Raw genomic sequence first — 71780 nt, 5'->3', positions numbered from 1 at the left:
ATACAACCCCCCCCCCCAGCATTTTTATTAACGGACAGGCCTATTAATATATTTAATTACTATGTTCACTATGGCTTAAATAGGCATAGATCCTACAGAAGACCACCATACAGGTTACAACACACCCTTCTTCTTCATGGTGGTACATTGTTTTGGGTAAAATTCCATCTGAACATTGCATTTGACAGCTTGTTTGCAAATGTATAGAAGCAAATTTAGAGTAACATTTAACTGGGTGGTCTGTGGAGAGCCTAGAGCCCACATCCATCAAAACAGCACTACTTATTGGATTTTCAGGGGGTACTTTGGAGCCAAATGTCTTGTATCCCTACAGTTATACCCCTCAATCAATTGAACCCACATTTCCTTTGCCTGTGTCAGTCACAATCTTGCACATGATAGATAAGATTTTTTTTTCACATAGCATTATGTCTACTGGAATGAATTATAAATGAACCATCCATAAAAACATTGAAACTTTGAATCTTACTGCAGATAAGAACAATTCTAGTCTGCCCATTTTTCCTGAAGAAAAGACTCAAGATAACTTTATTCTTATCCTATGTATGTTTAAATCCCTCCCCCTTTTATTAGCCTCTATGTCCGAGTGGAGGCTGTTCCATTTACCTACAACCCTCTCTGTAAAGTAAAACTTCCTTACATTGTGCAAATTTCTGACCCACCGGTTTAGACCATGACCTCTTGTTCTAACGGGTCTCACCTGAAATAAACATTCCTGCTGTAAGAATTCTTTTAGAAATTTTAATGTTGTGTGGCATTCCTCTCGGTCTTCTCTCCTCCAAGGTACAGATATTAAGATCCCTTAGTCTCTCCTGATCATTTTTATCCCGACATTTTTGTAGCCCTCTTCTGAACTTTCTCCACTTTGCTAATATCCTTCTGGAGACGGGTCTTCAGAATTGTACACAATACTCTAGATGAGGTCTGTAAAGTGGCAGAACCGCCTCCCTCTTCTGCTACTAATGCCGCATGCTATACAACCCAGCACCCTGCTTGCTTTTTCGATGCTTTATTGCATTCTCGGCATGGGTGTAGGAACCCCTAAAAATCTGGGGAGGACAGCATTTTCCCCCATCAGATCCCCACTTTCTCCCCATCTCTCACACTATCTACCCCCTCTCCCCCTTCTCACACTATCTACCCCCTCTCTTACTATCTACCCCTCTCCCTACTCACACTATCTACCCTCTCCCTACCACCCTTCTCACTAGCTACCCTCTCCCTATCGCCCCCTTCTCACTAACTACCCTCTCCCTACCGCCTCATCTCACTAGCTACCCTCTCCCTACCCCCCTTCTCACTAGCTACCCTCTCCCTACCCCCCTTTCTCACTGTCTACCCCAGGGGTGTCCAAGTTTTTTCTGCAGTGGGCCACTTCACCAGAATTGTATACGTGAGCGGGCCGCACTCATTTTTCACTGTGAGAAAATATGGCCTTTAATAAAATATGCAGATCAACATAAAGTAATTGACACAAAACCTTTACTTTTCTTCTCACTGATTTCTGGGCCTAGAAAGTTTTGTGACTACAAATTCAGGATTCTGGATAAGTAAAAATTAAATAGTTCTATTTATTCTAGGGATGCACTAAAATGAAAATTCTGGACCAAAACATTCACGGTTCACTTAGCCAAAACCGAAAATGACCCCCCACCTTTAAAAATAGTAATAAAAACTCACATTTTTTATAAAAGTAGGTAACACACCACAATTGGACAAATAAATTAGCAATATGACTTGGCATGATAGGAGTGTGATTGCTAACAGCAATCACACTCCTATCATACGCAGACAGCCAGTACATGCTGGTACAGGGTGGCTGTAAGTGATGTGCCGACCCCATACTGCTGGCAGCATCCATAGACAAGGGGGGCAGCTAGCTAGGTTTCAGAATGTACTGGCTGACTTGGCATGATAGGAGTGTGATTGCTAACAGCAATCACAGTCCCATCATGCCTAGGTTCCAGCACTTACACATCCAACCAGTAAATGCTGTAACCTAGGCATGATGGGACTGTGATTGCTGTTAGCAATCACACTCCTATCATGCCAAGTCAGCCAGTACATGCTGGTACAGGGTGGCTGTAAGTGATGTGCAGACCCCATACTGCTGGCAGCATCCATAGACAAGGGGGGCAGCTAGCTAGGTTTCAGCATGTACTGGCTGACTTGGCATGATAGGAGTGTGATTGCTAACAGCAATCACAGTCCCATCATGCCTAGGTTCCAGCATATACCAGCACTTACACATCCATGCTATCACACACTCATTCACAGATTCATTCCCTCAATCATGCATACTGATTCAAAGACCCTCCCCACCCCCTTACCTGCACTGCAGCTCCTCGATGCCGCTCACAGACTTCAGCAGGGGGCGCGGTCTCCCTCTGCGTTCTCTGGTACTGCACAGAGGAACCGGAATGTGATGTCACGTGAACTCTGCTGGGTTCCGCTTCCTCTGTGCAGTACAGAAGACCCTCCCACGGGTAAGTAGCAGGGCTCGAGGTGCGGACCGTGTAAGATCGGTTGCCCTGGCTGCCGATCTTACGAGAGCCGCACCTTGAGGTCTCGCGGGCCGCATTTGCGGCGTTTTTATTGGGGGGGGTTCCTACGGCCCTGGGGGGGGATTTCTTCATTATCTGTCCCCCCCGCATGAGTTACTGGGGGGGATCTGTCCCCCCCGGTTCCTACGCCCATGATTCTCGGCCTACCTTTAAGTCATCAGAAATAATTACTAACACATTCCTCTGACAGAACAGTGTCCCAATGCTATATTCTGCTTTGGGAATTTTTGCATTGTTTTACTGTATATTTCTCAACATTAAACTGCAGCTGCCACACTCTCGACCATTCTTCTAATTTACTTAAATCACATGCCATTTGTCTTGTTCAACTAAGCTAGCCTGTTGTATCATCTTGAAAAAGACATACCTTACCATTAAGACCTTTTATCATATTGGTAACAAAGTTGTCAAAAAGTATGTGTCCCTGAGCTACCCCACTAGTAACAAGACCTTCCTCTGCAGAGCTAAGGCCCTTTTCAGAAGAGCTTATCCATCGTAACAGGCAACATGAAATTCTTCCTCTCTATGCCACTCATTTTGCGGGGAAAAAAACATAACAATATATATATTTTCTTCTACCCTGGTTAAAATATGTAACATTCCCAATGATGCTTTTGTCTACCGTTAACTTTCCATTTTATGTTTTGGACTCTGCCCCGCTATATATTTTTCTTGCCCTATTTTTCAGTCTCTTATTTAGCATCCCTATTATTAAACATGTACACAGGCATGCAAAGAAATACATTACAGCATTAATAAAACTCACCTAATCAATTTAAATCACACCGTGGTATTAGAATGCACCGTCTGCATTTACATGGCAATTTAATATTTTTAAATTATTTTAAAACCAGGGTAAACAAGGGTTTAGGACAAGGCCAAACCTATGGGGTGCTGCTGCCACGTTGTTTCCATAATTAATAAATGCATACAGATTAGGGGTGCCACGTTCGCATGTTGTTCCAGACGATATTACAAAGAGTGCATGAACCTACGATGAGGTTATCGCTCCTCTTCCTTTTGGCTATGATCAAGTGAGTAACTGTAGGAGGGAAAGCTTGGTCCTCTGGCCTTAAGGTCGTGTAGGCTCACCAAGATTCTTGAGTACCTTTGTATCAGGGAACCAAGGTTTGCCACACATATTAAGTGGTGTGCAGGGGCACATTCACTATACGGAAGTCGAATAAGCGCACTTGGATCATCTGGACTTTTTATTTTGAGCCTTGCACTCTTTTTATTATTATTTCTCCCCACCAATATTGCTGGTGGTGTGGGAGAAGATCATTTTTATTAACAGAAGCCATGGGCTAGGACCTGAAATGGGAACTTCATCACCTCACGTTTGGGGCACATGCGGTTTGAATTTAAATTAAGGACACTGATTTTAGCTTTGTCATGCTTAAAAATGTCACAGCGGAGCCAGGTTCCCGGAGACTCTGCTTTTTGGTGGGGTGATATGCCTCTTGGCCACCTTCCTCCCCTTGAAAACTTCAATGGGTCTCCTTCTTGCACCATCTCACAACTGAGTGCTGTATTTCAACCTTTGTTTCTGTGTATCCTTCTTGGAGGAAACCCTGGAAGATCTGGCCCCCCATTGAACTCAGTCTGAGAGGGAAGGAATGGGCTGCATATCCCCATAAGAGGAGTATAGTCTAAGAAGAAGACCACTGTGGACCTGGTCTCTCTGTGGCCTTTAATACACTACAGTAGAGGACTGCATTGGGATGCGGGTCTTGCTAAAAAACTTGCGGGCGGTCAGACACTGTACCTGCGGGTCCCGGTAATCCAGCGTCTCTTCTCTTGCTCCCCCCAGGAACACAGCAGAGTCACGTGATGTGACGTCACTTCCCGTGACTCTGCTGTGTTCCTGGGCGGAACAAGAGAAGAGACGCTGTGAGGGAGCAACACGATAGCAGCCTCGCGGGAAATCTGCAGTTCAGGTAAGGAGGTGGCCGGGATTGACCACACATGTGGCGGGAGAGGACACACATGTGGCGGGAGTGGGTGGGATAGGACACATATGTGGCGGGAGCGAAACACACATTGCGGGAGCGGGTGGGATTGAACAAAAAATCAGCGGGAGCGGTATTAAAAAAGCAGTCCCACGCAGGGCTCTACACTGAAGCACTTGTCACTTTTCTTCTCTCATAGCTGAAGACGAGCACAGTATCTGGGGCTTCGAACCCCCCCCCCCCCAAAAAAAAACCTGTTACAATGAGGTAAAAAAACAAAATGACCAATAACATTAATGGCTGTAACGGCTGCAGGGCAGCTGCTTTTGGCGATAGACCAAGTGGCCTTATCTATGCTGGGGGGGGCACTTTTGCAAAAGTACTTATGAGTACTTTCAAAAATGCTACTCAAAATCATATATCATTACCAAAAGCAAGTTAGACTTTATTTCTGGGATTCTAGGCTGCTGGACAAGCTACCCTACTCACATAGACTGTATGTAAGCTCTATGGGACAGGGACCTGCTTTCCTAATGTATTCACGCCTATTGTACCCCAATCAAAATGTCTGCACTTTTGCATCTCCATATTATAGTGTAAATGGTACAGCGCTAAGTACATGTCACTGCTTAGCAAAGAACATTATACATACAAACATCCTAAACTGGCATCATTGGGATACCCCAAGTATGAAAGCCTGCAGCCTTTATAAATATATATTAGTGATGTATATGTATATGATGTATATAAATGTTTATTAGCGATGTATATGTGTTGTGTAAAACCGCGCGAGTGTCTACACAGACTCATATAGATATATAGAGAAGGGAGTGTAAGCACGTCGCTCTCTACAATAAACCGCGTTTATTTATTAGAAAGTATGGCCGTGCGAGACTTACATTGCTATTATAGACCTCACTGATTTATTGTATATATGATTATATATCAGGTACATAGTATTATTACTACAGAGCAGCTCCCCCACCGCTTCCATTTCGAAGGACGCTTCTCCTCCACCCACCGTTTACTCCCACGTGCTTGCTGCAACTCGGCTCTGGCACTGAAGCAGTTAATCTGACGGCGGAAGCATCCTGTGCGGAGCCGCGTCACTGCAGAGTCACATCCCGAGCGGTCGCGCGTATCCCTCCTCCTCCGCTGCCGTTGCAGCGCAAATAAAGCCCCGTTGCCGAGAAGGGGACTAAAACCCTGATACCGGATACCCGTAGTGTAGAACAGAGCCTTCCTCGCGTCAAGCTACGTCTGCTTCCGGACTCGTATTCATAGTCCGTCGCTGCCTGAACGGCCTGCGGCCTTAAGTGTTCAGTTCGGGGACATCCCCCCCGGCTCGGCTGGACTACTTTTTCTCCGGGCAATGAAGATGGCGGCCGAGTGTTGAGCGTAGCGGGTAATAGGCTGCAGGGAGAAAGAGCGACTAGAAGCCAGCGAACAAGAAAGGATATTGTTGACCAGTGGGCCGGCTCAGCCGTGGTATGGAGTGAAGGAGGCCGGGGAGGCCGGAACTGCAGCCCGGGGTGCCCTTATTCCACGCCCCCTGTTCCCGGGCACTGTATCGGGTAACCGGGTGAGATGCTTCCTCGCTGGGGGGTCTGCCTGCCCCGGCCACAGTAAAGGTGAGCGGCGGGGAGAGCTGGGTAGGACACTACGAACATGGAGGATGCTGGCTGGTGGCCTGGCGTGTGTCTTGTGTGTATTTACAGTGTGTCGTGAGGATATTTTGGGTCTTTTGTGTGTGTGTGTCTGTGCAGCACAGCGAGCGTGTGTCACAAAACACGGCCTGCTAGGCTCCGCTCTGCTGAAGGATGCTCAATATACGAAGCTGAAGCGTTGTTTTTGTGCAGATATGTTGCATTGATCATAATGGGTTGTGCGGCATTTCTCCTATTTGTGCCGGCGGAGGGGTCATTATCCCGCGGGGGGTGGGGGTGCTGTCCAGGTGACATGAACCCCCTATCATATTAATAGAGGCCCTCTTGGGGTTTATCGTGGGCAGCGGTGTTACCCCGTGGATTCTCTGTCTACAATAAAGAGATTAAGTTCGGAGATATAGTGGGAAGTGAGGACATCGTAGTAACTAAGATGTGGCACACTACAGTGTTTAAGAAATAACTCACAAAGTTGTATGTGTATGTATATATGCGTGTGTGTGTATACATTATATATATATATAATTTGCCATTGCCCAGCAATCCCTGTTATCAGATCTTTGTCTGCACCACATGCTGCCATGATTTTGTATACCATCTGCATATACAGTATTGCTGTTTTACATGAAGTCATTGTGTAATTCGTTATATAAATCTAGAAGGGTTCATCAGTTTTACAAAATCCCTCTCCAATGCCACTGTGCTGCGGATGCAAGATATTATACAAACGCAGAGGTTTGCTATCCTTTTTAGGAAAAAGTACTTTTAGTGAAAGTGACATGCTTCGCTTTTTTTTGTGTTTCACTATATCATGGGTGTTTGTCCAGTTATTGCTGAACTACAAATCCCGTGTTCCTCAGCCTGAACACATGGTAGTTGAGCGCCATGGTGTCTGTCGCCCAAGTTTTGGACAGTTAAACGGTTGGCCTTCATTGCTCTATCTTAAAGTTTTTTGCTTTGGGAGGTCAAAATACACCATAATCCTTGACTGAAAGCCATAGATATCTGATAGATAGCCATAGATATCTGATAGATAGCCATAGATATCCCTTAAGGTTTCCTGCTGGATCACTCAAAATCCTGTATTGGCCTTTATTCGTTACAAAAGGTCTTGACAAATCCCAGGGACCAGGTTTTTAGGCTAACTTTTGGGCCATTTTATACCGATCTCTATTGGTATACCTCTTTTGACTCTTAACATCTTCTCTTAATCTAAGGATAACTGTCTCATAATTTTTGACCCGTGTAACCCGTCACCAAAGCAGTTGTCATAACATAGGGCATTCGAACTTACCAGTAGCCATAGCCATAGCCATAGTACAATTTAGTTGTCAGGTCTATTGTTTAAAACACATTATACCTCAAAAAAAAATATACCACTGGACATAATTATTACATTATTATTTTATTATTATCCTTTATTTATATAGCGCCAACAGTTTACGCAGCGCTTAATACAATACATAAATTCAAGGGATATGACAAGACAAGAATTGACAGACTAAGACAAACCGATACATTTGGTGGAGAGAGCCCTGCTCGCAAGCTTACAATCTAGAGATCTGTTTATAAACTAAGGTTCTGAACTGTTTCAGCTTGCATTTGATTTTCTTTAATACTATCCTAGTGGCATCATCGGATTGATTAATACCTCTAGCTTCTCGTGTATGTGAGGTTGGATGATTTATGGTGTGATGTTGGAGGAAAGGGATTATTGATGTCCCTATCTCTTCTTTGCAGTCTCTGTCCCATGTGGTCTTGTTTTGAAGGTGAGGGAAATCATTCCATCTCATCTTGCTCTTAACAGTATTACTACTTTTGTAGAGCAATGCGTGACTTGTGTATCCATGTATCCATCTTGAGTTATTTACCTTTGAGAATATGTGTGTGCGCAAAATAGATTTTATATATATATACGTATATCTCATATTTATATACATGTTAAAAGTGCAACATGCCAACGTTCAAGTAACTTGAGCGAATGTTTGCACCAGACAGTAACAGAACCCATTTAAATAGGAAGCCTACCTCTCCTTTAAATGTTGACATCCCAACACATTGTTGCGTGTGTATCGCTCTGTTCCAGACATGAACCGCATGGGATCTGAGGGAAAGGAGCTAAAGAAATGTGAGGGTGTGCCTTTTTTCTTTTTTGGCACTTTTCTTGCTTTTCCAGGCATATTCTGCAGCTATAGGTGGGAAACCAGCCACCTAAGTATGTCTTATTTATTTTACTTTTCTTGTTCATTTTAAATATTTATAAAGTAGCTACATGGTTATGTGCTACATGGTATTTAAATAGTTAATGACAGCTATATTAATAGGAAAAAAACGAAAGCATGGATAAAGTATACATTTTTTTTTTATTTTTTTTTTAAGGAAACCAGGTGATTATTGAGTAAGTAAACGTACTACATTGTTAAGGCTCTACTCAACTCATAGGAAATATACATGCACTTTAATTGTGCGACTACTATTTTAAATATGTAAGCAGAAGGCCGGTTCCATCTCCGCATTAAGTGTAAAGCAGGTGTTGGGGGCAGGCTCCTGGAAACGTTTCAACGAAAGGATTTGTGAGACGATATGAATATCTTGTACTTAATGGAAATTAGGTTTAACCTTTTTTTGATGCCTTCCCCCCCCCCCTTGTCTTTTTAAGAGTAAGTTATTTAGGGTCACTGTTACACCAGCTGCTGTGGACTACCACTATCACCAAGCTCTCATAGGTATATGTTGAGAATGTAGGGACTTGTGTTTCACTCTAGTTTGAGTTCTAAATTTGGCCTGGTCAAACAACCTTCTCCGCTCGCTAGTTCAGGAAATAACCACCATCACGATAATCTAGCAAATGAACTGGGTTATCTGGAATGGACTTGTAATCGAAGGCAGTGAGCATGGCTGCTGCGGTTAGTGTTTTTCCCAATTCCTAAACAGGGTTATAAATTCAGTATGTTTAATAGTTTTGCGGGAGTTTTGTATAAAATATGCATTTTTTTTACATTTATTACAATGATACCCACCTCCCAAGTATCGGACCAAGGAGCAAATGTGTTGGAGCTGTCCCAATTATTGAGGGTGGTTTTATTGTGGTGTGGCAACCCTAATTACATCAAAATTGTAGAACCTCGCACTCGAGACAACTTCTAACAATAAAATCGAACAACTTTGCTAAATTGTGCAGCGCTAACTGTATCGCCGCCTATTCTTAAAAATGCTGTGAAAACATGCAAAAAAAAATCACCACCAAGCCTCACTTGGAGGTTTTTGCAGCTCAGAAAGGGGAGCACAGCCTAAAGAGCATAAAAGGCTGATAAATTATGACCAATAAATACACAAAACAAAGCGAACATTCAAAGCTATGAGGAATTCTGTCACACTATATGGCCATACATTGCTTCACCCGCCACTACGTTCATGTACCCCAAGTTTGGCGAGTCCTATCTAGCTTTTCATGGCTATATTGCTTTCCAAGCAGCTAAATCCGAGGGACTGCAATCCATTTTAACCCACCGAGACTCTTGAGCAATTTAAAGCCTTCTCTGGACACCTAAAAGGTGCCTCAATACATTTGGATCTAAGTTGTGATGATGCATCTTTTGGTGTCCATCTTTTGTAACCCCACCTCCCCATTTTAATTTAATGATTGTACACTGTTGATCAGAGGCATGCCAACCTCTAAACAGCGGATCCGTGTGAGTACCAGGTATTTAACGGAAAAATACCAGTTAAATACCTGTGATAGAAAGAGATAGATATAGATATAGATATAGATATATATATATATATATATATATATATATATATATATATATATATATATATATATATATAGGTTCATCTCCCCTAACGTAGACCAGTCTGTTGGACAATCAGATTTAATGGCTGTGTTTAGAATAATACAATAGAAATATTTTAAAAAAAATCTTTTCTCTTGAAAGCGATTGGTATGCTACGTCAGTCTTACAGTTTCTCTATTCTTACATTCTTTATTTGTGTCTTTTTCTTTCGACGCAAGAAACTTATGGATTTATAGAGGTCATTAAGCCCCTGTATGTGCCCTCCTACCACATCTTCCCGAGGCTGCAGTCACTGTTGCTACTGCTGTTGACAGTGGTATTTTTTTCCATTCATGTTTATACCCATTGAGCACTCTCCAAAACTCAATGGCCTTTGAGAGAAAGAACAGCTGATCAGTTTTCTCATTCTAGAGTTAGAAGTGACAAGCTTGCTCGCTACTGAGAGCTTTTTTTTCCTTTTTCTTTCTGTCTTCTGAGTGAAGGCAATAGCTCTGAAAATAATATTGTATTTCACAGCTCAGTACACTAAATAAACTTAGGTAATGGTGTTTGCAGATATGTATTACTAATAATAAAAAAAAAAAAAGCACATTAGTAATCCACTTTGTGTATGCCACTAGGAGCAGGCATCTTAACATCCCCCTTCACATGTTTTTGAAGATCGTTCCTCAGCCGTAGGTTATTTCTGTGCTTTTTCGGGATGAAAAATCACAAGGTATTGGTAGTTTTGATAAACGAGGTTAGTTCTGTAGGAAAGGTATCATGGTGACAGTTCCTCTCAAAAAGACAGGTTCTCTTGTGACTGGTGGTAGGGTGTAATGGAGCTTTCACCCAGTGTCGGTTTGGAGGGGACAACACTTTCACAAGCCCCATCTCCTGAGGATCACATACCCCAAAAACGGTGAGTCTGAATTAAAAGGCTGCTAAATGCTGTCGTGTCAAAGGACCGTTGTTTCGGGCGTCGCAGAAAACGTCCCCTGTCACAAAGGCATTATGCTTATAAACAGGCAGTAAATTTGCCGGACATTTCAACCAGCTTCTCACAAATATAACATGTATAGACTTAATTGAGGTATATGTAAGGGGGTATATATGCAGTGGTGTGTTTTGTGTGCGTGCTGCCCCAGCCATATCTGCCTTATGATTTTGTCATCAAGGCCTACAACCCTGTAGATGTAATATACACATTGTTATCCTGACAGTCCAAAACACTGTGTGTGTGTATAATAGTTTGGGGGGTTAGTGTGTATATGCTATAGTTTTAGGGTCAGTGTAAATATGTATAGGGCCAGTCAGTGTGTGAGCTTTATATACTCCATATGGACAAAATTATTGGCACACAGCTTTTAATTATTAAGTTCAGGTGTTTCAATCAGTGGCCCATTGCCTAGGCACACAGTCTGCATTTACAAACGTTTTTGGAAAAAAATGTTGTTCTGAAGAGCTCAGTGAATCCCTGCTAGATATTACAGTCAACTGTAAGTGGTATTATTGGAAAGTGGAAGTGTTTTAGGAACAGCAGCAACTCTGCCACAAAGCAGATGGCCATGTAAAGTCAGTGTGCTGAGGTGCATGGTGCTTAAGAGTTGCCAATGCTCTGCCAGATTCCACCGGCTTTAATAGCAGCACAAAAACTGTGCTGTGAATGAGTTTCCATGGCCAAGCAACTGCTTGCAAGCCGTCACTGGACTCTGGAGCAGAGAAAACCTGTGGAGTTGTGAATTAGGCTTCCCTCTTTGGCAGTCTAATGGGTGAGTATGGGTTTGGCGGATGCCAGGAGAACCTTGACTGCATAGTGCCAACTGGAAAGCTTGGTGGAGGAGGGATAATAGTATGGGGCTGCTTCTCAGGGGTTGGTGCCCCTTCAGTGATGGGAAAACGTAACACTTCCACATACCAAGAAATGTTGGACAATGCTATGCCTCCAACTTTGTGGGAACAGTATGGGGAAGACCCTATTCTATTCCGGCATGGATGTTCGCCAGTACACAAAGCAGAACTTGACTGTCCTGCACAGAGCCCTGACCTCGACCCCATCGAACACCTGGGATGAACTGGAACAGCGATTGGGAGCCAGACCTTCTCATCCAATATCAGTGCCTGACCTCATAAACGCTCTACAGGATGAATGGGCACTCTATACGCTATGTAATTAATGCAAGAGTCAATGTGTGTTTGGTGTATGTTGTTTGATAGTGAGTGTATTTATCAATTGGTAACTTGGTTATCAATTTATTAAATGGATTAATGTTTTCAATTTATACATTTTTTTTATTAAATTGATTATATTTTCCAAATATTTCATGTTGATCAATATTTCACTTAACTTTTTTCTATTTGTTACACATTTAGTGAAATCTTTATTTTCTATAGGGTGGGGACATATTTCTTAATACATGATTGGGGCGAAAAACAATCTCCTATGTTTTTTGGCTGGCTCTTAGATCCAAACCCAATACCCTTAGATGTACATGCTGTAAAAGTAGTACAAGGCTGGACAGGGTACAGTTTCTCAACTAAGTAGCTCTGTTACAGCACACTCTAATTTCAGTGTGTTTTGGACATACATCCCAAATTGGCAGTCTCATTTAGTTACCAGGAGCATTACGGCTCCTTTAATTAGTATCCTTAAGTCATGCACAGCTGGAATGATTGTTTACTCCCAAAAATGAATAGTAGTATTTTATTTTGGTTTTAGTTGACATTTTACAGGGAATGGCCAACTTGCATTACTTTTTCCCAATTATATTGTAAAACATGTTGGCAAACTGATACATGGTGTGTTTTTTTTTATTTTAGATTAAGTGAATATGGTGCAAAGATGACTTTGCTTCTTAAGTACTTGATATGCTATATAAAATGTTGTCTGTTTTCTTTTTTTAATGCCAACCATGCACTGGTTTGCTGACTCAAAATTCCAGCAAAATTGCAAATTCAGTGTATGGGCATAAGGGAGATCAAGGGCAAACCGTGTCGCTTGATCTAATGTTACTGTATATCACTGTCTGGGAACGCATGAAGTCGCTACAATGCACCAAAGCATAACTTAAATCACTTGCTTTTTATGGGTTCATCTTCGTGTTGGGTATCTCTGACAGTCTAGTGGTTAGGAGTGCGTTACAAATTACCTTGTGTGTCAGATTTATTTTCTGATGGGCTGATACAGGGAAATCTGATTTATATTCAGTTTCAGGCATGCAGACTCACGTGAAGTGAGAAAACGGGAAGTACTTCTGATGGGTGCCTATGTGTTCCCTGGTCATGTGACACAGGAGGAATCACTTTGTGTTCACGCACAGTAGTCCTTCCTGTTTGCTGTCGGCCTCCCCCTTTTGCTTTATATGGAAAAGCAACCAGTTTAAAGCCTTCAATGTTCTTTCCAGTCTTCAGCTTCAATTCAACAATGTCATTTTACAGCGTTGTACATACAAATCTGTAAACCGCAGTTGGACACTTGCAAGTATTCTATTTTTGCAATTAAAGAAACCCTGACAGCAAAGCCAAGAAAGAGAGTAACTTTTCAGACTGGTTACCCAGTTGTAACCATTAACTGTAACCCCTGCTCATATTTCCATGGAGGAAAACCACTAAAATAAAAACATTATCAATTTTGTGTTTTAATTAAATAAAATAGAAATAAGCCCAATAGGGGAGTCTTTTTGCCATTAAACAAAACTAGTTTTTTGTTTGTTTTTTTTATTTTTTCGGCTGAGTACATCTTCTTGTGCCAGTGTTTTTCTGCACTAATTTAAGCGTGTGTTGAGGATTTTACCCTTCTTGTAATATAGCTACCAATTATGCTGATGCTTCATGAAGTACAATAATAAATCAAATATCTCTATTGCTATTCTTAAAGGACATTTTAAGCAGATACTACTTTAACCGTCCATTTTTTGTAATCCAAATATCTTTAACAGTGTTGCCTCTTTTTTTTTTTTTTTTTCTTAATGAAAAGTTACTCCTGGAATAGACTGTATATTGAAATTGAGTAATGTAAAGAAGTGCTGTATGTGCATGAAAGTATCACTTTTTTTTTTTATTTTGTATAATGCTTTTACGGTGTCTTTTGTATAGTAAAAGGCTTAATTTTGCATCAAGGATGCAGAATCAAAAACTTACCTGATGCATGTGGCATTACAAACAGAAATCGCCTGCTTGTGCATTTTACATATGGGAGAATGTCTTGTTTTATCATGATAGAAGTGTATTTTTTAACATGTAGTTAAAAAGTTCTCATATGAAATTCTTATTTCCACAAATACATTTTTCCTGTAGTGTCTTTGTGTAGCATTTTGGCTTTCGATAAGCACTTTGAACACACTGCAACCAACATATGCATTGAATTTCATGTAAAAAAAAAAATTTCCTTAACCCCCCCTCCATTTTATTGTAAAATGTGTTTGTTGGCAAGATGTTGCATCAGATGTGTTGTAGCTTTTCATGGGTGTGGGTTGTATGTATGTATATGTGTGTGTGTGTGTGTATATATATATATATATATATATATATATATATTACACACACACACACACACACACACATTCTGGCCAATCTCCCCATATGCATTTGTCGTCCCCCCCCCCCCCCCCCTTGCTCTCCATACTCTCAGCCAGCCAGCTCCAGCGACTGGCCATGGGAGAGTTCAATTCAGTGAAGGGGGTATCCTAAAAAGCAAGTCCTTTATTGAAGTGTCAATAGTGACTATTTAGGGAAATGTAAGTAAGTAAATAACGATAAAAATCATGTAAGAGGGAAGTGCAAGTGGGAAGGATATTTTAAAGAGGGAGACTGATGTAAGGACATGTTTTACTTTACTGAGAATGTGGTAGATGAGTGAAACCTCGTCCCAAGTGGTACAGGGGATTTAAACATATATCACATATGCATAGAGACCGGTGCAGAATGTTTTTACAGCAGGATCCATGGATAGACTAGTTAAGAACTTTTTGACGTATCTGCCATTATGTTCTGTGTTTGTTATAAATCACTGGTAACGGTGGATGACAACCGTCATTGCGCTTTAATTAGTACTTTGTGGAGGAAGTTTTGCTGCGTTTCCATATGTATTCAGTGACAGCCACTTCCGAAATGATAAAATAGGCATTTTTAATTCTGACTTAAAATGTTAACTTTTTAATTTATCTTAAATGGTTACAGGTCTCCCTCCAAGGGACGGTCAGAGTTTGTGGACCGGGATGGATGATCAGAAGCCATCCAGCGAGGACAAAGAATCAGAAGCATCAGGTAGTAACTGATGAGAAAATGTGCAGTGGTCTGTCTGACTTTGTGCAGTTATGTTTGTGCCTCCAAGTCATAAATCTGACCCTCTGAAGAATTACAGCATGAGCTTTGACTATTATCTACTGTAAAATGGGATCCTACGTGCTAGTTGTGTTATCCTGTCTTCGGCAAATGATTAGGCTACACTTATAAAAATGTTCACATATCTAGGATTTCTGTTGGCCAAATTGCTAACAAATATACCAATCCCTACATGTATGTGACGTGCATTTCAGGTACAGCTTTTGAAACCCATGTCCCCTGTTTTTGTGTTTTTTTGTGTTTTTTTATATTATTGAATCAAACTGTTATCTGGATGCTGACTAAATTTTTACTGGGATCTTTCCCCCTTCTATTCTTTTGTGTAAGCTGATGAAAATGTGTCCAACGTGGCTTGTGAGGCAGAAGGTGATGAGTGTAGCAGTCCAGTGCAGACCGATCCAGCTGGAACAGATGATGGTCTTCCTGAGCCAGAGTGCATCAGGTACTGTGAATTGCACTAGGTCCGAAGAAACAATGCATGCGTTCGACAGAGTCTATTAAACGTGCGAGGCTGCTGCTAATGACACAGTATTTCCAGAACTAAATAAATGGTTTTCAGCAAGTGTCAATATATCGACAGTGACAGTGTAATAATTGTTAGCCCACTGGCGTGTGCAGAGAAGATACAGTAAGGCTAAATCAGCAATGTAATGTGTGCACGCTAGCTGAACATAAATTATATATACACACACACACTGCTGTGAAGAAGTGAAACATTTAGATTGTGTTCCAAAAAGACATGTTTATTTTTATCATTTAACAAAGTGAGGGAACGGAAGAATCAAATCAATATTTAGTTATATAGTTAGGTGTGTGATTAAATAATGATACCTAACAGGGTGCTAATCATCAATTTGATGTGTATGTCGCAAAAACAATCATTAACTGAAACCGAAACAGCTGTGTAGGAGGAATAAAACTGCGTAAGGAACAGCCAAACTCGCTAACTATGGGAGGTTGCTGAACTACAGTTTAATGTCAAGTTGTACACCAAGGCAACAAGACAATGAAGTTGTACTGTGTGGTGGAGCACTAATACGCGACCAGAGTATCTCAGCCAAAGTCTCTCCCTTTTGCACATAGTGTCTAGTGATCTATAACTCCTCATCCAAACATCAGTCAAAACTTGAAGGGGGAAAACAAGGCTCAGGTTTATTCAGCAGGACTCTTGTATTTATAAGTGAAGAACTAGGTGAAATACAATATCCTCCACTCCTGTGCAGCCCAGGTGCCCCGCTGTGAAATGTTCTGGTGTACAGAAAACAGGGTTCCCCCCCAGGGCCCCTTAATGGACCTCCTGTTCCCTGAATAGCATCCTGATTGGAGGCTTTATGGGGGAGGGACAACCTGTCGAAGTTTAAGCAGACCGCAGTGGATTCACGATCAGCCCAGGAGTTCCAGGGGAATCCTACTGTCCTCTGGCAAAGTAAAAGTTGGAATGCTCTGCAATTCCTGATCACCCTGTGATAAGGACAAGGTGGTTAAAATAAACCTGTGGGGACATTTAACTAACATACAGGGACAACGTTCCTAGGTGCTCAGCAGATATGCAGAGTTTCTTGGTTTGTCCAAGTCAGGCGCATGGTGCCCTCATAGCGGGTTATTCTGTAGGCGTCTGGGTTGGGCAGACCAGACTGGGTTTCCCGATCACCCTGTGTGGTATAGGGTACTGGGAAGCTGAGAAAGGAGTTTTCCCATTAATGTACCACAGCCCCCCCTCTGAAACTAAAACCTACCACCATATGTCCTCAGTCTCAGGAAGTTACTGTGACATTGGGAAGGTCTCGCTCAGGCAGAAATTTGAAGGCAGCTAGGGTTTCCAGAATGTCAGCCAAGGAAACAGTGCAGCAGGTGAAAGACACATCTTGCTTCCCTTCACAATCAAAACATGACCAGCAGTGCCATCAGCTCAGCATTGGCACAAAACCGTGCAATCTTGGTATACCCATCTACTGTCTGGAGAAGTCTGAACAGAAGTGGTCTTCATGTAAGACCTTCTGCCAAAAGCCATACTTTCCATGTGGAAGGCAAAGTGACTATTTACGAGAAACACCGGAACTGGAGTGCAGAAAAATGGCAGAAGGAGAACGGTACAAGAATGAGTGCTTGCAGGCAACATTAAAGCATGGCAGAGGTTCCTTACAAGTTTCGGAATCCTGGAATGGCCCTCACAGAGCCCTGTTCTCAACATCGAGTCTGTCTTGGATTACATGATATGAGAGAGAGGCAACTTATTCTGCCTAAATCCACAAAAGAACTGTGGTTAGTTCTCGAAGATGAACAACCTACCTGCTAAGTTCCTTTTAAGAAAGAAGAAAAATGTCTTCTGTTTACTCAGTTTGCGTTTTGTGATAAAAATGAACTATTCACATGTCTTTTTAAAAAGATTCTTGCGTATTTTTGTTTTTTTTACACTTGCCTAAAACCCGTACACAGTACTGTATATAAATAGATGACACTAATATTACTTTCAAAATTTGACTCATATTTCAATAATGTTTATCAATATTTCTTTTAACAGTGGTTCCCAGACAAAGCGCTGTGCCCTTTGCAACTGTGGAGAGTGGAGTCCGCAGGGACAGCGTGAACTTGTGCGCTTTGACCCTACTCCAGGTCACCCAGAGATGATCCCCGACTTTTGTCAGGCCCCAGCTATTGACACACAGCACCCTGACCCTTCCATAATTGGATTTGATGAGAGTGTGTCTCCAGAAGACCTCTTTGAGCCAACAGGTTAGAAGCAAGATCGTTGTAGGAATAACTTCTTATGTTTGATTATGAAGTATGTTAGGTCTTTCTTTGGCAGACAATGTGTGTGTTTGTGTATGTATGTATGTGTGTATGACGTTTTATTTTCCTCCCAAAGGACATTGCTGGGTTCATCACTGGTGTGCATCTTGGTCATCGGGTGTCACAAATGTGGAAGGAGTTGGACTAACCAATGTGGACATAGCTGTATTCTCAGGGATATCACAGGTATGTATGGTTCTGTAATTAACGAGGGAATATATTCTTTAGAGGGGGGGCGAGATTAAGGAACCTTCTAAAAAAAAAAAAAAAAATGGTGGTTATTAGAGGAAGAATGTATATTCTGAGCATCAAAGACCAAAAATCCTTAACGTTTAAGATGCAACTGAGTAGATGAGTTTAAATAGCTGTCTGTCAAAATATTTCTCTGTTCTTGTGTAATCTTAATGCAACCCTGCTGCATGTTTTTTTACAGAAATGTGAATACTGTAATCGGATGGGTGCTACTGTTCAGTGCCACTCGACAGGGTGTTCGCGCCGATATCATTTCCCCTGTGCTGCTTCGGGTGGATCCTTCCAGTCAATGAAGACCTTAAAACTGCTGTGTCCAGAGCATATTTCAGAAGCTGTTGTATTTGGTTAGTTTGAAATTATAATCTGCGCTAGTTCAAGTAAATGGGGCAAATATTAAAAATATAACATGATTAAGCTTGTCTGGTTTTATCTAAAACCTGGAAGTTTGTGTGGGATTATATATGAACGGAGAAGTAGAGTGCAAGCAGCTCCCAGCATTGAAAAAAATTACACACACACATGCTTTTATAATCAAGTGTGTTGCATGAGCTTTGACTAGTATTCTATGGCACAGTCAATCGCAGTGAAGGAAATCGTTTGCATATTGCTAACATTTCTCTTTCTATCACAGATGACTCTCGCTGTGTGCTCTGCGACGGGCCTGGTGACCTCACAGACCTTCTTTACTGCACTAGTTGTGGGCTACACTATCACGGCTCCTGCCTCGAGATCACAGTCACACCTTTAAAACGCTCGGGCTGGCAATGTCCTGAGTGTAAAGTGTGCCAAACTTGCAGGTAAATGGTTTGGTTTTTTCCTAGGTATCTTATGCTTGATGTACGATAGATTATCTCTGTGGTATGAACAAGGAACACATGTATTTTTTGCACACAGCAAACATGTCTATTCTTCTAATAGGATTAAGATGAACACATTGCACCTTCAAGACAATGTAACACATTCTGTAACTGGTGCTTCTCAAGGTTTTTTGCAAAATCCGTGTGAATAAATTCAAGTATGCCTCCATCCAATATGCAGCAAAATATCTGTTTATAAAGAAAATACATGTTTCTCAGTGCTGCACAATGGACTTGGATAACAGGCATCATTTCATGATTTGACACACTGGCCAGTCTCTCTTTAATTAGCTTTTGGTATTCCATAGACTTGACTTGGATGTTTAAATTACTGAATGGATTACAACACTATTATATTTCTAAAGGCATACATTCAGTAAATATTAGCATTAATAACTCATGGTGGTGCATTGTGTGTATGTGTGTATATATAGATATAGGTATATATCTCTCCATGTGGGAAATGCCAGCAGTACCATTTTGCTGTGGGACAGACTTTACTCTTCTATAAATAGCAGTTATGATCTGGACTCTTGGTTATCTATAACACTGGTTAATGTTTGTTTATAATCATTTCTCTAGAGTAAACAGCCTCCTTTGTTATAATTTTCATCCATTTAGGCACCCTGGTGAGGACTCAATGATGCTAGTGTGTGATGCTTGTGACAAGGGATATCACACCTTTTGTCTGAAGCCAGCTATTGAAAGCCTGCCCTCTGACTCGTGGAAGTGCAAGGTAACGGTACCAACATGGAGTGAGCTTTTTTTGCCTCTACCTCTTAGTGTAGTGATGATACGGTCACAGATGGGAATCGTGTACAAAAGCATACAATGAAAAACCTTATTGGGTTATTGGCTTATTAGCCACAATTAGTTGAAAAGACAAACCACCCATTTGCCACCCCAAACCTAGCCTAAAATGCACATTGTCATGGACATGTCAAATTAATTTGGTCATAAGTTATATTTCAGTACCCAATGTACCTCTTCACAGAATTGCCGTGTTTGCCGGATTTGCGGGTCTCGGACAACGCAGTTGGGGCCAAGCTGCCAGTGGTACGAGAACTACACTGTGTGTGAAAGATGCCAAGAACAGAAAAGTCAAGATGACACATGTTCCCAGTGTAATCAGCCTGGACCAACCAAGACAATGGATCAGTGCTCCAGTTGCAAGAAGTAAGCTTAAGAAGGAGATTTTTGGCCTTGTTTTGTCACGGTTGTGATAGATGTAGCAGATTCTAGTTTTGTTGTAATTTTTAAGCACTTGTATACATTTTATGCAAAACCTAATATCTCTTTATGACAATGGATTAGATTGCCTCTGTTGTGTATATATAATTGGCAGTTCAAAGAGATTTTAGAACACGTTGGAAGGACCACGAAGGGAAAATGGGTATATAATGGAAAAGGTTGCATATGAACTATGGTAAAGGTTCCCTTCAACTACACTACTGCTAATGCAAACTTTTTTCCCCAATACTTGTAGGCTCTATCACACAAGTTGTGCACAGGCTTCTAACTTTCCATCTGATGGGGAGTGTCTAAGATGCAGTAAATTACAACCACTCACACAGGATAAAGAAGAGCTCATCAAAGGAAGGAAGACCCCCGATACAGCAGTATCAGAATGTGAAGCCAAACCACTAGGTATGCACCAGGGCTTATTAAGAGGGGCTGCCGTACAGTTTTATAACACAGCTTAAAGCAGTTTTAAATGTAATTGCTTCTTTATAGGGATGCCTGATCTGGATCCTCAAGAGGACAAAGGGCTGCCTCAAACATCCAGTTTGGTGGAGACTCCTTCAGAAAGTTTATTGGAAGGTAATCAGCGTCTAGTCTAGTCTTTACAGACCCTGGAAAAACTGTTATACAAATCCCTGTATGCTGGCATTACAATTGCTAATGATGTCTCCTCTTTGCAGACGTTTTAACAGCTGAAGAAGATACCCCTTCTCCATCTTCAGAGAATGAAGCTGCTGAAGCTCTTCCTATGACTCCATTACTGTCAGTGGAAACTAGAAGTCCACCTCCGCTTGAAGCAGAACCTTCACCTCAAGAAAGGATATTGGATATCTGTCCTATGCTTGATGAGGCTCCTGTACTTGTGACTGTGGAAGATGAAGATATGGATGTAGATGCTGAAAATGTTCAGGAGTTTAAGAATGACAGTATACCTCTTGCTCCACTTAGCCCTACCCTTAAGGCTTCATCTTTTACCCAATCAATTTCTAACAAGGCGAACACAAGTCCAACCGAGGAAGGTGACAGACTAAAGGATACTGCATGTATGGATGAAAACCCTAGCCAGGATCCTCCAGTTGCAAAGGGAGATGTATCAAATAGTTGCTTTCAGCAAACGTCTCTTTCTGATTCCGAAATGCCCCTGGACGCAGAAGAGCCTCCTATTCAGTCAGTGACTGAAATGTTGACTACAGAAAATACATTAAGTCAAGAGACTGGGGATTTTTCTTCAGAAAATGTGCAGGTGCCTATTAGGTGCACGATAATCAAATCTGATATTGTCAATGAAATCTCCAATCTTAGCCAAGGGGATACAACTGGTAGCTTTCATGGCTCTGACACAATAGGGTCTCCAGATCCCGAGGGCGGGTCCCTCTCTATGGATATGTGCTTGCATAAAGAGGATGAATCCTTGCGCCTATGCACGGACTCTATGCCAGAGACTGATGACTCGCTCTTATATGATCCTTCTGGTGGAAAATCTGATGGTGATAAATCACGCCGCAAGAGCTCTCCGGGACGCTCAAGGGTGAAACATGTAAGTAAGATGTTTTGGTAATGATGACCTGGGCCCTCTAGGCCATGTTGCGTTGGTCCAGAAAGCAAGATTATATTTTTTTTCATTTATTTTTTGTGCAAATGCTTAAATGCAGAAGCAGTGTTCTTCTGCAGAATTTGTTTGTACTTGGAGCCACTGAACCCCAAATAACATGTTGCATACATCGGTATTGTTAATAAGAGGTCTTAATTTTTTTTTTCAACAAGAAACTTAATTTTGAAATATTATGCTATCCCCTCAACAATGTAGTTTCAATCTGTTCTTCAATAATCTTTTATTTTGTTCTTTAATAAAAGTTCAAATCAGGAATGTGCTGTCAAGCTTAGAATGATAATTCTATCAGAAAAAAAAATTATATATAGCATCGAGAACTATTTTTACATCATTATAAGATAAATGTCTTTCTGCATCAACAGTAATGGGCAATTAAAGCCAGCCCTGCTTCTATGCTTTTAGGAATATAATCCTTACGATCGCAATTTTTTTAATGAGCAAGATACACAAATGCATAGTATTTCTATCACTACAACGTGTCGCCTTTCCCCGCATCTGTTAAGGGTTTCTTTTAGACCTGCTGGATAATCTTCTTATATGGTAGCATTGCTACTGCTTTGAAAGGTTGAACTTGATAGACGGTCTTCTTTTTTCAGACTTAATAACTATAAGTTATGGTTGGTGATAGAGATGCATAGGCCATAGCCATGCTACTCATGCCTTTTCTTTGATATTGGTGGCGAGTGTTTAACCCATATCATATAAAACCTGCAAAGTAGATAAAAATGCTTTATTTTCCCCTCAGATTGTGTATTGGCCACTGAATGTTGTCTAAGGCCCTTTTTATGAACACAAATGTAATGATTCTTTGGGCACATTTGTCTGAGCTCATACCAGCTAAGTCAGGCTTGCCCTCAGCATGAAGGAAAGGTCCAAATTTGAGTTGACTCGGCTCCATTTCCTCCAGTTTTGATGAGCCCGGTGTTTGGCTTGAGCGGCATCTCTGTCCAGCTGTCTGTTGTCCCATTCAGAACAAAAATGATACAGTAGAGTGAACTAAAGGCAATATTTGATATCTGTTGTGCTTGTTGCACCTCCGTTTGGTCACAACTTTGCTTTAGTGGCATTGTGTATTATAAAACCGACACTTCTGGCTTTGCTGTCGCCTGAACTAACTCCAGGTTCTTCTAGCTCGTCAAATTTTACCATGGTTTTGCTTAATGGCTGGACTGCGGAGCTCAATATAAAAAATGTTTGTTTAGAGAAGATTCTTGACTGTTAATCCAGGGATCCCATATTTCTTTGTAAGCTTTTGCCAGTTACCCATGCTCACTTGTTAAAGGTGCTGTTCCATTTCAACATTTAATTGCTGTCTCTAGCGTGTTAAGCACATTTCTGTGATTTGACTTTTTTTTTTACATTTTGCCAGTATTATGAATTAAACAAGATTTTTCGTGAATAAATGTATTTTTGGAAAGGGCACTTCTGCAGAGTCAAGGCAACAGCTTCCTTCTCTGTGTTGGTTGCTCCCAGCCAAACATGGTATTTATGGAATTGTTTCTCTGTGTTATCCAAAAACGTGTTCATAGCAAGAATATTCCCGCTTTTACATAGCGTCAGACCAAGAACTTACTACCTCATTTCCCGTTGCACCTTCTTTAAGCACGTGGTAAACAGGCCGATAATACTGCTTCTGCTTTCAGTGTGATAAAGTACTAAGAGAGTCTGTTTCTGGGAGCATTAAACACCGTCTACCAGTAGACCTGGGGTCAAAATAGGCAGGTGGCTTGATTAAGCTTATTGGCTCATATCGCTAGTTAATACTATATGTGCCCATGTCATTTAGTCTTTTGGGTGCTTTGCTTTTAATGTTGTTTTCCAAAATACTGTTAGGGTCGGAGCAGCAGCTTCCCTGGTAGGAGACGGCCCCGTGGAGGCAGTAGCACCAGTAATGGCAGAGGCAGAGGAAGATCACGACTGAAATCAACAACATCTTCTATAGAGACTCTTCCAGTAAGAAAACTCTTGTTTTTGTGTGAAAGCAGTATAGCGGCATTGAATGAATGAAACTGGTTATTCCATGTTACATTCCATTTAGTCTAAAACTATAAATTTATTGCCATGTTTCATCTGTCCACTAAATGATTGTACTGTTGCTCTTATGTTTTCAGATGGCTGATGTTGAAAGTTCTCCTGGTAAAGAGGAGGAGGAAGAGGAAGATGATACCATGCAAAACACAGTGGTCCTCTTTTCCAACACGGACAAGTTTGTACTTATGCAGGTGAGATATATTGATGTGTACCTCTTTTAGTCTTGTTGATCTGATTTTTGTCTCTTTTGTGCCTCATGTAATTGTATTTTTATTTTATTTTTTGACCCATAGGATATGTGTGTTGTGTGTGGCAGCTTTGGTCGTGGCCCAGAGGGGCATCTGTTGGCGTGTTCCCAGTGTTCCCAGTGCTATCACCCTTACTGCGTGAACAGCAAGGTAGGTATACCTGTGTAATGTAGGTGCTTCTCTATAGTATAATCAGGCAAGTTTGGGTTATGTAGAGCTTGGATTTATATTAACAGCTTAATACAAAGTAAGAAGGTGTGTGCGTGTACAGGTGTCATGAGTTTCATGGCAGTTGTGATGTTAGCTAGCAGTCCTGGGCAGATTTACATAGTTTAACAGTTGCTGAGTTATTGAATTCAGCACATTTTAATGATTGTGATTTATTTATTTTTTTTAATTTTTTTTTTTGTTTTGTTTTGTTTTCCTCATTGTAGAGGAAGAGGTAGGGATGCAACTGTATAGTATATACCATCCAAAGGGGGTACCCACTTACACTTAACTCCCTGTCTATGCTATGCATTATGAAAGCTAAATCTTATGCACCTCAGCAAGAAGGCCAACATAATGCATAGGGAAGGTTTTGTAAGAATTCACCGCGCTAATGAAATTATGCATTGTGCAGTCATCTCAGCCCTTCCTCCAGAACAATTCATCTGGGCCCTTTTTATTACGTAGATAAGCTTAATCTGGAACTCCCCAGCAAATTCCCGGTTTATTAAATAAACCCGTAGCGTTCAATATCTGATCTTAAAAAATGTAGGTGCCAGTTGTGAAATGGCATGACCCAGAGCTTACTTGGCTTCTAATATTTTGTCAAGGCCTGATACTATTGTATATGAAAGTCAGAATTTTATTTTTTTTCCTCCTGGGAAATAAACTTTGGAGAATACATTATATTGCGTGAGAGAGGTGTTGTGGCTATTTCAATTGAGGTGCTCCCAGAAATCTTAATATATGAACTTGTGTCAAGTTCAAGGGTGGAAAACATCCAGTAAATAGAGAGAAAAAGTATCCACGGTTCACATGAGCTTTTGGTCAGATTTCTACCATGGCTTCTGGTACCACGCATAACCCTTTAGCAGAGCTTAGAGCTGTCTATCTGGACCCAGTTGGATTGAGTTGTGTATTTTGAGTTCATGCGGGTGTCTTGTCTATTTAGCAGTTGAAAGTGACGTGGGATTATAGTGTACCTGGAACATTATTTTAGGGCTGAAACAACTAATCGATAAAATCGATTATCGATAATGAAAATCGTTGTCAACGATTTTCATTATCGATTAATCGAATCGATTTTTATCGATTATAAAAGGTTTTTTTCAGAGCAAATGCTCTGAAATACTCCTCTCCTTATATAATCCGACCTCAAACAGAGATCGTATTATGACACTAGAATCCAGATCCCCCGCAACGCTGCATGGGACCTGGATTCCCCTCACTGTCGGCCGGTCTCTCACTTCCGTCTCTCTCCCCTCTCCCATACACCCCTCAGACTCCTCCCCCTCCCATACATCACTCCGCCTCTCTCCCGAGAAGGGCAGTAACGGAGGCTGTCTGTGCGCATCGTGCAGACCCCCACCGGCTGACAGGGGACAGCCTCCGTTACTCACCTTCACTTATGCTGAGGCTTCTATGAGGCAGTGAATGTGCCTGTCAGTAACGGAGCGGGTAGAGAGGCAGAGCGGTGTATGGGAGGGGGCAGGAGTCAGAGGCTCCTCTCCCTCCCGTACGGCACTCTGCCCCTCTACCCGGCTCCCTGGTGTCTTGTGAGCCTCCGTTGCTGACAGGAGGCAGAGTGGAGTATGGGAGGGGTGGAGGAGGCAGAGTGGAGTATGGGAGGGGTGGAGGAGGCAGAGTGGAGTATGGGAGGGGGGGAGGAGGCAGAGTGGAGTATGGGAGGGGGGGAGGAGGCAGAGTGGAGTATGGGAGGGGGAGGAGGCAGAGTGGAGTATGGGGGGTATTATGAATTTCAGGGCATATAGGGGGTATAAGGCATATCAGGGGGCATAAAACATATCTGGGGTAAAAGGTATATCAGGGGGCTCAGTTGCATATCACTGGCATATAAGAGGTATAAGGCATATATGGGGGCAGAGTGGCAAGCTGGGGGTCAGATGTGCATAACCGGGGGCAGTTTGGTAAATAAAAAATTTAAACAAGGCTTTTTTCTCAGTTTTTATTAAATATGAAAAATAGTTAACATATGAATTAATATTTACTAATAAGTTTGTATTAAAACCTAGTTTGAGAAACACTGCGTTTGGGTTCTTGTAGCTTTTATTATTATGTCAGTAAAATAAGGTGAATAGAGAGAGAGAGAGAGGCCATTGCAATAAAGAGATGAAAGTGTAAATTGTATGTTTTTTAGTACATTATTTTAAATTGAAAAAAATATATAATTTTTTTTATCCGATTAATCGAAAAAATAATCGGCCAACTAATCGATTATTAAAATAATCGTTAGTTGCAGCCCTACATTATTTATTTATCCTCCCTCCAGATTACTAAGGTGATGCTACTGAAAGGCTGGCGTTGTGTGGAGTGCATAGTCTGTGAAGTGTGTGGGAAAGCCACAGACCCCTCTCGTTTACTGCTCTGTGATGACTGTGACATCAGTTATCACACATACTGTCTGGACCCACCTCTGCAGACCGTGCCCAAAGGTGGCTGGAAATGCAAATGGTAAGTGCATAGTGTAGTGTACCTATGTAAACTGTAACCTGCACGTAAATATGGTTTGACAGGCATTAACTAGAAAAGTATATCTCTCAACAAGATGCATTGACTTCTCCATCCTATTCTAGGTGTGTCTGCTGCATGCAATGCGGAGCGCTCACGCCAGGGTTTCGCGCTGAGTGGCAAAATAACTATACACATTGTGCACCTTGTGCCAGTCAGTTGAACTGTCCAGTTTGCCACGTCAAATACCAGGAAGGAGATCTTCTCATCCAGTGTCAAAACTGCGAGCGGTAAATTGCGTTTTTTGTTTTTTTTCTTTTCAATTATCTATTTGTCGTTTTCAGAATTCTAAATGTAATATTTGTTCACGCTGTTGCCCATAGATGGTTACACGCAGTGTGTGAGAACTTGTTCACTGAAGAGGAAGTTGAGCAAGCTGCGGATGAAGGGTTTGACTGTGCCTCATGTCGACCTTTCATTGTAAAGCCAGTGGGTAAGTGGCAAAATTAGTCGCATTGTCTTTCTTAAAAACATTGAGTAGTTAATCTGATCAGATACATATCCAGCCTTGTATTAAGAAAGCATATTTGGTCATAGTGTAAACCTTTTATTACATTCCTGTGTCCTCAGTTCCGGTCATTCCTCCTGAGAGTCCAGTGAAAATTAAAGAACCAGGTAAAATGTGCTTGTGTAACGGCCTTAATTTTATTTCAAACTAAGTTGTCAACGTGGTGAGCATTTTTTAAAACTTTTTGCATTTTCTACACCTTTAGAGCCTCAGTACTTCCGTTTTGAAGGTGTTTGGTTAACAGAGACTGGTATGGCAGTTCTGCGTAGTCTCACGTTGTCACCTATTCAAAAAAAGAAGCCTCGACGTTCGCGGATGTGTACTGGGGGAGAGATCTTCTTGGATGGGCCTGAGCATGCAGCATCAGAGGAAAGGAAGGAAGGGGAGCTTGATTGTGAGGATCAAACAAAAGACGGTGAGTGTTGCTTAACAAAACCTTAGCAACACTATTTCTTCCATATTCAATCTTTGCATCTTCTGGGCACTTCTGAATTTCTTACATGATCTTGTTAGGCTGCATTGTTGAAGCTATGGAATGTGATATCAAGACGGAACCTCCTGGAAGCCCTGAGCGCGAGGCAGGAGGGGAGCTAGAGCCGGGGAAAGGGATTGATGACACAGAAGATGGGAAGAAAAAGAAAAGAAAACCTTACAGACCAGGTATGTTTTAGCCATATGCTGTTTAGTTTTTATTTAGCATTTATTATGGATAGTCTGGTATGTAAATGTTGTTTGACTGCTACCTGTTCATTTTTCTTCGTAGGTATTGGTGGCTTTATGATCAGACAAAGAAAAACCCACACTCGGTCAAAGAAAGGGCATGCAGCATTTTTGGAAGCCTGTCGGGAGAGCCAGAATCAAGACATGCACATGGATGATGGTATTAACTCCTAATTTCCAATAGTGCAATGTACTGCTCGGTTTTTCTTATTGAGCAGGCTGTGTGTTAAGGTTGCTGCTGTATTATAAGCATTTGTTCAGAAGTTAGTGTGAGCGAGAGAGAATATGGAGTAAAGTACTTTCTAATGTCTGTTTTGCAGTTGCTCCCCTTGAGACTCCCACAGAAGGTGGTGGAGAAGCTGCAGAGGCAGATGAGAAAAAGAAAAGGAGAGGCCGGAAAAAGAGCAAGTTGGAGGATATGTTTCCAGCATACCTGCAGGTGAGCCGTGGTGGCAGGCTCTGAGTAGACTGCATTATAACTCTGAGTCAAATTGCCTGGTCCGGGTATGCTGCCTTGATACAAACTACCCCCAAAAGCGGTTGGGCATTGAGTTCTGGAGCAGTAGGCCCACCACACGGTGCCCACTTTTAAGGAATAAGGCTCTAGACAACATAGGAGCTCATTTTTAGGAATGCTGTCCTTTTGTCAGACCTAAGGCAGCACATGATTTCAATACTTTACTATCAGATTCCATTCCATAGGTACAAACTACGGTTTTATTGTGCTCAGTTGCTTTTGTAATATCTGCAGTAACTTCTATCTACATCTATCTGTCAGACTTTAAGGGAATCCCTGCTGCTGACAACTATAAGACAAAGCTTTTCTTAGGCATTTTAAGGGCTGCAGACGAGTGCTGTCCTGTCGGTTCTCAAAATAATTCAATGTTTGGTCCACCAAGTGGCTGCATTTGTGGAGAGTTATTAGAATACCCACGTTTCCTCAATGCTTTCCTCAAAATCTCATCTTCCAGCCAGCTACACGATTAATGAATCTGTAATGCTTTGGAAACTTTGAACAGTTGTTTAAACCAAAATATGAAAAGCCCTGGTGTCCTAAAGCATGGAGTTTTTTAGAGTCTTCCCTAATAACGTTGCATCCAAAAAAGGCAGAGTCTATAGTCTATTCCATTCTTTTTTCCCCTGGTGCTGCTTAACTGTAACCTGTAGTCCTAGGTTGTAAGGACTTTTTTATTTTTTAGGGTAAAAATAAAGATTACATGTTTGCTTTTTACAGAATAGGAAAACAGCCCTTTAATTTGGATTTTACTTTTTGAGATTTTTGCAATTGCTTTTAAAATGAAACAAATCAAATCACACAAAAAATGTTCCCCAGTCATGTGACAATTTCAGCCTTGAAATATATTTTCTCTACATATATGTAAGAGGGATTCTCTTTTCACAGGAAGCATTTTTTGGGAAGGAGTTGATGGATATTAGTAAGCAGGCTCTCCTAGCTGCACGGCCGCTAGTTCAGAAGGCAAAGCCTGTGCCGTGTCTCCCCTGTCCATCACTTGGTGCAACTGCGCACCCTTCACAAGTACCCCAACAAGCCACAGGTAAGTAATACAGTAATAACAGTCAAATGTTTGGGTTGTGATTGTATTTTGTTGTAATTCCGAGATTCCTTATGATTAACCTTCAATTTTATCACTTGCCAGAGGAGACTGCCATCCCAGCTACTTCCTTACCACCCGAAGAAGCAGACGGCAATGAGACAAAAGCTGAAAATTCAGGTGTGCTAAACTTTGTCACTATTGGGTGGTGAGGGTTTTGTGGCAATTACTGTACCTTTACCTGAAAAGATTGTTTGTAAAAAAAAAAAAAAAAAAATCCTCACCATTTGCAGTTGAAATATCAGGCATAATTTTGAAGGAGTAATGACAAGGAGATTTTTATGTTTAGTAGAATCCACAGAGTTTTTATTTTGAACGTTGGGAGTGCTACATTTTGGATAGGCGATCAACTCCTGATACCATTTTCTGACAAGTGGACAAATAGTGATTTATCTGCCCCTCCCCGCAGAGGATACGTCAGCGACTGAGACCTCGAATGTTGCTGCTGTTACCCACCCCGGAGAGAGAATCCCAGTGCTGTACCCAGAGGGAGCCCTCGGCTCGGATCTGGATAAAATCTCCACGGAGGGTTGGTCTCTTCCCTTCTATCACTTTCTCCCACCCTTTTTCTATGGTGTGTGATATTGAGCTGTAGGTGCCTTTTTTCTCTCTGCGTTGGATGGCTCGATTTTACCATGGTTTTAGCCACTATCCCTTTTGGAATGTGGTTTAGTTCCTTGCAGTCTGGTCAATGATGGGAAGGAAAGTGTCCCTGTGGACTTCGTTTCCTAGATGTTGCCACCAGTTTGGTTTGGATACATAAATTGTAAATTGTGTTCTTTCCTCCTTTTCTGATGATGTGCATGTTTCCTAGTAAACTATTTATGTTCCTTCCACAAACTGAAAATTATGAGCTTTAAGCCAGCCAAAACTTGTAAGTAAACCATCGTATCTTCAAGCCCTTTTTTCTTTTCCTTGCAGCGGTTACCTTTTCTTGGTTTGTTTAATTTCAGCACCGTTGTTCAGGCAGAGCATTATGCTGTGCACCTCTTTCATCCCCTGTATCACTGTTTAAATGAATGCTTTGCATTCCCGTGACCACGCTGCAACTTGTCTTCCTTCTTATATACAGAGCTGCCTAAGATGGAAAGCACAGACATGCAACAGCTTCTGAAGGATGTGCTGGGTACCACAGATCGGGAGCAGACTGGGAGCAGTGCTACAGGAAGGGTTGAGGAGTCACCTGTTCCTGGATCCGTTACCCAGCCTCAACAGCAGAGACCTTTTGTTCAAGGTATATTGAATCTCTTGTGGTGTTTTCTGATAAAGGATGGCAAGACCGAACCTTGCAGTGTTTCGGCAGAACCTGTATTCCATGTTGGTAACTCGTTGCTTTATATTGAATTGTTTAGAGGCTTAATGCCTTATATTGTTGTGTTGATTCAAATGCTTGTCTTGCTTTCAGGTGCATCCGTTGCTCCCAGTGTTCATCTAGACTCCTTTTCCCAGTCTGGCTTCACAGAAAACAGGTTTGTTTGTGTTTTCCTGCCCCTGTGCTGCTGTTTGAAAGCAATATTTTCAAATGTAGAACTGTAGCAATATATTAGTCATATATATCATTGTATTAATTGGCAGATACATTATAATAAAGCAGTCAGGTTGACTTAAGATTGCCAAAAGACAAATAGTTTTTATATGCTGCTTACTGGTTTATATAAAGGCCACCCTGTAGTATACTAGATGTAATTGCTTTTGAGTTTCCTGAAAAATGGCAATCCTAGGTGAGTAGCATTGCGGAAGCTTTGTGGACGTCAACTTCCCCAAAACTTCTAACTGGACATCGCTAAGGTAGACACTGATGTCTGCCTATACATTTTTAACTGGTCCTGAATACTCGGGCTCATTTAAATAAATTAAAAAAAAAAAAGTACATAGATTATCTAACCCCATTGTTCTTTTTGAAACAGGACTGGCTTATTTAGTCCTGAGCACTGTGACACTGATGGTTCATGGACTACAGCATCTACTCCAACCACACCGACCACTGAGGGGGAAACAGATGGCCTTTCCTACAACCAGCGCAGCCTACAACGTTGGGAGAAAGATGAGGAATTAGGGGAGCTGTCTACAATATCACCCGTCCTCTATGCTAATAAAAACTTCCCAAACCTCAAACAGGAATACCCAGGTGTGAAAAATGTCCTTGTAGATGTACCTGTTGAAGCTTGTTCAATAGGGAACTTTTTAGCATTTTAAAATATTGTATAACCTTTTCAGCCTGCTACTGCTTAATAAAATTAAAAGTAAAGCTAAATTTATTATCATTATTGTGAGTTTTTTGTTCTCAAACTGAATTTTTTTCTCTGAGTGCGGTGTAGCGATGGTGCGCTATGTTTTGATTTCATTATAACTTTTTCTGTAGATTGGTCGAGTCGTTGTAAGCAGATCATGAAGCTGTGGAGGAAAGTTCCAGCTCCGGACAAAGCTCCGTATTTGGTAAGTGTTGTATAAGTAAAAACTGGGTTATGTTTTGGTGAATGGACCTAGTTGTAGTAATTTGGCAGATCCATGTTTAAATGGATAAATGGTTAACTCATGACTAAAACATGTTGACTAGCTTTGTCTTGTTGGTTCTTACTGGCCTGCATCTTTGACATGGTAACAAAAAAATAAAAAAATTCTACTGAAGAGCATTTTCTATCAATGTTCTATTTTGACATGTACTGGAAAACAATATTCTAACTGTACATGCATTTTCCAATTTTCCATTTCCTACTACAGCAAAAGGCCAAAGACAATCGTGCAGCACACCGTATCAGCAAAGTTCAGAAGGTATGTTTGGGGTTTTTTTTTTGTTACGTCTTGGTACACAGTGAAAGACTTATGTATAGAATATGTTAGTGTAGATCCAAGTGCCATGCTGATTTGTGTTCTGTAATGGATTCAATATAGAAGTGTTATAGAAGAACTAAAAGTAAAAAAACAAAAAAACTTTCAGCTACTGATGTACTAGTTGCCTTATGAGATAGATATATATTTTTATTACAGTATACTCAGTGTTTATTTATTTATTTTTTAACAGCAAGCAGAAAATCAGATAAACAAGCAGTCCAAAGTTGATGTTCGGAAAACAGATCGCCCTATGCTTCATCTTCAGATGCCAATCCAACCGGGGTCTCAGCCTGGTGGCGCTGCTGATTTTAGGACTGGCGTTGCATCAGGACGAGAGCTTTTCATGTCTACAGGATCTGGGATGTCTACCTCCTCCTCGGATGTGTTTCTTAAGCCCTCATCAGCTAGCACTCCAGGGGCCGAATCCCCAAGTGATGTGTTCTTCAAACTGCCTCCTCAATCTCCATCTCAGGAGCTTTTTCCCAATTCCCCTGCTTACTCATTAGATGGCAGATATCAGTCTTCTTTGACGCAGTCTCCAGCTCCTGGTGGGGGCTTTCAGACTCTTTCTGGATCAGAGAACCAGCATACAGCTCAAAGTATGGATTATCAGGCTTGCAACGCAGCCACTCCCCACCACCAGCCACTCACCCCAGAACCGTTTCTTAAACCACGCTATCCTACTGGCTCTAATGATAACATCTCATTGGTGGGAAGTCCTGGTCCAAAGCAGTGCCAGCCATCTGAGTGTTCCACCAAACCTGCTGAGCCTATGCTGTCTCCCTCACGCTATGGTGATCATAAGAGACCATCTGATGCCATTTTACTTCAGATCAAGAAGGAAGATGTTGGCATTGGTTCTCCTGGTTTTCCACATAGTGCTGGGTCATCAGAGGGGACAGGAGAGACTAAATGTGATGTATTCAAAGCACCTTTAACGCCCAGGCTCTCTCAAATAGAGCCCCATAGCCCTGCACCTCTTCACAGAGATTCTCACATGCAGGCACAGGTGGTATCACCTCAACATCATTCAGACATGTACAGGCCACCATCTGCTGCCCCGTACACTGACCCCTACTCGCAACCTCCTCTAACTCCTCGCCCCCAATCAGTGGAAGGAACCAGCACGATGACTGCGCGACCTCTGATGACTGACCCGTTCACACGTATTCCCACCAGCCCACAATCACAGGGCAGCTCTCAGTCCCCATTAACGCCTAGACCATTGTCCACAGAGGCATTTTGCCAGTCCCCAGTCACTCCACGATTTCAGTCTCCAGATCCATATTCTCGTCCACCTTCTCGACCCCACTCAAGGGATCCTTTTGCACCGCCTCATAAACCTCTTCGACCTCAGGTCTCAGAAACTGGTTTCAAACCTACCACCCAGCTTACTCACACCTCTCCTGCTAGTTCAGGTTTTCAACCATCACTCGAACTCCACCAGAAAGTGCAATTGAACCAACAGCAGTCTCCTATGTTTGCTCGTTCTCCTGGCGCCAATGTGTACACAAACTCCCAGAGCCAACAATGTTTCACTTTTCCTCATTCCCCAGGAGATAATGTGAAGAGTTCTCCCTCCCATTCTATGAACAGCCATTTCACTCCTGGCAAGCCACAAAGTTATACATCTCCTAGTAGCAACACTGCCCCTTCTTTCCACCCTTCGGGCAGCCCGCATTCATCAGGAAATAGCAGCACATCTGAAGTATATGCTCAGTCTCCGTTGCGTCCTCCTTCAGTTCTGCCCCAAGAAGCTTCCTATCAGCCTTCTGGTACCGGTCAGAGGCCAAGCTTGAATTCTCCGTCAGAAAAGCAAAGGGAAGAGATACCTGGGATGCTTAATGCTATTGGTGCTTCAGTTCGTGAAATGCCAGAGATGCAAGGCACCTCTGAGACTGCTCTAAGCAACTTGAGCCAGACAGAGCTAGAAAAACAGCGACAGGTATATGCTACCTTCTACTTGGCTTGTGACATCATTTTTGGGTGGGAGCCATGTATCTTTCAGCTTTCCATGATTGTAATACTGAATATTATCATCTTCTATACGTAAACGTGTCTGAAAGGGTGTTATGTGATTATATTGCTATAAGTCATCTTTATATATAATAATATATAATATCAATATATTCCAAGAATGTGGTTACCTTGGCTACAAAACTCTCTTCTAGCTTTTATTAATTTATTGATCAACATATATCAGTTAATGCAGAACATATATACATTAAGCAGATGATGGCAGTATCTTTGGTAAGAACAAGTACTTTTTGTAGTACATGACAGCTCTGCACTGTGCTAATATATATATATATATATATATATATGATCAAGAATTCCACAGAAGATAAAGACCATTCTGCCTTTGTTGGGAACATTTTGTATATTAGTATAAATATCTTTTGAATGCTTTGCATGTTTGGAAATTGAGTTGTGCTTTGATATTTATTACATCTTAGTTTAATTCAGTGGCCTTTTCTTATGCCTTTCAGCGGCAGAGACTGCGAGAACTACTCATAAGACAGCAGATACAGAGGAACACATTACGACAAGAAAAGGAAGCGGCGGCAGCTGCTCTGAGCTCATCGCACGCCGGGTGGAATGCGGAATCCATTGGGCAAAGCTATGATGCTGCTGGTCGTGTTGTAATGTACCCTCAGACACCGGTAAAATACCCCTGATTCGAGCATCAAATGCAAGCTGTGCTACTTACTATTTCCAATAACCCTTTTACCTACTTTGCACTTTTGCTTAGTGTTAAGCTCTTGAAACGCATAATAAAAGCAGAACGTGTTGTGCTTTTAGTGAAATTGGCATTTTTGTTTACACTAACTTACAAATGATTCTCAAGGTATTTTATCGGATATACAGTAAGTACACCTGTTTTAATCATTTATCTTTTCTTCTTTGTTGTAGGAGAAGTCCAGTCTTGGAGTAATTCCTCCTTCTCCTGGTGCTGTGGTGGGTAAACTCTCTGGGCAAACAGCAACTCCAACCACTTTTCCCACAGAAGATCGAATTGGCACACCAATGCCCACCCCATCCTCTGGTGCTCTTGACGTTTCTGGGAGGTATGTTTAATTTGGTTGATTTTTGCATCGTTTTGAAAAAAAGTCCTATGCAAAGATCAACATTAATTTGGGTCATTTAATTACTATCCTTAACATCATAATGGCTAAAATGTGTATTCAGGTCTTGAAATGTTTTTGCATCTGAAGTCATATCTTAGTTTTACAAATCCTTCTAAATGTTAAAAGGCTCCTCTCCCAAATGTGGATACTTATAGTGCTTGTGGTCGCTTTCATTTTACAGACACTCCACAGAAGGTCCCCAGGTATTTTATTCAAGAGGATCTTATTCTGAACATCAGCAGATCTGGCAGTCACCAGTTGCACCCCACAGGACACCTAATCGCTTCCAGGAAATGAACCGATCTACACTAACTACAGTTGGCAGTGGCGGGGTGTCTCGATTGCCCTTTCCAGCAGATCAGGTTACAGCATCCGTAACCGTTGGGGGTGCACCTTATATTGAATTGAGACATCATGGACAAAAGTTACCCTTGGGACCTGCTTTCTCACCACCTGGGCTTCAAAACAGACCACGCTTTTATTTGCCAGGTGACCAATGTAACGCACAGTTGCCACCAGGAGTCATGAGAGGGGATGGAAACCCATTGCAAGTACCAATAATGAGAAATCCATTGTTGCAGCACCAGAAAGTCTTGTCTAATACACCTACTCAAGGGGTAAATCTGATTAGTGTCCAGCAACCCAGCCAAACCAAAGTTGACACTGCTACTGGGTTGCCAGACCATCAAGAACCTGCCTCCCTTGCTCCAGCACGTGGTCCAGCCCAGCTTGAAGGGTCTAAGGAAACCGTTCCTGCATTAGAGGGTGAACGAGTCCCTTGTGATGACCCCCCAGAACTAGATGTTGATTTTGACACCCACAAAGACTTGGAGGATGATGATTTAGCCAATTTAAGCCTTGATGTGGCAAAAGCAGATGATGATTTGGACAACCTAGATAATCTTGAGACAAATGACCCCCACCTTGATGATCTCTTAAATGGGGATGAGTTTGACCTCTTGGCATATACTGATCCAGAGTTGGACACGGGGGACAAAAAGGACATCTTCAATGAGCATTTGCGACTGGTTGAATCTGCCAACGAGAAAGCAGAAGAGGAGGCGATGCTAAAGGTAGATCCCGATGTTAGTGATGCAAAGACAGACTGCATTCCTAAAAGTGTGCAGCAAGAGCTGCCATCTGATGCAAAAGTGGAGATAACCAAAGACAGGTTAGTAGGTAATCTTGCAGTTGAAGGGGGCACTCGCACTTTTAGTGGAGTTGAAAAAGGCCAAATGCCTGCCTCGGTGGAAACAAAGCAACTGCCGTATTCAGGTGACTTAAAACCAAAGTTAGAAGATGGAGGACTGAATGCTAGCACCTGTCAGTTTTCAGCTACCAGTTCAGTGTCCATTAAAACAGAAGCTATTCATATCACTGATAAAACTGCAGGTGTTAGTTTGTTAAAGACTGGAACAGTGCCCCAGTCTCTAGGTGCAACTGCTGCCCACACAACAAATCTGACGGAATCGCTCTTTCAAAGCAAAGAATCAAGCATAGCCTCTGCAGTTGGCAATCAGAGCAACCTAATGCTTGGAAAGTTTGAGCTGCATGATGGGGCTCTGGATCTGCAAGGACCTCGCCATTCTCCTGGTGACGACATAGACAAAATGGAGAGCTCCTTAGAAGCTAGTGAGCTACCTTTACTTATAGAGGACCTTCTGGAACACGAAAAAAATGAACAGCAGAAGAAACAGCTGATGTCAGGGCAGCATCCGGAGGGTGTGCATCAGCATCCAGTTATAAATACTTCAGCGGTGTCAAATCAACAGCAGGCAGTCCACATTCAACCACATCCAGATGGCCACCAAGTCGGCATGGTGGGGCATGGGCTAACATCTAGACATCAGGGATTGAATTCCACTGCACAGCTTCTAACCCCACAGCAACAGATGCAACAGAGGCTTGTGGGAGCACAAACTAGCACTGCTTTGGAGTCATCCCTAGGTATGCCTCAAAGTCACTTACTTGGAGCGCCACACATGATACAGAGTAGTGGAACGTCGCAGCAGGTTCTACCTCCCAACCCTCAGCAGCTGGTCATGCAGCAGCAGCCGCCTTTGGCCAATAGTTTTTTCCCTGATACAGGTAAATAGATTTTTTTATATATAACATTTTTCTATATGCGTATTGTATAGTTAAAGCATTTCTAAAATGTTCTGTATACCTGTTTTTAACTTTGAAGAACAAGTTTCATTTTAGTTTGCTAGATGTAGTATGCTTTTCATTTACAAAAAAATATTTTTAAGAAAATTAAAAATAAAAGGCAGATTTTAAGACATCCCTATACTGAGCTGATCCATTATGGCAATGTGGATAAAACCTGTTGCTCCATAAATATTTGTGTCGAGCTTGATGACTGAACAATTCTGTTTAGCACAGGCTGTATGATGTTCTAAGATGACGAAAGTAGAGCATGTATAAATTATTAATATGCAGCTGCCCAAAAACATGCAAAAAGGATCAGGCACAATCCTGTGAAAATTTTAATCTTGTACTAGTAATATTGGTGAGAGTTCCCCTTTTAAAATGAGTTTATCGTGTAGTATGCAGATTTTTAGCTTTCCTTCATTGCTCCAGCTGGTGCAGAAGGAATGGTGTTCTGCACGAGCTATAGGACTACAACAGCATTTAATAGAAATTGACTGAAATTCAATTTTCCTATCACTCTAAACTGTGCTATGCAAGAAATTATTTAAAATGTGTTTTGGCTACTTTTTTTAAACAGTGTATATAAGGCTGCAAAATGTTTGAAAGTGTTTGTTTGCTTGCTAGATCTTGATAAGTTTGCGGCTGATGATATAATGGATCCTATTGCCAAAGCAAAAATGGTTGCTTTGAAGGGAATAAAGAAGGTGATGGCTCAAGGCACAATTGGAGTCACTCCTGGAATTAACAGGTATGATCTAATAGGGTGAGAATCCAATAGGGATTATATTACTCTGTGAATTCTTATGTATTAACATCTCCAAACAGTGACTTAAAAAAAGAAAAAAAAATTATGGCCGTTATTCAGTTGGATTGTCTTGTATATATCCATATATGAAACCGTGATTAGAGAACTGCTTGTTATAAGCCTCTACTAATTGTGATTGTGTTGTTTTTTTCTAAAGGCAACAGGTATCCCTGCTTGCTCAAAGATTAGGAGTTCCAGGAGCAATAGAACCTAGCAGTCAAGCACCTGCTGGTGCCACACAGGTAAGTGTACATTTTTGTATTTGGCAATTAAGTCCATGGAGTAATAAAGCTGATTGTTGCCGAAAAGAGTTCCCGTCCTTAGTTTTCATTCCATATATAGGCATATTTTGCGCTACATCTTATGTTGCTGTTTTTTTAGGAAAGGACCAACATTGACCCATCTCAACCTCGGCCCAATCCACCTGCATTTGTTCAAGGAGCAATCAGTAAGTATTTTATATGGTTATATAGTTGTTCTCAGAAGTTTGCATACCCTGGCAGAAATTGTGAAATGTCGGCATTGATTTTAAAAATGAGTGATCGTGCAAAAGAAATCTTTTATTGAAGGCTAGTGATCATATGAAGCCATTTATTGTCGGTAACAAGGCCAAAAATTTGGATCAACAACTGACACGCAATTAGTGTCTGTGTATAAATTGTAATGGGTTTGTTAGCTCTCACATGGATGCACCAAACAGACTAGATACTGAGCCAAGGGGAGCAGAAAAGAACTGTCAAAAGACCTGTGTAACAACGTAATGGAACTTAATAAAGATGGAAAAGGATACAAAAAGATATCCAAAGCCTTTAAAATGCCAGTCAATACTATTCAATCACTTATTGAGAAGTGGAAAATGTGGGGATCTCTTGATACCAAGCCAAGGTCAGGTAGACCAAGGAAGATTTCAGCCACAACTGTCAGAAGAATTGTTCGGGATACAAAGGAAATCCCACAGGTGATAGGAGGAATACAGGCTGCTCTGGAAAGAGACTGTGTGGTTGTTTCAAGGAGCACAATACAACGATACTTGAACAAAATTGAGCTCCTTGGTCGAGTTGTCAGAAGACTTTAGTGCGCCAATGTCACAAACAGGCCAGGTTACAATATGCCAGACAACACCTTGACACACCTCACGGCTTCTGGCACGCAGTAATTTGGAGTGGCTAGACCAAAATAGAGCTTTATGGTCATAACCAAGCGCTTTGTTTGGAGAGGGGTCAACATGGCCTATATCAAAGAATACCATCCCCACTGTAAAGCATGGTGGTGGCTCACTGATGTTTTGGGAGTGTGTGAGCTCTAAGGGCACAGGAAATCTTGTGAAAATTGATGGCAAGATGAATGCAGCATGTTATCAGAAAATACTGGCAGACAATTTGCATTCTTCCGCACGAAGGCTGCGCATGAGATGCTCTTGGAGTTTCGCTTAGTGAATGACACTAAGCACAAGGCCAAGTTGACCCTCCAGTGGTTACAGCAGAAACAGGCGAAGGTCCTGGAGTTACCATAAGTCTCCTGACTTTAATATCATTGAGCTACTCTGGGGAGATCTCAAATGTGTGGTTCATGCAAGTGACCAAAGAATGCAGGACCTGGAGGCATTTTGCCAGGACAAACGGGCAGCCATACCACCTGAAAAATTTGGGGCCTCAGACAACTATTACAAAAGATTGCACGCTGTCATTGATGCTAAATGGGGCAATACACCGTATTAAGAATTAAGGGTATGCAGACTTTTTGAATGGGGGTCATTTCAATTTTTTTTCTTTTGTTTTATGATTGTGCCATTCTGTTATAACCTACAGTTGAATATGAATCCCATAAGAAATAAAAAAAAAATTTCCTGCTCATTCATGTTTTCTTAAAACATGGTACATTTATTACCAAATCTCCAAGGTATGCAAACTTTTGATCACAACTGTATGTATGAAGACAGCTACATTGTTACAGAGAATGTCGTCAAGCAAATCAATAAAAGGTATGGCTAACGGGTATTACTTTCTGCTTCCCTGTAGATGAAGCAGACCAACGTCAGTATGAGGAGTGGCTCTTCCACACGCAGCAGCTCTTGCAAATGCAGTTAAAGGTGCTTGAAGAACAGATAGGGGTTCACAGGAAATCCCGAAAAGCTCTGTGTGCTAAACAACGGACGGCAAAAAAAGCTGGACGTGAATTTCCTGAAGCAGATGCAGAGAAGCTAAAATTAGTCACAGAGCAACAAAGCAAGATCCAGAAACAACTGGACCAGGTGTGTGTGGTGATAGGACTAGTATCATGCTTATGGGATTTTACACCTGTATAAAGCTGTACTAACCTGCTCTTATTTATGTTGGCAAAGGGACCTAAATCCCATTTTAAATTAGAAACACAACCATGAAAAGTGTTAACATTTATTATTAAAAGTTTTATTAGACTCATGGCAGCAAGTTATGTTTCCTGATAATCTGATCTGCGGTAGAGGAAGCGTCCCCTCTTATTCTAGTTTGTAAATATCCTTGGGCTAGGTACAGAAGAAAATGTACAGCTACAGAATGGAATTTCCATCTGCAGTTTCACTTTAATTTTAAAGCAAGCTTGAATCTGGAAATGTTCCTATTATATGTCAGTGTAAAGTTTAGCAGAACCTTGTTGTAAATCCAAATAAAACCGTTATTTGTTTTTCACATCCCAGGTCCGTAAACAGCAAAAGGAACATACAAACCTGATGACAGAGTATCGGAATAAACAGCAGCAGCAAACCTGTGGAGTCCTGCCCCTCAGTCCCAATCAAAACTCACGAGTTCTCACCAAGGCTCCAGGTCAGCTAATGGCAGCACATGGTCTCCAACAAGCTGGATCCATACAACACAACCAGTTGATTGGACAGCCTGGCAACCTTCGAGGTCTGCAGCCTGGCGTATCCATGCAAGCCCAACAAGGTGTGTCATACGTTAAGTCAATACCACAGCAACACCAAGCGCAAGGAAGCAGCACGGCCATTCCTGGGACTTCGGGCGGCTTTTACCCGCAGACTGTCCATGGTCTTACACCGGAACAAAGGATGATCCAAGAAAGGCAGCTACAGCAGCAGAGGATGCAGCTAGCTCAGAAATTTCAACCCCAACAACATCCTGGCTTTCAAAACAGTCTGCCTCAAACAATACTGGGCAAGCAACATGGGCTTATGACAAATTCCCATGGGTTAATGCCGCAGCAGGGCTCATCACAGCCACAGCAAGCACTTGTTGGTCAACCTCCAGCAACTGTATTACAACATCACCCTAATCAGCAAAGGCAAATTTTAATTACGCAGCAGCGGGTGCTTGGGTCTTCATCAGCTGCTCAATCTCAAAATGTGATGGGGCAAAGGCTGCTTCTATCACAACCTCAACAAAATGTAATTGGTGTTTCCCACATGCAGCAGCAAATAGGTTTAGGCCAAACGGGGTCCACAATGCCCCAGAATTCAGCTGTAGGACAAATGCAAGCTACTGCACCATCTGGAAGTCAGCAAAATATTCACCCTCAACAGGGTCCGGTCTTGAATAATAGTGATTCTGCTGTGACTGAGGGCTCACTTCTACAAAACAATGGAGACACTCGGGTGTCTCAAGGACAACAGCAGCCAACATGCAGCCCAGCTAGCCAGGATTCTAGAGATGCGCCATCTCAGGAACAGCTGAATCACAGTTCTGGTCTCTCTCTAAATCAAGAAACAGATCCTCAACATCCAGTACCAGTGGAAGATGCTGTGCAGCTGAACCAACCACAGGATCAGCTACAGGCTCCATTTGGTGTAACTAGTCCAATGCAGCAATCTGTAAGGCAACAGCACAGCATTGTTCTTCCAACCCCACAGCAAGGTATAGATACGGTTCCAAGCACTCAACATCACCTGTCACAAGACTCACATCTTACTTCTGCTGCTTCACAACAAAATGTGATGGGGGACCAGACACCAAGTATGACCCAGGCTCAGAGGGTTATTGGTCATAGTCAGACACAGGCACAAGGGAATGAACAGCAAACCAAAGGTGCCGCACAGCACATGACAAATCCATTAGGGCAACAGAGGCTAGTTCCAAGTGCACAGCAAATGCAAAATGCTGTTAATTTCATGGGACAAAACAGTCCACTCATGGCTCAGATTAAAGCACAGTTGCAGGGTATCATTGCTAAGAATCCAAATTTGCGACATTTGACCCCACAACAGCAGCAGCAGCTACAAGCTATTCTCATTCAAAGACACCAGCAAGCTCAGAACCAAGCTTTGAGACAAACCTCATTTCAGGAGCAAGCAATACAGTCTGCTTCTTCACACACATCCTCCAATGGGACTCCAGGGGTTCAGACGCCCTCCAGAGGAGCTTTCCCTGTTCATCAAACTGGATCAGTGGCCCCTGAACAGGTTCAGACAGGCTACACTGAAGAAACCCAGCCAATTGGTGTACAGAAAGTGACGCAAGAACACACAGGGTCACCACAAGTAAATGAGCTGGCTCAAAGCCCATTGCTGAAATCTCCAGGTATGGCAAGATTCTGCCCTACTCAGTCTCAGGAATCTCCATCTGGTCAGCCTTCCCAGAGCACTGGAAATCTGAGACAGTTGCCACCACCTCAATACAGAATGCCACAGATGCAGCCTCAGCAAGTGGTTGCAGCTCATCCACAGTCACAGCAGTACCAGATGCAACAACTCCAGCAATCACAAGTTCAGTCACTTCAGATGCAGCAAGTTCCACAAATACAGTCTCAGCTGCAGCAGCCACCACCATCGCAACAACCACCACAGCATCAAATTACCCAAGTCCAGCAGTCACCACAAATACAGCAAGTACAACCGCATCAGATGCAGCAAACACAGCATCAAATGCTTAATCAGGCACCACAAGTGCAGCAACATCAAATGCAGCAACTCCAACAGGCTCAGCAGCACTTACCACAAACACAGCAAATTTGCATGCAACAGTTGCAGCAACCTTTGCAGCAAGTGCAACAGCAGATGGTTCAGCAAGCACAGCAGCAACAGGTGCTTCAGCAAACTCAGCAACAAGTGCAGATGTTGCAGCAGCAAAAGATGCAGATACAACTGCAAAATCAACATTTGCAACAGCAAGCTCAGCAGTTGCAGCAAGTGCAACAGCAAGCTCAGCAGTTGCAGCAAGTGCATCAGGTGCAGCAGCAAGCTCAGCAGTTGCAGCAGCAGCAAGGACAGCAGGTGCAGCAGCAAGCTCAACAGTTGCAGCAAGGTCACCAGTTGCAGCAGCAAGGTCACCAGTTGCAGCAGGTGCAGCAGCAAGTTCAACAGATGCAGCAGCAAGCTCAACACATGCAGCCGCAGGTGCAGCAGCAAGTTCAACAGATGCAGCAGCAGCAAGCTCAGCAGGTGCAGCAAGTTCAACAGATGCAGCAGGTGCAGCAGCAGCAAGCTCAACAGATGCAGGTGCAGCAGCAGGTACAGCAGCAAGTTCAACAGATGCAGCAAGCTCAGCAGGTGCAGCAGCAGCAAGCTCAACAGATGCAGCAGGTGCAGCAAGCTCAACAGATGCAGCAGGTGCAGCAAGCTCAACAGATGCAGCAGCAAGCTCAACAGATGCAGCAGCAGCAGCAAGCTCAACAGATGCAGCAGCAGCAGCAAGCTCAACAGATGCAGCAGCAGCAGCAAGCTCAACAGATGCAGCAGCAGCAGCAAGCTCAACAGATGCAGCAGCAGCAGCAAGCTCAACAGATGCAGCAGCAAGCTCAACAGATGCAGCAGCAGCAGCAAGCTCAACAGATGCAGCAGCAGCAGCAAGCTCAACAGATGCAGCAGCAAGCTCAACAGATGCAGCAGCAGCAAGCTCAACAGATGCAGCAGCAGCAAGCTCAACAGATGCAGCAGCAGGTTCAGCAACAGATGCAGCAAGCACTGCAGCAGCAGATGCATCAGCAAATATTCCCTCAAACAAGAGTGCAACAAATGGAAACCGTACAGCACCAGACTGAAGTTAAGCAGCAAGAATCTAATGGCTCTCCACCTATCCGTCAGCATCCATTACCACAACAAACAGGACAGGCGCAACAAACTGAACAAACCCAAGAGACGAATCAAATGGAGGAGTCAAAACAAACAGAACAGGTGATTAAAGTGGAACACAATCAAAGGCAGGAAGCAGAGCCTCAGACAATACAGCACCATCAGATTCAACAGGTACATCACTCACAGCAGCTGATGGCATCACATCTGATGACTCAGCAGATGAAATCTTTGCAGCATTTGCCACAAGTACCGCAGCAGCAACAGTCTGTACAGTCACCGCAAATGCACCAGTCACTTCAACAGCAAGTGCTGCAGAAACAAATACAAAGTCAGACACAACAAGTGTTGCAAATTCAGCAACTTCATCAACCTCAACAGATTCAGCTTCAAAATCAGACACAGGTGCAATTTCAGCAGCAGAATATGCAGATGCAGCAGCACCCGCATCAGATCCAGCAACAAGTCTCCTTACAGAACACACAACTGCAACAGGTGGGGCCTCAACAAAGCCAGATGCAACAGCTTCAGTTGAAACACCAATTCAATCAGCAGCAAATACAGTTGCAGCTTCAGCAGGCACAGTTGCAGCAGTTAAAGGCACAGGGGCAACTGCAACCTCAGCAACAGCAGCATATGTCACAAATACAACAAGCACAAACTCAACAGTCACACCTAGTCCCACAACAGAATATGCAGCAGTTAAAGCAAACTCAAATGCAGCAGCAAAAACAAATGCAGCAACTTCAACCCCATCAAATTCAGCAAGTGCAACAGATTTTGCATTTGAAACAGCAAATGCTTGTGGCACCACCCGAGAAACAGTTACAGCTACAACAACAGCTTCAGATGCACGTTCAACAGTTTCGCCAGCAGGCCCAGCAGCATTTGGAAAGTTCTCAAACACTAAAGAGGGAGCCATCAGAGCCCACTGCTATATGTCCAGGAAATATGCCAATGCCAAAACCTCAAATTCAGAACAGACCTCCAGATGAGCTTGTCATGGCCTCACAGTCTAAGAGTGAATTTTCTGTAGCCAAAGCTAGTCCCAGTAGTTCATCTTCACAACTGGCTGAAAACCAGAAGCCAGATTTGTCCTCATCTCCAGTGGGCTCTGCAATCCAGCCGGAGTCTACTGTCCAACAAGCCCATACCCTTAATGTAAAACAGACAGAGCTTTTGGACTCTACACCCTCTTCTGGACAGTCACGGCAGGTGGAGTTATCAAGTAACATTGGCAACAAGTCTACACCTGTGGAAACTGCACACACCGAACTTAATGTATCCTCTCAAGAAGAGGGCAGAATGGATGAAAGTCAAACTGAACAAACTACTAAAGTAGACTTACCTGCCCCTCTGCATAATGGAGACAGGACTGAATTGTCTAAACATCTTAAGCAAGAGTGTATGGAAGAGGCTGTGTCTGTTACCCAGGATTTAAAGGGTGAGCCGAATGGTGATTTAACTACTGGGGCCAAGGCAGAGGCTGGGCATCTCCTTCTACAGAAACTGCTGCGTGCAAAGACTGTTCAGCTTGCTTCTCAGCGCAGTTCCGAAAGTCTTCACTCAGACATCAATGGCCACATTGACAACAAGTTGAGTGTTCTTGAGCAGAAACTGCAGGGTGTCTCGCAAAATAATGAGGTGAGTGTGACCACAATGGCAAACTTTATTAAATGGTTAAGGTTTGTACTTTTGAGGTATAGCTATTTCTAGCGAGTATTGCAGAGTGCATTTTACTTTAATGTTTATAAGAAACAAAACCACGAACAAGGATCTGCAGGTTGAGATAGTAGATATTGGGCCCCCAAGCCCAGTTGAGTGTTTCCTCTGCTACCTCGTCACATTGCTGCTCACAAAATAAACTTTTATAACGTAAGAGTTCATCTTGACTCTTACAAACACTAATAGTTTGCATATCTTCCAGTTTTATAAAGTAGGGTCTAGTTGTCTCTCAGGTTAAAGGTTATATCTACTTTGATTTCTAGAAAACCAGTATTTATAGTGGTGTTTCCAGCTAGGTGCAGTGTACTTCATTTGTTATGTAATTTGTTTCAAAATATTTTAATACCATAAACTAATACCATTCTCTTCATCAATTGGGTGCTTACTGTATTTTCACTGTGTTCTGTTTTTATTTGGCAGGATATTTCTGGAAAGAAAGCTCTTGCCAAGCCAAAAAGAAACCAGAAGGCCAATGAAAAAGTACAAAACTCGCGCAAAAAGATTCGCAGAGAAGACAGTCTGAAATCTCCAGATGCCATCATGAAACAGCTAAAGCAGGTACTTTTGCGACTATGACCACACTATAATGTACGTTATTCCTAGTGTGGGTTTGACACAAAGTAGACAAAATCACACAGTGGTTTATTTGTGATAGCGTAAGTCTGGTGGTATAACTTAATTTTTATACTGATTTTATTTCCCCGTTCTACAGGAGCTGTCATTGTTGCCATTGGTTGAACCTTCTATTACCGCTAATTTCAGTCTCTTTGCCCCGTTTGGGAGTAGTAGCCCTGTTAATGGTAAATGTCCCCTTAAAGGAACATTTGGCAGTGGAGCCTTGGAGAGCATCCCAGATTATTACACCCAGCTTCTCAGCAAGGTATGTGAAAGCATAATGTAAAGGGCAAAATGGGCATTTCTTGATGGTGTTGCATCAAAGAATGAAAAATATATATTAAGCTTATTTTTTCCCTTTCACAGAATAACCTCAGTAATCCTCCTACACCTCCCTCCTCCTTGCCCCCAACTCCACCACCTTCTGTGCAGCAGAAAATGGTGAACGGTGTGACTGCAGCTGAAGATCTGAATGATGCTAAGAAGGAGGCTGAGAACAGTTCCGAAGCTGAAGTTAAGAAAGGTAAGCCCTTTTTGCCTTATTGTCGGTGCAATGAGGCAGCTTCCTCTTTGAAGTTGAAACCCTTTGACTGTTAATAATGTGTGGTGAAGTTAGTTTAGTGAATGAACCCCCTCTTAGGAGAGTTAGGCATGTCCATGTTGGACATAAATTGGGTATTTTTATTTTTTTTTATTTTTTTATCAATGGCACCTAATTTGTATAAGAAAGTAAAATATAAAACAGTTTGTCCAGTTTTTTAATATATTATTCACACGAAATCAAAGGGAATATATGTATGTGTGTGTGGTATAAAAAGAGAGCTCTAGTTGTCATTGAAGAAATGCACCAAGATACGCTAAAAATAGCAAAAGAGCTCCGGTCACGTGTGCAATAAAACCCCTCTGTCACTAAAGGGTTAAGGATATTTTTTGTTGTATTTAACTTTCCCTTTAACATAACAGAACCACATTAAGCCAAAGTAACCCCCAGTAAAGGTTTGGGGTAATTTTAGAGCATGCATGTGTTTTTGACTTGTCTTTGATAAAATGTATGATGCTTTCTAGCTGTGCAGAAGCAGCTTCTGATTACTTTTGTGTTTTTGTAGTGGAGCGTAGTCTGGACCTGCTGGCTGCATTACCTACCCCTCCACACAACCAAAGCGAGGATGTCAGGTAAGGGCGGTTAAGCTGCAGCTTAAGTACTGGAATAACTTGTATTTGTATTAAGGGCAGTCGGTTATATACCTCTGGCTATTACTGGATGCCTGCATTAATTGGTAATGTATGGTCCTTGCGATTTATTAAAAGTTCTCGGTCAGTGTTCATAAATACCAGCACTCCCAATATAACTGCATCCAATACTGAATATACCATTAAGCAGATATTCATCAAGCTGAGGCTATTTTTTAATCACATGTATTTGCACCCATTGTCGGTGACAGCTGGGACAAGCTACTTAAGGATCCCACAGATTTCAATTGTTACCGTTTTGGATGGTGGCTGTAGCTTCTCATCGTCACAAGGATTACATCATGAGGTTGACATGTTGACTTGTTTCACGTTACAGAATGGAGAGTGATGAGGATAGTGACTCTCCTGATAGCATTGTTCCAGCCTCCTCTCCAGAAAGCGTTGTTGGAGAGGACACTCAGCGTTTCCCTTCCCTGTGTGATGTGAAGGAAGAGCAGGAGGAAAGAGCTTTATCTCCCGTCATACCGCTTATACCACGCTGCTCCATTCCAGGTAAGTGTAATGTGCTGCATCGTGGTGATCTTTTTCAACTAGATAAGAAATCTAGCGGGGTTTTTTTAAATGTATTTTTTATTTTTAGTGTTTGCTCTGGGTCAGCTCCTTGTTAATTTGACTCTAGTCTCAGAATTATTTGTTCCTTATAAGGGCGACACTCCCCCCCCCCCCCCCCCCATATAGGTTGTGTACATGCCTTACATAATGCAGTTGTTAATTTTCCGCTAACAGTGTTTCCAGACGTGAAGCCGATGGATACGTTATCTGTTCCATCAGGCAATACTGAGAAAGTCCATGCTGCAGGAGGAGCTGCAAATTGGGAGAAAGCCAAAAGCAGTGAAGTTTCAGTTATGTTCACGGTTTCTGCAGCAGCTGCTAAGGTATGTGAACTGCATAAATAGAATTAAATTAGAAATGATGTTGGTGAAGACAGACTTGCAGGTGTTAATGCCTTATTTTTGCCCCACTGTAGAACCTGAACGGTGTAGTTGCTGCAGTTGCTGGTTTGCTGAGTATCAAGTTACCAAACTCTTATGAAGTGCTTTTCCCAGACAGTGGTCTGAAAAATAGCATAGAAGTGAAGAAGTCTGTAAAACCCACCACAGATGGTAAGTGCCATGTCACCTTAGTGTTTAAAATGATCAGACATGGGATTGCTTGTGCAGGAACTAACTATAGATGAATACAATGTTAATAAAGGGAAGAATAGGCCAGATATGTTTTTTTAATGTTTTAGGGATTTGTAAGAGCTCATGAAGTTTTTAATATCCAATATTATGTAATCTGGGTTAAATATAGTTTCTTTGTTACAACAAAATAAATATCTACAAACCATAACTCCACCATTTCCAAAGCAGGTTTTAAGGTGCTTCATGCTGAATTTTTTCTGCGGTTACAAAGTGTTCCTTGACTTGGTATTTTCAGCAGTTTTTTTCTGCTGTGAGGTCCCATTTAATGGGATAGTATACATTCTTTAAATAAAAAATTTGGTTTCCCACCTGCATGGTTCTATTCTTGCCACTGATTCACAGCATCCGATCCTAGCAGTAGGTTTCAGAATTCAGCTATAACACAACTTGTAATGACAATGGCACCTTTACCGTACTGAGCTACCTAACGTACCATGATACCATGATAAATTATAGATCGCACCGAGCAAACAAATGCGACTGTTGCTTATGTAGAATTTTGATTCTTTTAGCGTCCAACCTATTGTTATGTAGCCATCCTCTTAACACCTTCCTCTTTACACTGTAGGTGAAGCCAGTGAAAAAGACAAGCCTGAGCCAGGAAAGCTGGAGGGCAGCACTGATTGGCTAAAGCAGCTGGATGCTGTCCTTCCTGGATACACCCTCAAGAATGAATTAGACATTCTTAGTGTCTTGACTCAGGTCTGTATTCTAGAAATGTAAAAGCCATTTTTGCTAATGGCAAATTTGAAAAAGAGAATTTTTTTTGTTTCAAAGTTTGCGCAATAGTCACTGAGATGCACACATGTAAGAGATGTCAGTTTTCTAACTTTTTTTTTTTTTTATGATCTTGCATATTACTCTGACTTTTCCAAGCTTCTATTTAACTTTAAGCTCATCAGATTTGTATTTTGCATTCTCTCCGCAAAAGTATAATGCAGATATATTTTTAATTGTAATGAAATATATAATGCTCCCCACCGTCAAGGTGTCAATTATTTTTCCCATAAAGTGGTGTTCATGAAATGATCATGTGCTTTGTTTTCTGATGTTATCTTTTTCTCTTTGTTTTAGGAAGAGAACATGATTGAGAAGTCTGTACATTGTTATGTTAATAATGTTGCCAACCTTGATGTCCGCCAGCTTCCTATATTACCTGAAGAAACTTCTCCTCCTCCATCACCATTTGCACCTTCACCTGCTAGCCCAGGAGAGGTTCATAATACAGAACCTGATCCTCCACTGCCGCCTCCTGCACCATCACCTTTGCCATTACCCCAGTCTCCAGATAGAGAGGAATTAAAAGAAGCGGGCAAAATTAAGCAGCGTTCCCGTTCCACAGAGGAAGATTTGGAGGAGCCACGCCAACGCCCTAAAAAGTGGAAAGGAGTTAGATGGAAGCGTCTGCATATACTGATTACCTTTCAGAAAGTGAATTCACGTCACTGTGAAAAAGAGGTTTGTGAGGTGATTGAAAGATTGGGGACTACTCTGAAGCCTGATACACTGCCACCAGATTTGCGCAAGTGTTGCTTCTGTCACGAAGAAGGAGATGGAGCTACTGATGGGCCAGCTCGCTTGCTCAACCTTGACCTTGACCTCTGGGTACATCTTAATTGTGCATTGTGGTCAACAGAGGTGTATGAGACACAGGGCGGTGCACTCATCAATGTGGAGGTCGCACTACATCGTGGTCTGCTCACAAAGTGTACCTTGTGCCAGAAAACTGGAGCCACAAACAGCTGCAACCGCCTCCGTTGTCCTAATGTGTATCACTTTGCCTGTGCCATCCGTGCCAAGTGTATGTTCTTCAAGGACAAGACTATGTTATGCCCAATGCACAAGTTAAAAGGACCGTGTGAGCAAGAACTTAGCTGTTTCACAGTCTTCCGACGTGTGTATATAGAGAGGGATGAAGTTAGTCAGATTGCCAGTATCATCCAGCGAGGGGACCGAATCCACATGTTCAGGGTTGGGGGTCTTGTTTTTCATGCGATCGGCCAGCTTCTGCCTCATCAAATGCAGGACTTCCATAGTGTTACTGCTCTTTACCCCGTGGGATATGAGGCCACACGCATATACTGGAGCATGCGTCACAGTCATCGGAGATGCTCCTATCGCTGTAGAGTTTGTGACAATAATGGACGACCAGAATTCAGTGTTCAAGTCATTGAATACGGCTATGAGGATGTAACTCTGACAGATTCCTCTCCTCAAGGTCAGTTGAAAGAAGATTGAAATTAACATGTTATTGCTTGATAAAGCATGAGTCTGATAACGAGATTTATGTATTTGGTTCACTTTGTGCTCATAGAAGCTCGTAGAAAGCCCTACCTTTAAACAAAAACTCCTCTAGCTCACCTAATGTCTGTAGGTCCTCCTGTAAAGGGTGACAGCTATTCTTTTTCAAGACTTTCACAGGCAGTGGGCATTTTGTATATGTTCCAAGTGTAAAATGGAACCATAATATGAAATACACACCTTCAAAGAAAATTTCAATTTAAATAAACACAATGGCCAGTAGTGGTATGTGAATAACCTGCAGCCTTCAAAACTTTTCTTCCCTTTGCTCAATTCTCATGTTCCTGAACAGTTTTGCCTCGCAAACTTTCTATATCTGTTTTATTTTTTTTATATAGAGGAGTTCAGGGGCCTAAAGTGGTAACATATTGCAATTTGCACTGTGTTTAGCGTCATTGGGTAGGTGCGAATAACTTGGTTTTTCATGTGTACTGCTAGCTAGCCTGTGGCTCTTGCACTGCCTACATTTCTTGTAGTTGACTGTTGAAGGTCGCTTACCTTATATTTGATTCTGTATGATGCACGTATCGCTGTGCCTGAAATTTTGGGGTATTGGCACTTCCACTGGATATTGCTGCGTATCATAGTCTCCTATGTTAAAATGACACAAGAATCCATGGGTTTTCTTGCTCCTGCAGTGTCACAATCAGTTGCTATAATGGAGATATCTCAAGTTAGGGACATTGTGGTCCATGCCAGGTCTAACTGCTGTACTCTGTCTCCTAGCCCTGTGGAATCGTATTGTGGAACCTGTTGCACGCATGAGGAGAGAGACTGGGATGCTTCGCCTCTTTCCAGAGTACCTTAAAGGAGAAGAGATGTTTGGGCTAACATTACATGCGGTGCTGCGCATCGCTGAATCTGTAAGTAGCTGAAGTAATACTTCAGTATACTTTATATTTCTCAGCATACCAAATATTCTGATAACACTGCATTTTGTCTTTTTTTTTTTTTCTTTTCTATTTAGTTGCCTGGAGTAGAGAATTGCCAGAACTATCTTTTCCGGTACGGCAAACATCCTTTAATGGAGTTGCCCCTCATGATCAACCCAACTGGCTGTGCCAGGTCAGAGCCCAAGATCATGACCCATTACAAACGGTGAGTATGTCTGCTGCGTATTTCATAATGAAGTATTTTAAAGCAACCACTGCATTACAAATTGTCTCTTTATTACATTTATAACACATATATTCCGATAGAAAAAATGCATATCACAGAACACGTAAACTGACAAACCATTCATAATCAACAAGGTTTCTTATTACTATAACGGTATCAAGTTGTAGGGATATGGCAGACTGTGGAGATGAGAGTATAAAGATGAGCAGCAGGCTTCACAAACATTTTAACTGCCTGAAAAGTTGATTTCTGGATTGTATTTGTAACATGTACCTTTTTTGTTGGTATCAAGCCATTTAAAAATGACACGGTATTGCATTTGGTTTTCAATGCTGCATTCAAATGTGGCTTTATCTCTGATGTGGCCGTTCCTCTTTTGAATCAGAAAGCACATTAGTCATAGATTTTTCCATTTGAACATGAAAAACCTCAGGAACTTCTTACTTTAGCTGCATGCTTTTTAGATATCAAATCGGGCTATAAAGCTTGAAGCGTAAAGTTATTGTGCATTTTTATAGCACTATAATATCTGCCCATCTATCTGTAACCCTTGTAACTATACTGAGATTACACTGATTTGTCAGGTGTCTGCGTCAGAATTTTCCATTTTGTCTTTTTTTTCATTTGTGGTTTTATTTTGCTGCTGCTTGTATGACACTTATTTTTATTTTTTTTCCAGCCCTCACACTCTGAACAGCACTAGTATGTCCAAAGCCTATCAGAGCACCTTCACAGGGGAGACAAATACACCATATAGCAAACAGTTTGTGCACTCCAAATCTTCCCAGTACCGCCGGTTAAAGACAGAGTGGAAGAACAATGTTTATCTGGCTCGTTCAAGGATACAAGGCTTAGGGCTGTACGCCGCTAAGGACCTGGAGAAGCACACCATGGTCATAGAGTACATTGGCACGATCATTCGGAATGAAGTTGCAAACCGCCGCGAAAAGATCTATGAAGAGCAGGTAAGACATTCATCCTATATCTAATTAAAAAAAAAAAAAAAAATTAACAGGTAGTTCTGTTTCCAGAGACCCACATTAAATTACTGATGATCCGAAGGTGACTGATTTTAAAAAGCTAACCCTGTGACTTATTTAAAATAAAGATGTAGAGAGCGTTTTAATTAAAATATATATATATCTTCTAAATGACAGCATATAGAGACCTTTTAAGCCTTTGGTCTGTTTGAGTGTATTGCTGTTTTAACATACTGTATGTGTGAATGCATATGAATGAGAAAATCTAGTACATCAGTACCTTTATGTTAATAATGTGTCTTAACAGATATATTGGTCTTGATATTAATCTGACCCCCCCCCCCACCACCACCTTTTTTTTTTAGAACCGGGGAATTTACATGTTTCGAATCAACAATGAGCATGTCATTGATGCCACTTTGACCGGTGGGCCAGCCAGGTAAAGTACTCAGTTTGATGAATGAGTTCTGATTTTCTGTGTATCAAAAATCAGGGCATTCTTCATAATGTTTGGGTTTTTGTTTAGGTATATTAACCACTCCTGCGCCCCCAACTGTGTTGCTGAAGTAGTCACTTTTGACAAAGAGGACAAGATAATCATCATCTCTAGCCGGAGGATACCAAAAGGAGAGGAAGTAGGTGTTTGATCGAAAATGGAGTTTGGACATTAACACCAGAAAAAAAAAAAATACATTGTGTTTAATAAATTACACACCTTTTTTTTCTTTCAGCTCACATATGACTACCAGTTTGACTTTGAGGATGATCAGCACAAGATCCCCTGTCACTGTGGAGCATGGAATTGCCGCAAATGGATGAACTGAACAGAAGGGTGACGTTCAACTGCTTGCAGTCATCCTGAACATGCACACGTCAGCAGAAACCATGGGGAGAGATCACAGGGCTCCAGCTTCGTGTCCCTCACCGCCCAGTCTGCTATTCAAGCCTTCCTTGAGATGCATGATCCAGGCAATTCTGCATCTTAACCATGTAAGGGAAGGTGCAGTGATTTCAGGGGAGCATTGTAACTTGTCTGGAGCCTCTCACGTGAAGGGTTAATGCACTGCATGAAAAGCTATGCTTAAATGATAAGGTGTTCTCTACACATTGAACAGCTGGTTGGATAAATGTGTAACACCCGTTCCTTCCCAAAAGAAAACATGGTGGGAGGATTTTGGTTTAGTTTCCAGAGTATTAAGTCTGACTTCTCAAGTTAGAGAAAATGCAAAAAAAAAAAATATAAAAAAAAGACAGGGGGGGGGGGGAATCAGTCGTTTAGTTAACAAAGCAGTTTGACAATCCTAAATCTACAGGACCCTCGGCGCACCAGAGAGAGCACATAAGACTGCACCATAAAGAGCACACGCTGCTTTCAGTGAGCGCCAGAGACAGTTCCAATGACTGTTACCTGTCACAGCTACCCAGTCCCAGAGGCACCTGCCAGCACCTACCTCATCTGCCTGTCGGATACTAATGTGTATATGTGACACTCCCATGGCAATCTGTTAGCACCTCATGAACAATGACACAGCTCAAAAGATAGGAGTTGTGTGATGGATTTTTTTTTTCTTTTTGTATTTCTACCACCCATCCCAAAGGGCCGGGGTGGGACTGCTTTGAACCCTTTCTGAAGCTTTGTGGCCTGTCTCTTTCCCTGTGAATTGAGCAGGCCGGAGTGCACTAAGAAACTTGTTTCTGCTAATTGCCTGCGTTTGTCCTATCCCTCAGCGACTCGTTTCCTCCCTCATTCTGTGCCTGAAGTAGTCACCTTTCCCTGTACATGGAACATGAGGTGTATTTGTATTATTGGTAGAGGAAAAAGGCATTCATGGCAGGTGTATGCGTGTGTATGTATGCAGTGCGTGACTAAGTTTCCCTTGGTTTATATATATATATATATATTTTTTTTTTTTAAACTATGCGTGCATTATGATACTCTCCAACTCAGTATATCGGTAAAACCCAAGATATGTGTGGGGAATTATGTTGGCATATATATTTTTGAAGAGGGGATTTTTTTTTTTTTTTTTTTTGAAATATACTGCTGTCTCTGACCCAAACAACCTTTTCATATTAGCCTCACTTGCATTATTCTGAAGCTGCTGCTTTTATCGCAATATAGACTTAAAATCCTGATTTTTAGCACAGTGCTTCGGGTGGGAATAGGTGAAGGGGAGTTATTTATTTGTACATGTAATTATATTTATGTATTACAGCCTTGTGTGAGGAAAGTACAGGGTCATTTTCTGAGACTAGCGTGGTGTCCTAGGTCTTAGCCTATTTTCCGTGCTTTGTGATCAATTTCCAGTACCTCTCATTGGTGCAAAACGAGTGATTGGGCACCACTGCAGTCCTAAGACATGTGGTCGGTCCCTTTTAACTGAATGGTTTTTTTAATGAGCAGGTCACAATCCTTTTGGCTTCCACACTTCATTTTTTTTCGAAATGTATAATATTTCTTCATATGCAAAAAGAAAAACTGCTTTTATCATCTAGAAGTCTTTGGTTTATCTTGCATCCCTTTTTTTAGCTGCCCCTTCTATTAAGAGACACAACGATTATGTTTTGAAGTGCACAGAAAAATTAAATAAAAAAAAAAAAAAAAAAATTGGTGGCAAAAAGAGTCCAAGGGCATTTAAAATGAAAGCTAGTGTGAGTATGTGAGATTATGTGCTGTTGCTTTTTTAACAAAAAGCTGCTTCCACAACTGTTTTAAAGCTGCAAACTTGTACAAAAAAGAAAAGGAAAGGCAAGTGTAAATAAATATGTAAGAAAAAAAGAAAAAAAAAAAGAATGTTGTGCATAGTCTGGCACCATTTTAGCAAGAAACCACTGGAGACACTATGAAAATTTGGAATTTAAACGTACCCTTTCCTTCTCTTTATTTTCTTGCTTTTCTAACCATTAATTTTAACGAAAGCTGACAGAATAGTCCTGTCAGACAATACAATATTAGAGTTATCATAACTATAAATACATTAATGTAGCTTTTAGTAAACCCTATACAGATTATATATATATATATATATATATATATATATATATATATATATCCACACCCAAGCTTGAAATACTTGATTTTTTTTAATTTTTTTTTTGCTTGTAAAACACTTTTTTCATTTGCTGTGCTTTATTTTGATTTTAGTTTTCACCTGCAAATATTTTTTCCTTGGTATTCGTTTATTCCCCCCCCCCCATTTTTGTATTGATAAAATTCCATGAGGAGCTGTAATTTGTGCGGTGAGGATTCTGTACAGAAGATTTGTCCTTCGTAGAAAACATGAAATTATTCCTTTTTTAAAAAAAAACTTGTACGTGGCATGTTTTTGTATTGAATATAATTTTGAAATGTATATAATTTATGTGAAAGAAGCAAGCAGGAGAGTCTGCTTCTTTTGGTTTGTTTTTAAAGGACAAATAAAAATGCATTTTAAATAATTGGAGTACATTTGAGTCAAGCTTATTTATATTACTATATAGATGCATAAGAAAGTAGGTAATACAAATGGGGGCAATAAAATCACCATAGGTCAATTCTATTCGAAAAATTGGCATGCTGCCACATCCAAAATGGCGCTTTGGGGTTACCGGAACATAGCCAGAATTTCTTTACGTCGTGACGTTATTTAGGGCGGGGTTTTAAGTGGTAAAACTGGCATGATGTCACATCCAAAATGGCGCTTTGGGATTACCGGAACAAAGCGAGACTTTCTTCAGGTCGTGACGTTGTTTAGGGCGGAAATATATACCGGGCGAGGGCGGAAGTGAATGGCTACCCAGTGTTTCCATTGAAAGAGCAGCCATGGAACCGGTAAGAGGCGGGGATATAAGTTACTAGAAAAATGAGGGTATCGTAACACTTCCGATGCTGGCTATTAAGCTTTAGGAGGGGCTAAAATGAGGCTCATTTACCTTCTTAGCTCATTATGGGCATGTGCGGCCTTGTTCGTTATGTGTTGAAGGGGATAAGCCTCAGTGCCTTGGTTGCACGTACTTGGCGGCATATTGAAAGTCGCTCTTTAAAAATAAGTGTCGTGGTTTTTTTTTTTAAATATTCATCGCGTCAGGCTTTATACTACCGACGGTCTGCCTTTGTTTTACTCTGTCCGATACCCGGCACATGTGTTTATAATGAACGTTATACATTTAGGTCACGGGCTCTTCTCGTTTTCCGGTCTTTACCGTGATTTGGCTAAACTACCCCGTGTCGGTTATGTTATCCAGGTACATATCCCCTCCCGGGTCTTCAAGTTCCATGATTTGTGTTTCGTCACGTGTACCGGTTTCTGGCTGTAACGAGTAATGCAGCAGATGGGTGTTAGACGTTACATCATAACACGAGCTTTCTGCCCATGGATTTTGTACCAGTACGGAGGGGGCATTTATTTAAGGAGACTCCTAGGTTAAGTGGGTAATCTTATCAAAATACCTTTTAGTCAGCGCTGGCACTTAACTATAAATATTAACTCTTTGTACATACAAAATAGACCAGAACAAAGTCACTTGAGGTCAATGTTTTGTGTGTAATTTGATATAAATTTTAAATGCATAGATTTAATTCATTATAAGAAAACCGTTGAATAACATGTTAATTTTTCAAAATAATCATCCATATAACCAAAGTAGAACATTATTAGCGATTACGCTGTTTCCATTAGACGCAATGTCTGTGTATACATATAAATATAAAAAGGCTGTACTTTTTTCAGGTGTGAAGCATTAGGTATTATGGGTTTGATTGGAAGAGGAGCCGCTATCAAACCTTATGTCCTGCCTACCTATTGTAAATCACTATGGAATATGGTGGCGCTATATTAAACAATAAATAATAATAAAGCAAATAAAGTCAGTTTAGTTGTAGATATGTGTGATTCAGCATAAGTAATTTTGCTCAATTAAATTGTCCATTACAAAGTGTAAAACTAGGTACATACCTGGTCTAAAAAAGTGTAGGGATTCCCCCCCCCCCCCAAAGAATATTCAACCACTTTTTATCTTTTACGAAAATCGCTTTTCACTTCCAAGAAGTCTATATAAAATAGCACGTAAGTGCTTTCACTAGGAGTAAAAATATGTTATATGTACAATTCATGCTATAAATCCTGAGGTCTCGCTTCATAAGATGTGTAGACATTGCTAATTCTAATAAAGTGGATACGATATTTTACATTTCATGTGCTGTCTGTGTCATGGGGACCGTCTTTCTTCTGTATTTCTTCTGCTTTTTCCAACCAGAAGAGTTCCACGGGAAGTCTATTGCAACAAGATATTGCGTCCTCCAGCACAGTCAATAACCTTCCTTCAGCATGTTACATGTGTGTTTCATGTGGGCTGCTCATATATAATGAGCAATCACCATGTTATTCAGTAGGGTTAATTCACTAAAAGTGTTTCAGCTCCTTTACCTCACTATACGTTACAAAGATAGCTCAGTCAACTTCAGCTGCAGGAAGAATTTGGCCTTCAGAGTGTCCATATATAATGAGTTATACATTTTACAGGGCCATCTTAGCCATTCATGCTGGAGAAACGTGCTAGTGTTGGTCCTTCATAATGAATAGTGAAGCGAGAGAGTTAAGTCCAAAACTATCCTGCAATCCACCCATTTAGTGAATAAACCCCAATGTTGCTTCTAATCACTTTATTGGTTTTCCAGAATCTATAACATTTGGATAGGAATGCGACCAGTATGTCCATAGCATTCATTTTTGGATCTGTTTTAGGGATCTGTTTTGATTGAAACAAATGTCGAGGAGAGATGTTTGGCGAACCCAGAAGGTAAGAAACAAACCTAACTATCATTGGCCAACAAATGGCAATGTTTGGGTTACGTTTCGGTTTTGTTTCTCTCTGTTCCTCCACAGTGATAGAGTCAGACAGTGGAGTTTACACCCGATTTATGAAGAACCACAAATGTTACGATCTCATCCCTATCAGTTCCAAATTGGTTGTGTTCGACACTTCCTTGCAGGTAAGCAGGCTGATAACAGATCTGGCAGAGCAGCAATCACGTGAACTTACACATCTATCATATGTTTTGCCAAGAGAAGCAGGTGGGAGAGCAGAAATACAGACTGCTGCAATATGGAACACAATACACCATAATACCAGGGCCGGCCGAAGACTTAACGCCGCCTGGGGCGAAGTTTAAAATGCCGCCCCCCGCCGACGCCCGGGGGGGCGGCATTATCTACCCCCCCCCCCACCGGTACTTACCCTTAAACAGTCCTGCGGCGAGTCTCCCTGTGCTGCCACGGTGCCGGCTTGTAATGCTGAGCGCCGGAAATTCACGTCACTTCCGGCGCTCTGCATTACAAGCCGGCACCGAGACCCAACAGGGAAACTCGCCGCAGAGGAGAGAGAGAGGGGCGCCGAGCGGGTAAGCGAAAACCACTCGGTGCCCCTCTCTCTCTCCTCCGCTTCAAAAAAAACAAAAAAAAACCGCTTGGGGCGGCAAAGTGCCGCCCCTTCTGAAGTGCCGCCTGGGGCAATTGCCCCAGTCGGCTCCATTGTAGGGCCGGCCCTGCATAATACACTCTTAGCTAACCTATACAAATACTTTTAACGCTTATTTAAGATGACAGTTATGATGTGTGCTGCTGTGAGTGTATTATGGTAATGATAAATCTGTTCCATTTACAGGGTAACTGTTACTATAGTAAAATCTTTCCACATCACTTATTACAGAACCTTTTATTCCATGTTCTGGTTAGTCTGTAAAATGTTTCCTTAATTCTAAATAATTTTAGTTTAAAGTATTCTTAATGTTAATAATTAAAATCATAGCTTACTGCTTGAGGCTAATTAAAACTATTCTACATTAAGATCTAATGATCAAAGCTTGGAGTGAAAAGATATAGGAAATTCATGACCTGTAAGTTTTCCTTTGACTTTAGTTTTAAACTAAGCATGGTTCTTATACTGTGAAATACACAATTTTAGAATGTCTGCATATTTATATACAAGATGTTTTGCTTCACTTGTGCTCATTTTTCTAAAAATTCTAGGTAAAGAAAGCCTTCTTTGCTCTTGTGAGCAATGGAGTGAGAGCCGCTCCTCTTTGGGACTGCAAGAAACAAAGCTTTGTAGGTAAATGTCTTGGAGTTCGAAGGATTATTTCTTACATGTCAGACAGTCATTGGTGATTCTTGATAAATGAAATCAATTTGACTCAGAAATGCTATATAGACCCTGGCACTTCTCCACCCCCAAGAGTACATTTTAAGTAGGATACGCTCGCATTCCTATGCTTGCAGTGTCTCCTAGTTCATAATTTCCATTTTGCATGGACTCCAGTCCGTTTTACTGCATGTAAATGTGATTAGGCATTGTTTAGTAGACTTCTGTCTCATTTTCCTCCTCATTCAGAAAGCATTTGTTTGTGAAACTTCTTGTACATGCTCAGTAACCCTCCCGCTGAAGTCACTAGAGCACCAACCAATTACATCTGTTCTACCGATATTTCAGTATTCAAATACCATACATTCGATTGGCGTATGTACCTTGGCTGCTGCCCTAGAAACCGCCCAGGGTAGCTCCCTCGTGCCGATGCGCCTGTGTATGACATCATATGCCGGTGCTCCGTGCCTTAACAGTGCACCGCTTCTTTTATAGCAGTCTATGGATGCTGTTCCAAGTATAAATCACCTGGTGGGCTGATCTCACTTGTAACGGCCCATTGAGGGCTATCTGCCCCCAGTTTTGCAGCAGGAGGACTACCACCCTAGACCTAGTCGACCTAGGCCATAATATATGACCATAATTTAAGTCAGCTCCCTTTGACTAGAATGGAAATTCTACTATGAATGAACAACAAGTGTACTGATGAATTATCCCTGCTTTCAGTAGAGACAACTGGGTGAGAAGTTGAATGAGACAGAAACCACATTTTCAATTTCCAATAATTAACAATATCTAAATTGATTTTCATACAGTAAATGAACTGAAGTCTATGAACAATAGGCTACGATATGCAGTTAATTTAGAATTAGGGCTGGACTGCGCAGGTAGTAATGTTTGACTTTGGAAGGGAACGTGTTTTGTTGCTGAAAACCAAAGTGACACCATATAATAAACTAGATAATAAAACCCTCTGTACTAGAGCCCTGCGCGAGACTGCTTTTTTAAATCTTGCTCCCGCTGATTTTTTTTGTCCAATCCCGCCCGCTCCCGCCACATTTGTGGCCAATCCCGCCCGCTCCCGCCACAAATACGCCCACCTCCTTACCTGAACTGCAGATTTCCCGCGCAGTCCCGCAAGGCTGCCTTCGCGCTGCTCCCTCACAGCGTCTCTTCTCTTGCTCCACCCAGGAACACAGCGGAGTTACGGGAAGTGACGGCACATCACGTGACTCCGCTGTGTTCCTGGGCAGAGCAAGAGAAGAGACGCTGTAAGGGAGCAGCGCGAAAGCAGCCTTGCGGGACTGCGCAGGATTACCGGCACCCACAGGTACAGTGCCTGACCGCCTGCAACACCAGCAAGACCGCCCGTGCCAGCAAGTTTTTTGGCGGGACCCGCCTCCCAATGCAGTCCTCTACTCTGTACTGCAGACACCTTGGACAGGATGATCATGTCTTCCCTTCATAGAGATGGGACTGTCCATCCGCAACCAAGCAGCTCCTGCGTGTGCCGCCTCTTAACATAGACTGTGCTCTTCCATTTGAAACCAGTGCAACAACTGCGTTAATCAGTTACCCAAGTCTGTCTTATTATAGAAATGAACATAAACTTGACATTTATCAGCTTATACACTGCCTATGTGATGTTGGTATTTGTTAACAGACCACATGGCAGAGTGTAAGAATTTTTATATGAAAGGTGGGCTCTTATGTTTGTTTCATCTGACCACCTTATTTTAAAAAATATGTATTTTTTTTCAACTGGTTTAGAAATAGAAAACCTTGGCTGTCCGTGTAATGATCTTCGCAGAAAGGGGTTGTAGATAAGCTTTAATGGCCTTCCAACAGGAGTGGTAGAAGTTAATATAGTAAAGCAATTTAAACATGCATGGGGCAGGCATAAGGCTTTAATAATACAGGACCAAGGACCAAATAAGGTTTGAATTTTTTTTATCATCTGTTGTTAAATTCTATGTTTCTGTGTTTCCACCTATGTTTAAGGCATGCTGACCATCACAGACTTCATCAATATCCTCCATCGCTACTACAAATCTTCCATGGTGAGTCGATTTACATGTGACAATACAGAATTGATAAAATGTTTAATCTATGATCCTAGTGAGATTGCGTTCCTACCCTGACAGAACGTAGTCCCTTAAGTGAAGCTCTGCCATTAACGTGGTACTTTGATCTCTGTGTCTTATATAAGGTGCAGATTTATGAGCTGGAAGAGCACAAGATTGAAACATGGAGAGGTGAGTGCATACAGGGCATGCGGTGAGCTCAGCAAATCTTGTATTTACAAAGGGGGTTGGGGAGTTTATCATTTGAATATCTGAATGTGTATTTAGCAAGTTAAAGGGACAGTCAAATATCCCTGACACCTCATCTAAAGAAGAATGCATATGGGAATACTCTGCGAGTACTTTAACATGCATTCTTCCAAAATAAAATGAAAGCTCTTGCCCAAACAGAAGAGCCTGTCCTGAAGCAGTCAATCAGTGGCAGGGAAGTGGTCTCATTGAAGTCAGAGGTGTAGCAGCCTGGAGATGAGTATATCACATGCAGGTGCTTAATATTTTCTTTTTTCTCTTCCATTTAGAAGTGTATTTACAAGATTCATTTAAGCCTCTGGTTAGCATATCTCCCAATGCCAGGTGAGCAATAAATGTCCTTCTCAGTATCTGTGACTCACTGAGCCAATCATTTTACAATTAACAATCCTTGCTTTCCTCGCAGTTTATTTGATGCAGTGGCATCACTGATAAAGAATCGTATTCACCGTTTGCCGGTCATCTCTCCAGAGTCTGGAAATACCTTGTACATCTTAACACACAAGCGGATCCTTAAGTTCCTCAAGCTTTTTGTGAGTATTACTCATTTTAAAATCCTTCTCCGTTCTTTTGCAGACATATCCTAATTCTGTCCTTTTTATCGCACATACAGATGTCTGAGCTGGAGAAACCTGCCTTTGTAAATAAAACCTTAAAAGAGCTGCGTATTGGAACGTATGACAATATTGCTCTAGTTCATCCCAACACTCCAGTCTATGTTGCATTGGGTATCTTTGTTCAGCGGCGTGTATCTGCTTTGCCTGTTGTTGATGAATCTGGTATGTATACTGCGTTGTATATTTTCTATGTTTTCTCCTTTGATTAGTGGTTAAGTAAAGTATTAATGAATTTGTATTTTTTTCTCTTGTCAGCTGTATTCTGAAATTGAAATCTCTCATGTTAATAGTCCTGGTTGCATTATAGTCTTGATTTAATAGAGACCCAACCACCAGACTTTGAATGAGAAAAATTCCCACCAATAAAATAGCAGACAGTACTTCTGTAATTTTAAGGGCTGTTCATCTTAACTCTTGAGTGTGGAGTGGATCCTATATAGATGATTCAAATATTCTCTGATAATTCTATCCCAAGAACCAAAAAAATAAGCAACTTGTCTTTGTAACTAAAATTGTCTGTTGTCTGACTATTTTCTTGTCTAATGTTGTTTTTTTTTAATAGCATTTTGTTTTTTTACTTATTTTCCGGTGGATGTTTGGTTAAAATTCTAATAATATGCTTTCTGCTTTTCAGGGCGTGTGGTTGATATTTATTCCAAGTTTGATGTCATTGTGAGTACTACCCAAGTATACACTAAGGGAGATACGTGAGTAACGACCCAAGAATTTCATATGTAACTTCTATTTTCTATAGAATTTGGCAGCTGAGAAGACCTATAATAATTTGGATATAACCGTGACGAAAGCTCTGGGGCATCGTTCTCATTACTTTGAAGGTGTGCTGAAATGCTACCAGCATGAAACTTTGGAAACCATCATCAACCGCCTAGTAGAGGCAGAGGTGAGATAACCAAGCTGGTCACCCCACGGCTAGTGCATGCCCTCCAACATTTCAGATTTCCAATGCAGGACTCCATTGTTGGCATGGCCAGAGGAGCAAGATGAAGGGAGGGCAGGGGATGAGGTAGGCACTGGACTGCCTGCCCACTGTACTGTAAGAGCTACCTCATGACGGTCCGCTTCGGTGTGTCTTAAGGTGGCTTTGTTGGAAGCTGCAGTGGAGGTCTGTGCAGTAACAGAACTACCATAATATGCTATAGAATTGGAGCTGAAGGTGCAAAAAAATTGATGGCAGCCTTCCCTAGGATCAACTATATAGTGCAACATTACATTAGGATTTTAGGACTTATTATATGTTTCTACAGTTCTACAATATTCTGTTAAAATGGTCTGATACAGCTTTATTTTTTGCTAGTCAGATTAATACCCAAAAGCACTGAGCACATGCAGTAAAAGTTGCAACCGAGTAGAAATGGAGCAGTGAACTATTATCTGGCACAGTAGACATACTACACAAGACATAGACACACAAACAAACGTGTTTTACAGTAACATGATCTCTACATTGTTTGACTGATTGTATGGACAGTAAATGGGCTTTTTGAGTAGAACAATGTCATTCTTACACAAACAGGGAAGTTTATTCACTAAGGCGAACGTTACAGCTTCAGATCTGTGCCCTTCATAATGGATTGTGAAGTTGGAGAGTTGAAACTATAACTTACCTGCAGATTCTTACTTTACTAAATAAACATCAGTTAAAACTGAGTAAATGCATCTGTGCTTTTAAAGCATACATAAACACTGAGACATAGCCAATGACATAAGAAAAGTCAAAGTTGTTAATGATTTATTATTCATCTGCATCTAGATCAAATCAAGTTGTTGGCTTCAGTCATTTTTTTACATTTCCTCGAATTGCCCTAAATTGCCTTTTTATCACTATATATGTAATACATATTGTTTTTATTTTGCAACTCATTAAGAGAATTCAGTGGTCGGCCACTAAAATTGTGAATGGTTTGCAGAATAAAAATTATCAGGAAAGACTGGGATAGCTCAATATGTGTAGCTTGGAGGAAGGATGAGAGAGAAGAGATTTGATAGAAATATTTAAATACATAAAGAAATTTTTAAAAAGTACAGGATAGAAGGTTATGTCAAAGAAGGATAAATGTTAGAACAAGAGACCATAATCTAAAACTAGAGGATCAGAGGCTTAGATGTACTATAAGAAAATTTTACTTTACTGAGATGGAGGTCGATAAGTGGAACAGCCTCTTAGAAGTGTTAAAGGTTAATACTGAAAAGGAATTTAAAAATCCATGGGATAGGCATAAAGCTAATCTGAATCTGAAATTAGACTAAAGACTGAGTCTTTGTATAAGGAAGAATGGGAAGACAAGACCCGGTTCTTATCTGCCATCAAATTCTATATTCCTATGCCTGGATTGTTGTGTGTGTGCTTGGAATATAATAACTGCAAAAAGACAGAAGGGAGCTGATTTAAATTTAGGTCCAGACTCGCCCTTCTATTAGAAGGGCAATCGGCAATGTCCAAATGTGTAAATTAAAGGCTCTATACTCTTGATAGATAATGAACCGAAATGTCTTGTGACCGTAGAGATGTGTTAAACATCATGGAGACTATTGCAAAGGGCCACGAGTTACCATTCAGTTAACAATGTTTTAATTCAATGTCATGTTCCTCAATGTATATTTACTAATTGTAACAAATTGTTTTCTTTCTCCCCAGGTGCATAGGCTGGTTGTGGTGGATGGGAATGATGTAGCAAAAGGAATTGTTTCCCTTTCCGACATTTTGCAGTGTCTGGTGCTGACGGGTGGAGGCGAGTAAAAGCTCAGATAGTTGGTTACTTTTTTCACATGGTGATATTCCAGCCAGGTGTGCAATGCAACGAGCCAGACAGCTTTAGGAGCTAACTTGATATTTTTTGGAATATAACACATCTAGGAATATAGCACATCTAGGGCAAATACACAATGTGGGGCTGGCTGGGGGCAATACGCAACTAAGTGGGGGTGTTAATTCACAAGGGGGGCTAGCTGGGGGAATCACATAAATCAATACTAAAGGGGAACTGGGTGACGGGATAAATATACTATAGGGTGTGGGGGACAAGGGGGGCTGGCTGGGGGCCATCACATAAATCAATACTAAAAGGAGGGCTCTCTGTTGGAATAAATATACAATATGGGGCTAATTTTTAAGTTGATAATTTTGTATGGCCCGCGACTGATGTTATAAATATCCAAATGGCATATAAAAACTTTAACTAACTTGTCCCAGGAAATTTGACCATTCCTGGTTTTGTCGTTCCTCAGGAGATGTTTTAATAATGTTATTCTCTCATACCTTCCAGGTGAAAGAAGTCTTGAATCTTTGTGAGCCTCACAAGAGAACTTTAAAACCCCCACAATATTCATGCAGCACTGAGTCATGAAGACAGAATATAACCACAGTCTAGCAATGTATAATTAATGCTATGTTATATTGTAAAAAAGATCCCAAACTGTGCAATACATACATCTATTATAAATGAATTATTATTCAGCAATATATTAACCTCCTCCAGGGGAGATCAGTATCAGAAGCCCGCCAAGGTCCAGGTTAATGTTTACTACTGCCTTTGTGGCATCATTGGCTAGCAGTGTTTCATTGCAGGTTACAGCATACATTAAGATAATGGAATATAGTGGAGTAAGATTTTCTATACTTCACCTAATTGTCTACTTGAGTGTTGACAAAATCTTTTCACTAATGTCACAAAGTCAAAGGCTTGCTGCATGGTTAAACTTTAGGTTCTGAGAGATATATCATTTCCCACAATGCTTTGTGGGAGGCTGTTTTTTTTTTTATTTTTTATCTGGGCTGACTGAAGTATCACATGTCACTTTCTGAGATCCATTTTTTATTTCCACGGTATGTGTATAAGCTCTTGATGTAGCTATAACTTTGGAGTCAGTTCGACTTCCATTTCTTTAAACCAAAAAGCAGAACCCCTTTCCTTCACACAAAGTAGCGTGCTCAGGAGTTTTACTAATTAGATACATTTCCTATGCATCCATCCAAGGGCATGGTGTCCAACTAATTGTATAAAATGAATAAACATTTCACTTTTCTTATGTTGGTGTCTTTTGTTTCTGTTGGGATTATAATAATTGCTGTTTGTGTGATTGACACTGTGCAAACTGTTTTTGTGTGTTTAGTTATTGTGATTGTAAGTAATTTACAGACAATTCCAAACCTAGGTGTACCAGGTGCCTTTAAGGTGCTCAGGCAGTAAAGCATGGCTGCTCAGTGCATTTGAACGCTTGCAAGAAATAGAGCAGTCAGGGCATTGTAAAAACCCCTCACTAGGTACTGAATTAGCTTTTGATGACTAATGGGATTTGTAAACTTGCTGTAAAGTATAACCATCTTTCTTAGTGTGGCTAGAAAAATTACGCCTGCCGTAACTCTCCCCATTGAAAATCAACCACAGCCCTGGTGACGTTTTCCAGTCTTACTCCAGTATCAGCCTCTCAGTTATCAAATATTATCTACAGTATGTAAACTTATATATATATATGTAAATGAGTTAAGCCGTATTAGTATACACTCACTGGCCACTTTATTAGGTACACCTGTCCAATTGCTTGTTAACACAAATTGCTAATCGGCCAATCACATGGCAGCCACTCAATGCATTTAGGCATGTAGACGTGGTCAAGACAACTTGCTGAAGGTCAAGACGAGCATCAGAATGGGGAAAACAGGGGATTTAAGTGACTTTGAACATGGCATGGTTGTTAGGGCCAGACAGGCTGGTCTGAGTATTTTAGAAACTGCTTATCTACGGGGATTTTCACGCACAACCATCTCTAGGGTTTACAGAGAATGCCAAAGAACTCTCTGAGGATCTGAAAAAAAGAATTTTTGCTCTATATAAAGATGGCCTAGGCTATATCTATCTATCTATCTATATATATATATATATTATACACACACACACACACACACACACAAAAGGTACACTGATACTAAAGATGCAAATCATTTCTACATGTGTTATTCAGGAAAGCCTGCCTCAATAAGCAAATATCTGCTGTGTGTTAGGTTTTTGGTGCTACCAATAAAAAGGAAATAATCATTCGTAGCACAGCTTTGTCTCCAATTTTACCAGCATTAAAGGGAGTGAGAAGAGGAGCAGCTGGATGGACATAATCCTACACAAACAGCTTTTTAATTATCACAGACATCCAGAAAATGTGCTTCACTTGCAGAGTTCCTACAAGTAAGTTGATTTAGTAAGAAACGTACAACTCAGCAACAGCACCTACATTAAAAATGATCTGGGCGGCTATTAACATGGAGTTGGGTATTTTGATTTTGTATGTATGTATTTATATTATTTATTTAGTGATAGCAGATATAGCTAGTTCTTTATGGTTTGCAGGGAGTGCAGTCATATATTAAGTACAGTAGGCAGACATTATAACCAGGTAAAATAGGAAGATGTTAGTAAATGAGGTCCCCACAGACACACATACTCAAGAACACACCTCAGAGCCCACCGGTAGACACTTGCACAACTCATAACACTCATAACACTCATAAGACACAAAAATACACCTTAAGACAGAGACAGGAGCTCACAAGAACACAACTCACTATACTCACCCAATTCAAAGCTGACACCAACAGATACACACAACCCACTAAATACTCCCTGACCTTCTTAACACCCCACCACCTCTTAAGACTCACACACATACTGGCCACACTGACGCAACCTCAAAGACACTGACTATACCAAGCCCATGCCCCCGCATTAATTTTCTCTCCCACAAGAATGCAGGGTAAGGAGGGAGGAATCCTGAGACCCTGCAGCCAGCCATACATCTGGCTGGAGACTTCCATTTCTCTATGATTGTGAGGGTCCTCCTGTTGACCTGCCTCTGCAAGGGCCCAGTTACACCCCTGCTGTGGGGGGACTATTTTAGCTCAACAGAACTGAGTTCATTGGCATGTGGTGCCCCTCTCCACTTCCTAAAACTAAGAATAAATCTGTTTCCAGCTAAGGGGATGAATGATGCATATGCTAACAGCATGCAAAAACTGCCAATCTAGCTGTTAGGTGCCCCTTACTGCTCACAATGTCTTTATACATGTCCCGTAAGTTATCAGATGATCTGAAGAAGAGGCCACCAAGTATCACTACATCATCTGTGAATATTCTGTAAATGTGCATATTAAAGGGTGTCTGAAACTTCTATGGACTGTTTGTTATAGTCTTTGATGGCTGCACTTGTGTTCCTATGTAAATGAAAAATGTAAATCTTAGGTCATTTCCATCAGTAAATAAAAGCCTTGGTGTATCTGATCAATCACAACTGTGTAACCTCACCCCTATGGTCTATTATACACAAACATGAATTGTATTAATGTGGATTTGGGCAAATAACCACATAATTCACCTTTCAATTCAGTTGAATGTGGCATCTGCATACCCCAGACCTGTCCTTACTTACAAGCACATATTTTAGTGTTAATCATACATACTTTTCTTTTATACTTTATACGAATTTATGTGGATTTAATTGAAGTGCTGGCTAGCTGCAATTTTCCACTTATTGCTAGACTGCAACTCTTAACACCCTTATAAATGGGGATTCTGTGTTGTGTTGTAATGCATTGGGAATGATAGAATGGATCACAGGGCGGTAGCCATGCAGTAAGCGCACTCCTCTTCTCACTTTCTATAACAATGTTAAGGGAATTGTTTTCTCTACTGTGTCGGCCGGAGAGCCAGTTGAATTCTGCTGAGTGTGAGAAGCTCTTGTGCTACCAAATCCCTGTTTGTTCTGCTCAGTGCGTTCTGCAAAAAAAGCAAAGTGACCCTGTTCGGAAAAACAAGCGTGGAACACCCAAAGAGGATAACGGAGACTCCTGCAGAGCTGTGAGAAGATCACATCTAATAAAAGGTTTGCAGGTGAGTAGATCAGTCTCAGGTTCGTGGACTGTAAAAAGGCTTTCTGGATTTCTTTGGGGTTATTTAAATAATTAATGGTATTCCAAAGAGGAGCTTGCCTGTTAAAATGCATTGATATTTGGAATTATTATTATTATTATTATTGGATTAATAATCCCGATTGTATTTGGCTGGCATGTGTTGATGGACTATGACTCTTACTATCCTTGCGCTAACATGGGATAAAGTTAGACTCCTGTTACTTTGCTGTTTTCTGTAATCCTTTGAGCACCGGTCACATTATACCACTCTTTAGATCAAAGGGTTTATTTTGACAGGTCAAAACTCTAGCACAATATCCCCTTATGGGATGTTCTTGCAACTGAAAATGATGGGTTGTATAGGTTGTGTACATATTCAGACAGAATTCTGGAAATGTTAATGAAATGACAAAAAACTAGCCTATGGTGCTCCCCTTAAATAATATGTTTAATTTCCAAACAAAATATACCGGTAATCCTCTATCATCCACCATATATCTACATACAGTTCTAGCTACTCAGGGTAGTACAGCAAGCAAGCAAGCAAGCAAAACTGGTTATAAGTGAAGCCCAAAACCCAAGAGGTTCATCCAAACTCTCCCATTTATCTACATTAGCCAAGTTTTATCATCTATCCTGAAACAACTGCTCCAGAAATAAAATGAGTTCCAAAACTGTAATCCACAAATCCATTTGAACCCTGGTGTAGGCTCTTGCTGTTTTGTTTGAAGTATGTGGAGGAGTCTTATATGGAGCCGACTTGTATAATGAACATAT

General features: G+C 41.4%; 3 protein-coding genes across 3 annotated transcripts; all 3 read left to right on the top strand.

Annotated features, from left to right (window-relative positions):
* The first annotated feature begins 15193 nt into the window (after positions 1 to 15193).
* Positions 15194 to 20399, top strand: LOC149279034 (histone-lysine N-methyltransferase 2D-like). The gene is made up of 8 exons (XM_089501508.1): positions 15194 to 15242; positions 15648 to 15762; positions 17842 to 18053; positions 18187 to 18296; positions 18544 to 18706; positions 18994 to 19159; positions 19841 to 19955; positions 20214 to 20399. Exons 1-8 carry the CDS (start codon positions 15194 to 15196, stop codon positions 20397 to 20399), a joined length of 1116 nt encoding a protein of 371 aa, XP_089357634.1.
* A 1326-nt stretch (positions 20400 to 21725) lies between these two features.
* On the top strand, positions 21726 to 54842 carry LOC149279033 (histone-lysine N-methyltransferase 2D-like). The gene is made up of 45 exons (XM_089501506.1): positions 21726 to 21998; positions 23907 to 24026; positions 24185 to 24295; positions 24398 to 24502; positions 26850 to 27031; positions 27154 to 27318; positions 27412 to 27521; positions 27659 to 27703; positions 27802 to 28011; positions 28110 to 28256; positions 28360 to 28476; positions 28637 to 28755; positions 29719 to 29872; positions 29975 to 30049; positions 30339 to 30458; positions 31002 to 31163; positions 31335 to 31398; positions 31837 to 32057; positions 32292 to 32365; positions 32651 to 32701; positions 32952 to 34706; positions 35251 to 35424; positions 35675 to 35829; positions 36521 to 37977; positions 38665 to 38788; positions 39003 to 39087; positions 39227 to 39293; positions 40864 to 41096; positions 41520 to 42071; positions 42975 to 46487; positions 46989 to 47126; positions 47281 to 47448; positions 47550 to 47706; positions 48257 to 48356; positions 48751 to 48926; positions 49161 to 49309; positions 49402 to 49541; positions 50197 to 50320; positions 50693 to 51836; positions 52646 to 52782; positions 52887 to 53017; positions 53718 to 54003; positions 54384 to 54457; positions 54545 to 54653; positions 54750 to 54842. The coding sequence occupies exons 1-45, from the start codon at positions 21840 to 21842 to the stop codon at positions 54840 to 54842; spliced, it is 13752 nt and encodes a 4583-aa protein (XP_089357632.1). The 5' UTR covers positions 21726 to 21839.
* A 2978-nt stretch (positions 54843 to 57820) lies between these two features.
* Positions 57821 to 66845, top strand: LOC149279032 (5'-AMP-activated protein kinase subunit gamma-1-like). Its single transcript, XM_089501482.1, has 12 exons — positions 57821 to 57829; positions 59742 to 59796; positions 59883 to 59989; positions 61026 to 61107; positions 63139 to 63197; positions 63347 to 63392; positions 63740 to 63794; positions 63877 to 64003; positions 64084 to 64249; positions 64722 to 64759; positions 64842 to 64988; positions 66744 to 66845. Exons 1-12 carry the CDS (start codon positions 57821 to 57823, stop codon positions 66843 to 66845), a joined length of 993 nt encoding a protein of 330 aa, XP_089357608.1.
* Positions 66846 to 71780: the final 4935 nt, after the last annotated feature.

This window comes from Sceloporus occidentalis, unplaced genomic scaffold, assembly GCF_023333645.1.
Source record: "Sceloporus occidentalis isolate IW3139 unplaced genomic scaffold, rSceOcc1.0.p SCAF_175, whole genome shotgun sequence".
Classification (NCBI taxonomy): domain Eukaryota; kingdom Metazoa; phylum Chordata; class Lepidosauria; order Squamata; family Phrynosomatidae; genus Sceloporus; species Sceloporus occidentalis.
This window is presented reverse-complemented; position numbering and strand designations above follow the sequence as displayed.

Excerpts from the sequence above, each read along its gene's own strand:
- LOC149279034 (XM_089501508.1), top strand. The coding sequence starts at position 15,194 with ATGGATGATCAGAAGCCATCCAGCGAGGACAAAGAATCAGAAGCATCA. Across the intron at positions 15,243-15,647 it reads CAAAGAATCAGAAGCATCAG|CTGATGAAAATGTGTCCAAC; the intron begins GTAGTAACTGAT and ends CTTTTGTGTAAG. Across the intron at positions 18,707-18,993 it reads TTCAGAAGCTGTTGTATTTG|ATGACTCTCGCTGTGTGCTC; the intron begins GTTAGTTTGAAA and ends TTTCTATCACAG.
- LOC149279032 (XM_089501482.1), top strand. Across the intron at positions 59,797-59,882 it reads ATGTTTGGCGAACCCAGAAG|TGATAGAGTCAGACAGTGGA; the intron begins GTAAGAAACAAA and ends GTTCCTCCACAG. Across the intron at positions 63,795-63,876 it reads AGCATATCTCCCAATGCCAG|TTTATTTGATGCAGTGGCAT; the intron begins GTGAGCAATAAA and ends CTTTCCTCGCAG.
- LOC149279033 (XM_089501506.1), top strand. The coding sequence starts at position 21,840 with ATGGATATGTGCTTGCATAAAGAGGATGAATCCTTGCGCCTATGCACG. Across the intron at positions 28,257-28,359 it reads AAGAAAACCTTACAGACCAG|GTATTGGTGGCTTTATGATC; the intron begins GTATGTTTTAGC and ends TTTTCTTCGTAG. Across the intron at positions 54,654-54,749 it reads GGATACCAAAAGGAGAGGAA|CTCACATATGACTACCAGTT; the intron begins GTAGGTGTTTGA and ends TTTTTCTTTCAG.